Consider the following 72,089-nt stretch of genomic DNA (forward strand, 5'->3'; position numbering starts at 1 on the left):
TGAAGGCCCATCAAATGAGGGACAATAATTCAATTTCCACAATCTCAAAACTCAAGTTTTTTTCTCACTTTTTCTTCTTCCTCTCAAAAACCCCCTGACTCTCTCACATAAATAAGATTTCTCCACTAATTTATCACTAATAATTTAATTTCAATCAATCCTTAACATTCCTAATTAATCATTACGGTCATTTAATCAATTCATGATCATTAACATTAATCATGTAAGGGTAGTTATACCATTATCAAATATGGGTAGATACGGAGTGATAAGTTTTTTTATTTAGTGACCCGATTTTGGCACCATTAGGTATGCCTCAAAGCATTTGAGTGCCTTAAAATAAGTTTCGAACTATAGCTCGTCGCAAACTATAATTTACGGGTTTTATTTCTTTGATAACTACGACCTTGTTTAGTAAAATTTGATTATCATTAATTGATAATGATTTTGATATAAATTTTTTTTTTTTTATAAACTTTCACAAATACTTTCTTCAAATACTTAGTATTCTTAGTACGTTATTTTTGTGTGTGTGTGTTTCTCTCTTGATAATTTAGAAAAACAAGAAAAAATTTCGATTCAGTTTTGTTAAACAATTTTTAAAAACATCTATTTTCTATTTATAAAAAAGTTTCATTTTTTAAATTTTGTTTATCAAACACATACAAAATCCACTCATAATAGATTATGAGCTGATAATCTATTATGATAATGGTTATCAAACAACCCGTATATATGGTTCTTATGATCATGATACATATTTTTTTTCCCAAAATGATTACAGATTTTGAATTACAAAGCTCCATAACCATTCGTACTTTATTTATATATATATTGAATTAAAGTGGATGATAAGACATCGTGGATAGAAAGTAAAGATAAGTCAATGTATAATTTGCTTCAGGGAAAAAGAAAATGTATATAAAGATCAAAGAGTAAAGGGTAGGTAGTCGGCTGGATAGAGAGTCCAGGTGCTATTTTTCTTGTAAAACTCAAACAATAATAATTTTGAAGCTAAAATTTTTTTAGTGACGTATTCTCTCTTATAAAGATTTACCTTCATATAAAAAATGAGCACATTCCAAAGATACGAACTCTCACCATCTATAACTTTTAATTTCAACCGTTAATCTTCAACTGTTGAAATTAGAAGTGGTAGATGATGGCTATATGCGTCTCAGGAAGTATTCATTTTTGGTCGGATGATAGATCTTTATAAAAGGAATATCTATGTGATAAGAAAATTAGCTTCAAGTTCGTTGCCGTTTGATTGATATTTTTGGTAGAAATATCAATCAAATATCATTCTAACCATGTTGTTGGATCCTTCCCGTATATAATATACCTTCCCAGCGAGGCAATTATGTCACGCTTAATGGTGGGTTAAGGGGTTGGGTTTTTGTATGATAATATCTTTGTTATTATCACTTTTGTTATCCACTGTGATAAAGAACGGTGGAGAATAAACCAAGTTTATTTTGGGAGAGAGAGAGAGAGACATTATCTACCTAATGAAAAGTTTGAAAGCTACCATCATTTTGTTTTCTAACACATTACAAATTTTAATTAGAGTTAGAGCAAGTCTTTTATGCGATAGTATTTCAAAGAGTCAAGTCAGTCGACACTAGGCGCCAAGTGATTTGCTGCACCCTCTCAAAACCACAGGATTTCGACTTAACTGTGGGCATTTTGAACTTAATTCACGAAACGTCTTCCCGAAGCTCATTTGCGAAGTTGCAAAGCTAGATGTTGAGTGCAGAATACTGTTATAGATTTGCATGTGACAGACTCTTCACGTGTGTGAGAATTTGAGCTAGTACAGAACTTTCCTTGCTTCATTTGGACGTGTTACTATTCACAGCACATACACTAAGCTACAGCACACATTACGCAATTTTCAATGCACATGCATTAACAGATTAACTCCTGTATATTCTCCAGTGTTGCTCATGAACCTTCACTATTCCGCAGGAGAATGCCATCAATTTCGCACTTTAGGACAACAAACCCAATTTGAAGCTATGTGCCATAGCACAATTGGCGGCTAAACAACTGTATTTAAGACAAGTTGCTGTATAGTATTCAAGTTCTGTACTTTAAAATTTTTACCCAATTAAAAGAGTGTGTCTGAAGAAAAGTTAATTACAGTAATACTCAGAGACTCATCCGTGAAGGAATCTGGAAATGGGTATTCTTTTTTCCATTTTTTAAAAATTTTCTGGTAGGTGGATAGATAAAGAATCTTATTCCTTGAAAAACAGTTGTTCTTTTGATTCTTTCTCCTCAGTTCTCCTCCCACCACATCTACTTTACACTACTTCAAATCTCTCCAATGGGGGCAATATCCTTTTATAGCTACTAGCAGTTCAGAAAAAAGAAAGATTACTTCAAAGTGATAATTTTTTCATCCTTCCATGAAAGAAAAAGATAAACTACAGAAACCCATAATACATCTGAAGAAGATTAAAAAGAGTACAAATTTATTCATTTCTTTTTACAAAGAAGGTGAAAAAGTTAAAGGACCCCACATGCAGAAAAACAACAGCAACCCTCTAGGAGAAGAAGATTTTTGAAGCCTCTATAATGGATTTGATGCCTTTTTTGGGGTTTTAAGGAAATATCCAAAAATATTTAATGTAAGGGTTTTTTTCTCTCTTTTATTTATTAATGTGTGTTAGTTTTTTTTTTTCCTTCCTTTTTGACCCCTTTCGCGTACAATTCAAGTTTTGATTTTCATTGTCTTCATCGTTATTCTAAGGAAATCAAAGAAAGGGGCTTTTTTATTTTTTGTTGCGTATCTAAAAATCATAGATCTTCGACTGATTGATAGATAAAAACAATGGGATTGATTGGAGATAAGGAATATCTTTCTGTCTGACGGAAAAATGATGCTTTTTGTGGGTTTACAGAACTTTTTCTGATTTGGGTCTCGTCTGTTTCCACCATCTTTGCAGATTCTCAATTTCTTCGAGGTGAGCTGCAGATCCTATGGTTTTAATCTTCTTTTTTAGCATATAAAAATTTCATCTTTTATGTTAATCCCATGTTCTGAATTTGTGATTTACTTTGTCTGAGCTGGAAGAATCATCACTTTTTTTTTTTACCATAAGAAAGTTTAATGGATACCTTGTTCAAGCAAATTTTATGTTTTGGGTAAATCATAGAGTGGAAATTCTATGTCTGGTGGGTTTCAATTCTCTTGTTTGTAATTTCTTTGTTTGTTGTTGCTTGATTAGGATCAGGTTCATATGTTTTGCAAGTAACACTTCAGAAATCAATTCAGTTTCATTAATAGAAGATTTCATGCGTAACCAGAACTGATTTTAGTTACAATTCAAATTGAGATACTCCGATTTTGATACAGCTTTTGCATCTCTTCCTCTATATTTTCAATCAAGTGCTGATTGTTTCTTGATATGTAACTTCTTCTTCGTCTCCGTCTTCTTGTTCGGTTGTGCGTGCTTAACCTTGTAATTGACATATATTAACTCTTGAAGGAAAATTGTGTCAGAACATGAGCAGATAGCATCTCGCATTATGGGTTGGCTGAACAAAATTTTTAAAGGTTCCAGCCACAAAATATCTGAAGGGCAATATCAAGGGAAACATGAGGAGGAGGAAGTTTGGAATGAGCCTGCTACTAATTCAGCGGTAATTTTGGTTCTTTTTGTTTGTTTGTTAGGTTTCTTCACTGTCACACGGATATAGCACCTGTAAGCTGGAATGCCAATGTTATTTGTGATTCAATTTTCCAGCAAATAGTTGATGCTCTCAAGTTGTTTAGATGGGTTTCTGTTTTTCATTGTAGCCTCGGTCTTTATGTTAATCTCATGATCCCATTTATTATTGGTAGATGGAGGACTCTGTTGCATTGCCTATAAAATTTTTCCTATTTCTTCTTATTTCTCAGCTAACAATGTTATGTGTCTGAACTTGACTTCAGGATGCGTGGTCTGAGTTTGAGACTGAAGATATTGATCGAGCCATTGCACTTTCCCTTTTAGAAGAAGAAGAGAAAGGGAAAAATGTGGTTGGTGAGTAGCTATGATTATCTGACTGTAACTGCGAATACTCTTGGAAATGCTTCATTTCCTATGTCTTTTAAGCACTCATTTCTCAACCTTATTGTAATTTAAGAGTTTTCATTGAGTGTCTCCAATAATAAAGTCCTTTTGGTTATTTCATATGTTACGGGATAAGATAATGCTAAGAAATTCCAGAAGTATATGCCAAAACTTGTCTCAGAACTTGAATGATTAATGCAATGAGTAACATGATGATTAATGTTATATATGTACTCCAGATGATTTTACATATATGAAAATATTTTTTCTGCACTACATTACAGTGTCCTGTCCTATAGCGTTTCTCTCGTATCCATGCTACCTGATGACGATGTTAAATCAATGAACTAAAATTCCAGAAATTCTAGTTAAATAATATAAGATTTCAATTTTTGTTGCTCATGTTTGTCTTGTTGTTTGTGTACATAGAAACTGTGTCTCATTTGGAGGAAGATGAACAACTTGCTCGGGCTCTTCAAGAAAGTATGAACTTGGGATCTCCTCCTCCAGCTCCCCGTAGTGGAAATAGTGGAAATGTGCCAAATGGCAATACATATCATCAACCCATACCATTCCCCTTTTTAACAGGATTCAGGTCTGTTTCTTTTGTACTTGATTGTTTCTCGGTGCATCTGATCTCATGCGTTTAGGTATGTTCATGTTAAAATCTGACCTGGTTATCAAACCAAATCATGTGTAGGATTTGTGCTGGGTGTAATACTGAGATTGGTCATGGACGGTTTTTGAGTTGCATGGGTGCAGTTTGGCATCCTGAATGTTTTCGTTGCCACGCCTGCAATCAGCCAATTTCTGATTACGAGGTATGAGAATAGAAACTAGTTTCCATCTGTTTTCCAGTTGATTCAGTATGCCCTCAACACAACTTTTTGATTGTGTTGTTATCTAATTGGTGTTCTTCTGTTGTTGGTACTTTCACGAGTATACAGAATCATCAGCTTTTTGCTATGCATTCTGGACTTACTAATTCTTACGTTTTATCTTTCGTACGCAGTTCTCAATGTCTGGGAATTACCCTTATCATAAAGCTTGCTATAAGGAGCATTATCACCCGAAGTGTGATGTCTGCAAGACCTTTGTATGTATACCTGTGTCATGGCGATGCTCTTTTGATTTTCCTTTTGATAAGATCGATTCCTGTTCCATTTGTCGTTATGGAAGTCCTGACGAATACACGTTTTTCTCCTTGCTGTTTCTTTTCATTTTATGAATTCTAGTATTTTGTAGAGAAACTTCTCTTTAATTAGATACAACTCTTATTGGTTAGTGTGCCAATATATTCGAGCATGTACTATGATAAAGTATACTACGACTTCCACTATGGTGCAACTCTCTGTACTCAGTGATGTTCCTTTTTGTGGTGCTTAATGTCCATTGTCTTTCTTACAGATTCCAACAAATGCTGCTGGTCTTATTGAATATAGAGCCCATCCATTCTGGATTCAGAAGTACTGTCCCGCCCATGAGCATGATGGGACTCCAAGGTGTTGCAGCTGTGAACGAATGGAAGTAAGTGCAGAAGTGCTTTTCCTACTAAAACATTTGGTCGAGAAACAAAAATTGCTTTCATATGTTAAATACTGAAAATCATTTCCCTTGATTTTTTGAAGCCAAGAGACATAAAATACATCTCCTTGGATGATGGTCGGAGGCTCTGTTTGGAGTGTTTGGATTCTTCAATCATGGATACTAATGAATGCCAACCTCTTTACCTTGATATCAAGGAGTTTTATGAAGGCTTAAATATGAAAGTCGAGCAACAGGTCCCTTTACTCTTGGTTGAGAGATCAGCTTTAAATGAGGCCATGGAGGGTGAAAAGAGTGTAAGTACTTCAAACTCCTATACTATGTCAGTCAAAACCAAGGGTTTCTTTTTGTGTTAAACCAGAAATCTTGGTTATTCGATCCTCTGCTGATTTTCCCTTACTTTGACAGGGCCACCATCACATGCCTGAGACAAGAGGGCTCTGTCTATCAGAAGAACAAACAGTCAGCACTGTAAGAAATCTTCTGCTGCGTAGTCTGTCATAGTCTCATTCTTATTCTCGCCAGAAGAGCAAGTGTAACATGTTTTTGTTTTCCCCTCCTATTACCAGATTCTAAGGAGACCGAAAATAGGAGCTGGAAAAATCCTTGACATGATAACAGAACCATATAGGCTGACCCGCCGGTGTGAGGTCACGGCCATTCTCATATTGTATGGGCTCCCAAGGTATTACTTTCCTCCGAACATTTTTGCTCGAGCAATTTTTTAAGTTGATTCATGATTGAATCTATTCTTGCTTACAGGTTGCTGACTGGGTCGATTCTAGCTCATGAATTGATGCATGCATGGTTGCGCCTTCAAGGTTCTTCCCCTCGTATCTCTCGCAACTAACTATTTGCCTACAGACGTTTTGAATACATCAACGTTGCTCCAGATTTTTAGATGGATACTAAGGATTTGGTTCCGGTGTTTGTTTGTTTGATAACAGGTTATCGTACACTTAGTCCTGAGGTTGAAGAAGGTATCTGCCAAGTTCTTGCTCACATGTGGCTCGAATCAGAAATCATATCAGGCTCTGGTAGCAATGTAGCATCAACTTCGTCTTCCTCTTCTTCTTCTGCGACATTACCAAAGAAGGGAAACAGATCTCCATTTGAGAAGAAACTCGGGGACTTTTTCAAACACCAGATTGAATCTGATACATCACCGGCATATGGAGATGGTTTCAGAATGGGTAACAGTGCAGTACTCAAGTACGGATTGCGCCGGACCTTGGATCATATGAAATTGACTGGGACATTTCCATATTGAAAGAAAAACTTAATGAAAAACAGAAACACCATTTGATTGATGACGATAAAGCTTGGTCTTATCATATTAGATGTTAGGGCTACAGCATAATTATCATTTTGCAAAAGAGTCGCAAATGTCATGAAAAGGCTCTCAACAGCCACAAATAAACATATTTAAACCTTTATTGTTTTCTATATATACATGTCACATATGAAATCATGTCTGGATTGCTACAAACATAGTATACTTTTAACTCTGCCAATGAGATATCTAAAATTGAAATATAGTTCAAGTTTTGAACCGCCCATTTGCAGTTCATTAGATTTTTCTTTGATTATGAACAAAATTTGTTTATTTGTTCGAGGAAGGCATGCATGTCCTTCGAGGAAATATTTCCAAACGCCTACACAATCACTGGGAAAAGCATTTTTGATCCACGAGCGTCACGCTTTGACAAGTCAAGTCAATCATATCTGGGGGCTGGAACTGAATTACAAAACTCAACACTGTTTATAAGTTGCAACCTTGAACCCACACTCCAGAAACGCGCAGAATGATTTTCAAGCGCATCTTCCTCGCAGCAACGACAACCTCGTCTCGCCATTTTTGTACCAACAATGCATTTCCCAACAGGGTATCCCATTACCTGCAACGAGCTAAACTTATTGATTCCATTAGACTCGCATTACGATCCCCTTCACCAACTCCAGCTCTTCTTCGTCCACTCTTAAGCGATCCAAAACTTGATTCATTCGTTGTAACTCACTCCCTTCGTTCTGCTCCTTCACCAGATTCTGCACTCTCTCTTGCTGAAACCCTAAATTCCATTCCCAGTTTCTCACATACACAAAGCACTCTTCAGGCAGTCACTAAAATCCTCGCCAAATCAAAACGGATTTCTGAACTGCAGAAGCTTATTGACGCCATTAATGATGGAGCATATGGAGATATTGGTGGAGTTAGGTTTATGGATCAACTTCGATTGAACGCCGTTGCTGGTGATCTTGACTCAGCTCTTCGAGTCTGGAATGATTACAAACTCGTCCTCTCAAAGTCGAAGAAACATCCTTGTGTTGAGTCGTATAATTTACTTATGAGTCTTTATAAGAAAAATGGTTTGGATTTGAAAGCTGTGGAGATGTTCCGAAAGATGATTAGTCAAGGTATAAACCCTAATACAAGAACTTATACTGTTGTAATAGACCAGCTTGTGAGTTCTGGGAAATTAGAAGCTGCATTGGAGGTGTTTGATATATTGCCTCGTATGAGAATTAAACGTACTTTGAAGCAATATTTGATTTTGAGTGAAGGGTTCACAAAAACTGAACAATTCGAGGTTATTAAGTGGTTGCTTAAGGAGATGAAAAATGATGGAATTTTGCCTGGTCATGCTATGAGAATGTCATTGAATTGTATGCGTGAAGCTGGGTTTTTGGAGGAGACAGAGGAGTTTGTTAAGGAATTGGTACCCGATGAGAGAATTGGAAATGTTGAGTTTTTCGTAGATAATAGTGATGATGACGATGAAGATGGGGTTGAGGATGAAATTGATGTGGAGAATGATGGAAGTGTGGATGGGGTGAGATTGAAGCCGTGGTTGGATCCGAGTGCTTTGGCAAGTGCGTTGAGTGATTGGAATCCCAATGAGGTGTCTGCGTTGGAAGATGCCAAATTCGTGTGGACGACGAGGTTAGTTTGTAAGCTTCTTAGGAGTTTTAAGAAAGCAGATACAGCATGGAAATTCTTCTGGTGGGTTGCTGACCAGCCAGGTGAATTCACTCATGATGTCTACACCATATCAAGGCTGATTGCCATTTTAGCACGCCATGGGCATGTTGATTTGGTTAACGGACTCTTATTCAAGGTCAAGCAAGAAGGAATGCGTCTGTCCTTTAGCACTGTGAGATTAATGATCGACTTCTATGGCATTTCGAAGAAATCTAATGCTGCTTTACAGGTTTTAGCTGATATTGAATCGCTGACTGGCCCAGTTTCAAAATTCAATCTAATGTTGCTGTATTCATCTTTGTTTAGGACGTTCATTAAGTGTAAAAGGGGTTTGGAGGCCATGGGTTTACTCGAAGAGATGATTTCATCGGGGATTCTGCCAGATATCCAGACTTTTACTGGATTGATCCAGCACTTCGCGTTAGAAGGGGATTTGAGAACGGTTCAGAAGCTTTTTGGGATGGCAAGACAGAGTGGATTAGACCCAGATACTGACATGTTTAGAATTGTTATCCTTGCTTGCTGTAAGAACGGGGCAGCAACTTTGGCATTGAGAGTTTTTGAAGACATGATGAGCATCAATTTAATTCTTGATGGTGCAACGAAGGCCTTACTTGTGAAAAGTCTTTGGAAAGAAGGAAAGCGGAGAGAGGCTGCTATTGTACAAGAGAAAAAGGAGAAAACTAATGATATCCATCAGCTAGAAGGGCATGTTTGGACTGTGAGTGCGGCTGATTTAACCAGATTATACGATATATATTCCAGTGCTTTTACAACCAATGGCAATCAGACTTCTCGGCGGACTTGTGAAGCACCGGTAGGTTTCCATCCCAGCCATTTTGAAAGCTTTGCAGCTTAATATAACAATTCATGTACAGTTTCCTCATCGGCTGCTAATATAGGGCTATAATCGTCATGAACGTGTTCTATGCTTTTGTGGTAATAATAACTCCCACTTGTGAGTGTTTCTTTTATCACCTTTATAGCTGATTGATTTCCGTAAGTAGTGTTTTGAACCTGCAAATCTTTTGTCTGGTGAAGTCTAGAACTTGGATGTAGAAATGCTGTTTCTGTTGGTGAGAGTAATGCTGTGATACCAAAATTGTGGTCTTGATGTCCATTTTATCAGCACGGGCAATATAAATTATCCAAACTGAAATAGGTTACAATCATGGACTAAACTTCAATAACTTATGCCTAGGCATTTTTTTCAAGTAGGGTAGAGACTGTACTGAAGACAATTGCATGCAGCTCCACTTCATACCTCATAAATGGTGTAATTTTTATCAACCAACAAACAAATAATTAAACTTTTTGTAAAATAACACTGTAAAGATTGTTTTTGCATTTACATATTACTTTCAAAACTTAACTATCTCTTTTCCAGTTAGACTTTTCACTAGAAGTTGATGCAAAGCTATAGCTCTCCGAGTTACCAGTTGATATCTCCCAACTCAAGGAGACATCTAGAAATCTTGCAAGAGAATGAACAATATCATCCATGCTTGGCCGACCATCTGGATTCCTTTGTAGGCAGCTCTCTGCCAGCTTGGCAACAGCAAGAGCAAGATCCAGAGGATAGTTCTCATGAAGAGAAGGATCTATCAAGTCCTTGAGCTTTTCTCCAGGGTTCTCCTTGGCAAGAATGTCTAAAGTCTTGGATGAGAGCAAGTCTTTGGCAGATTCAGAAACAGCTTCTTTACCGCTAATCATTTCCAGCAGCACAACACCAAAAGAATAAACATCAAGCTTTGGTGATACCACACCATTATCCAGATATTCCGGTGCCATGTATCCTTTTGTCCCAACAATGTGTCTTGTTAATGCGAATTCGCTTTCATACCCTTCTGCAGACCTTGCTAGACCAAAGTTTGCAATTTTAGCCCTAAAATCACCATCAAGAAGAATGTTGCTGCTCTTTATATCCTTGTGAACATGGGAGGGATTGGTGTAGCTATGCAGGTAATTAAGGCCTTTAGCCACATCTAAAGCAATCTGTACTCTTTGTGTCCAGCTCAAAGTCTGTGTCTGTGTGCTGTAAAATATCCAATTATCCAGAGATCCATTCACGGCATATTCATAAACAAGATACCAATGACCCTCATCGAAACAAACTCCTGAAAGTGTGATCAGATTGAAATGGTTGATTTTCTTGAGTACATTTAATTCCTTTGTTACATCTCCATTCATCTTCTTAATTGCCGCCAAGTTCCCACTTATGATACCTCGATAAACTTTACCTTTTATCTGCCAATTGGGGTTGAAATTTTCTGTGGCGGATTTCAATTCTTTGATGTTGTATATTTTCAGGACGTGTGCAATATCAGATATACTTTTCAGAAACTCCGTCGATTCTTCCTCTGAAGTTTTTTGTTGTGGTTTCTCGTAGCCATCAAAGCTTTCAGTGATGTTATTTTGATAATTATATTTGCTCCTTCTAGTATTATTAGATTTGCACACACAGAAAACAACGATGAATGCAACCAGCGCCAGAACAGTTGCTGCAGCAACCCCTATGACAATATATACCCACGTTTTGTTCTTTTTATTTGATGGGGGAACAGAAGAAGCAGGTGGGGGGAGAGAGGAAATTGGTGGTGTTGGTGGTGGTGCTGTGGTCTGAGAACTTGAAGGTGGAATCTGCAGAGGAAGAAGAAGTGGGCTAGAGAAATAAATTGTAGCGTCTTCAGAAAGCTCATTAGCTTCACGTGTTCTGCTGGGATCCACACCAAACTTTTCACTTATAGTCGGAACATCATCACCCGGAATGATTGTGTAAGTCAATAAGTATTTCACACCTTCAGCCGTTTGTTTTTTCGTTGGACAGGCACACTTAAGAGGCACTGTGATCCTATTCCCAGGCAATAATGATGTAGCCGGAACACTGTTTTGATCCTCAAGAGCTTGGCAGGTTGACAGAGCTTGATATGTACTATTTGCAATTGAAAAGTAAGTATCTAGTTCCTGGATACTGTAAGATGAGTTTACTTGGTAATACTCACCTGAACAAGAACAGTTGATTGGAACAATTACCTCCTTGTTCGTCTGAAAGGTTGCAGTCTCTGCAACTGAATTAATTTGAGAAAGCTGCGAGGGTTCAGAAGCCAAAAGATGAGAAATGGAAGAAACAGTGTTGTATGGTGGTATTGACCTGAATATAAAGTAAGCTTGGCAACTCGGGTTTTGACCGTTGCAGGTATACCCAAGAACAGAAGTTGAATTATCTGTTTTAGTACAATCACCGGCTGCGTTTCCATCATAAGGTTGCTGGGCATGAATTTGAGAAGACGAACAAGTAACCAGAAAGATTATGTTCAGACAGATGAATGACTGCAGCAGACCCATCTCAAGAAAGAAATGATAGAAGGTTTTATTGATAAGTGAGCTACAATTTTCAGAAATTGTTATAAGAAGAAAATATGTTTCTGCTCAAAGATGGGTTCTGCAAAAACTTTTATTTCTTCAAAGATTGAAAACCTAGTAATATCGTAGGATTAAGTTGACCGAAAACAACACCTATGAGGTAGTAGTGCCCAAGCACATCCGTCATTCTCTTCTTCTTTCAAGCAAGCAAGTTTACTAGAAGGTGAAGAAGATGTCTGGTGTGTATTTCGAAGGAAAAATATGTTCCAAAAGTTCAATAGAGGAGTTGAGTTAGGTTGGGAAATCGTTGACCAGAATCTCTTATCTTGTATTCGTGTTCACTCGATTGAATTATTTGCATAACATATTGAATAAACTAGTATAAGATGATAAGGTTTCAGCTGAATCAAATAAATGGAGGATTAACAAATGTGTGAAACATCAATAATACAGTCTACATTTGCCGACGCATGCTTATTTAACTCTGATATCGACTCCAGTGAATGAATTAATTCCAATCTCGGTGGTGATTTTAACAGCTTTGCTTTTGCGGGTCAACCTTTAATCCGGTCAAATTTTGCGCATTTGTCCTATAGTGGCCAGCGCGTTGCATTTTGGCAAATAAAAGTGCAGGTTTTGTTTAATTTTGGACCCCATGGAAGATTGAAACTGTCTGTTTGACTAATTAGCCCGCTCTCTTTGAAAAAGTAAGCACACCCAACAAGAGAATCCCATACCTTCCAAATCTTATTATCCGGACTACGATTTTCCAGATGATAGGGGTTACTATGTTGTGGGGAGAGGACCTTACAGTTTTACTTGAACTAGTCTCACATGATATGGTACATGGAATTTTTTTTTTTTTTTTTTTTTAAGAAGACTATTATTTATTTATAGAGGAAGTGTTCATTACATAAGATGGGATCTAATCTCATATTAGTCCTTTCTAGGAACATAGATATTTCAAAAGGATTCAGAGATCTCCTAGTTCTTACTTCTTTAGCTAGTCTATCTTCGAAATCTAAAAACTTCCTAGATTTATACAAAAAGAAAACCGAATTACATATATAAAGTGAAAATTTGCATCTGTTGATGCTGGTTTGAGCTCTCCATGGTTGATCTTCAGGATTAACTTCTTCATTCATTATCTTCATTAAGGCTTGACAGTCATTGATGAAGCAGCACTTGTTGAGATTTAAATCCTTAATCCACCTAAGAGCTTCCAATTCTGCTTTTGCTTCAGCATCTAATGGGCATGAAGCCCATCATATGCCAGCTCTGCATTGTCTCCTATTTCCTGCTTTGTCCAAAACTGATATTGCATATCCCATTGAAAAGTCAGCTTCTAAGAAAGATGCATCAAAGTGAATAAACCAATCATAATCATTTCTTTTTTCCATATGAATATCCTTGCTCACATTGTTAACATAAACAGAATTCATCTTAGTGTTTTTGTCTCTTGCAGGCTCATAGTTCTGGTAGGATGTTTTAATAGAATCAATTAACTTCTGAGGCACTCGCACAACATTATCAAAATTTACACTATTTCTGAACTTCCAAATAGACCAAATGATATAAGAAATTTTATCTTGTTTAACTTTAAAAAAGTTATTGTTCATCCAATAATTAAACTAGTTCAAAATATTAAGATTTCCTTGAAGATTATAAATATCATTCAAATCAAAAGCATCCCAGATTTTTTTAGAAAAAGAACAATTCACAAACAGATGTAATTCATCTTCAGCAGCATTAGAATCACAAAGTAAACAATAAGGTTTAGCATCTTTAATATATCTAAACATATTACAACCTAGAGCAACTGCAAGAGCACCAGAAACCACTTTCCAACAGAACATATTAACTTTAAGTCTAATATTTAAATTTCATATTTGTTTCCAAAATTTAGCTTCATTCTTATCAATATTCAGATTAATAATAAAGTTATAAGCAGACTTAGTAGTTAATTTCCCAGACTTAGTTGAATTCCATCTGACTCTATCACGCATACTAATGTTAAAACAAGTAGCAAAGACTGCATTATGAAAAGAAGGATGAATATACTTAGTGACCATATTTGTGTTCCAAGTGCCATCACTACTAAACAGATCACTTACATATTTAGGTATATTATCATCAGTGGCAATAGGGATAAGAGGAACAGTTTGATTAGGCAACCAAAAGTCAGTCCATATATTCGTGTCATTTCCATTATTAACTTGCCAAACACTATTAGCCTTAATAATTTCTAATCCTTTCCTAATGTTAGACCAAATCCAAGAACTTTTATATTTCCTAGTCTTTCTTAAAGGATTATGCTTTTTAAAGTATTTATGCTTTAAAATTTTTGCCCAAAGTTGCTCTTGATTATGAATTAATCTCCAAGCCAGCTCAATAATCAATGCAAGATTATGTTTATGGGGAATTCTAATTCCCAGTCCTCCTGTGCGAATATCCTTGGTAATACTAGGCCACGCCTTAGGATAATAACATTTCTTTCTATTCTTTTTTTGTCACCAGAAGTCCCTTTGGACTTTATCTAGGTTATCAAGAGTTTTTTTTGGGAAGTACATGCACTGCATTTGGTGGTTAGGGTAAGCACTAAGTACATTTTTAATAAGAACATTTCTACCAGCATGATTAAACATCTTCCTAATTCAACCTTGAAAAGCAGTATAGTACTTATTAAGTAAAGGTTCAAAATTATTAATTTTTTTTTATCAATAAACAAGGGAGTTCCTAGATATTTATCGTTTTTGGAAATTTTTCTAACTTTAAATATTTTAGAAATAATCTTACAATGTTTATTATGAACTTTAGGAGAAAAGTAAATCCCTGATTTTTGAAAGTTAATAACTTGACCAGTCATTTCACCAAAGAGATTAAGAGTATTGAGCAAGTTTTTAGCTTCATTCAAACTGGCTTTAGAAAACAGGAAGCAATCGTCCGCAAAGAACAAATGAGAAACATAAGGGGCAGTTTTTGTGACTCTAATTCCAGACACTAAGTTGTCTTTTTCAGCTTTTAAAAGCATCTTTGAAAGCACTTCCATGCAAATGATAAACAGGTAAGGAGATAACAGATCTCCTTTCCTTAGACCCCTAATAACAAAAAAAAATTCACTAGGCACTCCATTTAAAAGCACAGAGAAAAAAGTAGTAGAAACACATTGCATTATAAGCTAACACCAGTCATTGCAGAAACCAAAAGAAAGAAGAGTTTGTTTTAGAAAATCCCATTTTATTCTATCAAACGCTTTGGACAGATCTATTTTTAAAGCCATATTTCCATTTTTTTTTTCGAAATTTTCATAGAATGTAAAGTTTCATGCGCTATAATAATATTGTCAGTTATTTGACTGCCCGAGATGAAAGCAGACTGGTTTTGAGAAATGAGCTTAGGAAGTAAAGGTTTCAGTCTGTTAGTTAAAATTATAGAAATTATTTTATACGTAGTATTACTAAGGCTTATAGGCTGAAAATCACCAGGAGTATAAGGGTTTTGAACCTTCGGGATCAAAGTAATATAGGTGTAATTCAGCTCTTTAAGCAAGTACTTTTTCCTAAAGAAATCTTGGACAAGATTGATGATATCAGTCTTGACTATATCCCAGTGCTCTTTAAAGAACCCTGGTGGAACCCCATCAGGGCCTGGAGAGCCCCACATATTCATATTGAAAAGAGTGTTCTTAATTTCAGTTTCATCAGGTATCTTAGTGAGCATAATATTATCACTATGATTAATACAGGGATCAATTAGAGTACTAAGAAGATCAAGATGTTTAGCTTTACAGGAAGTGCTTATGTTTTTAAAATGCTTTATCAACATATTGTGAATTTGGGAACTATCATCAATCCACAGTCTGGTATCATCCCTAAGAGTGTGAATATGATTAACATGTCTCCTATTATTGGCAGTTTGATGAAAAAGGAAGTGTTTCTATCAAAATCTTTAACGAATTTATCTTTAGAGAGATGATTCTAGTAGTTATACATTATATTATACCAGATATCCAGATTATTCTAAATATCCTTAATTTCAAGAATAGACAAGGAGTTAATGGAGTGAAGAAACTCCATTTTCTTATTAAGCTCCTCAATATTCTGGAAAATATTTCCAACACAGTTTTATTCCATTTCGACAGAGTATACGAAAGATTTTTAAGACTTTTTTCGAATTTATAAGCATAGGAACCATTAATATTACAGTTCCAGTTTTTCGCAATAACATCTTTAAAGCCTTCATGGCTGAGCCAAGTTCTATTAATCTTAAAGGGTTTTTGAATTAAGTGTTTCATGGGTTTACAAGTTAACAGTATTGGCGTGTGATCAGACCCTATTCTAGGCAGATGGTTAACAATAGCATCAGGATACAAAGCAGACCAGCAAGAAGAAGAAAGCACTCTATCAATACGTTCTTTAATATATTCTGATGACCTTCCCTATTCTTGGACCAAGTAAAAGTTATTCATTGATATATAAGGTCCATTAAGCCTAAAGATTGAATATTCTCATGATTCAGTTTGTTAACATGAGCATTATTATTATTTCCACCTTGTTTGTCATTAATATGCAAAATAAAATTTAAATCACCAATTATGATCCAGGAAATACTAGAACTCATTTTATTAAAGTGCATAATTTTATCCCATTGCAGCTTTTTTCCTATATTATTCAGAGATCCATGCATGCAAATAACATTCCAGAGATTATTGAAGGAATCATTAATTTCAAAGAAACAGATGTCGAAAAATTCAGCAATGCATTTAACTTTGATATTGTTATGTCAGGCAATTAAAAGTCCACCAGAAAGGCCTACTCTAGGGACAACAAACCAATCATAGAACTTTAAGTTCCTAACAAGGATATTCATACTGTTTTTTGTGGCTTTTGTTTCAGCTAAGAACATGAAACCAGGGTTGTGCTTCTTAAGTAAGTATTTTAAGTGATTCTTAGTGAGGGATTTTCCAATCCCCTGCACATTCCATGGTAGTAATTTCATTTTTGTAAAATAGAATAAATTCAGATTTTGGGGATTAAAACTAAGGCAAATCACAGGAAGCAAACACTACACCAAATTTAGCGAATAGCAACAGTCACTGGCTGTGGCAAAGAGGGGTCGCAACAGTTTTCCTCTGTTACGACGATGTTGCAATTTTTCGCAACGCTTAAATTGTCGTTGCAAGTTTTTTGTCGCAACAGTTTGGAACTATTGCCACGTATAGAAGTCGCAACTGTTTGAAACTGTTGCGAAATTCGGTGGACGCAACTGTTTTGAAACAGTTGCGAATTTTTTGTATGGTAAAAAAAAATATTGATTTTGACCGGTCAAAAATAGTGGTTTTGAACAGTAAAAAAATAGTAGTCTTGACCGGTCAAAACCAGGTCAAAATTATAGCTCCCTGTAACAAAAACAAGTTACTCTCATTCATTTAAAAATCAAATTAATCCAACAGATCAAGATACCTCTGTTCTAGAACCAAATTTAGCTAAGCAATGTACTTAACAAAACTGTTGAACAAAAGTGTAAAACTAGAAATGAAAAGGACTTCTTTTCCATAAGATATTTCTATGTTTTGCAAGTGCAGCAATGCAAGAAAATATGACACTTAACCCAAAAACTGAAGAGGAAAGAGTACACAACTTGAGGAATGAACTTCTTTCGTGCTTGATAATAATGCTGAGTGCACCAAAAGGAGTAGATTATTACAGGCAGCATCGGATGCAGCTGACAATCAAAGTCTAAGCCCTGCCTCCACACCATGCAAAACAAGTAGAATGAAAATAAATAATCAAGTCTCATAAATTAGACATTGAATCTGACTTTACAAGCTTATCCCCATCAAAAAGCTCACCAGCAGCAAGGTAAATCCAGGTATAGTCTTGAATCCCATTGCACGTGAGATAAGATCTACCTGCAAAACAAAATGCTTTTAGAATGCTATTATCAAAAGCAACCAGACAATGCCAATAAAAGAGGAGGACAACATTGGCTCGATATTATAGGATGTCATTATCAAAAAAGATGAACCGATGAGACAATCCCATAGGAAACGAACCGACAAAAACAAATGAAATTTTATTCTAAAGACACTTCTGCTCTAACATTACTTACGAAAAGTTACTTGTTCAGAGGTCCATAACAGCATCCCTTAAGAGTTCTATGCACAAACTTTAAATTCCACTTGCAAGAATTTTAAACAAAATGAATTCAAAATAATGATATCAACAACACTCAAACAATGGAAAGACTCACATTAATCGAAGCAAACGAGCTTCTAGATCCAGCGAGGGGCCACTTCCAACCTGAAAGACAATTTCAAACAAGCAAAATGATTAACCACCCGACGATGAACTGATCTAGAGTTCAAAAAGAATACAAGACATATAACACTGTAAGAGTACCTGACATGAGAAAAGTGGAAATCAACTATAGGGAGCGAACTTCTCTAGTGCTTGACAGTATGGAAAGATAGCCTGGAGGAACAGATAGAAGTTGGGAGTATTAAACAAAGAAGAATAATGGACTAGTTATATACCAGTATAAAAAAAGATCTGCTTACTTTTGCAGGGTACGCATAGAAATTTTTATTAATGCTGGAAGCTCATTTTAAAAACCTTCAAGAAGCATCCACAAATCCACTAAAAATATTAGTTTAATACTTTAATTGGAGATAATTTTATACTTGTACTAACTGTTAATGGAATAACCAAAAGTCTGAGACAGGTAACAGGAAGCCCAAAACTACGACATTGATTACCTCCTAATGTCATTGTAAAGAGATCGTTTCAGAACGCGTTATGAAGGACTGCAAAAAGCACACATACATGTAGAATAATATAATACACAATCTAAGGAATTTAAACTCAAGTGGCTTTTCATATATAGACACGGTTACATGAATGAAAAACTGCAACTTTACAATGGGTGCTATAAGGCCACCAAAGAGGATAAACCAAATACGTTGATGTAACCGTAACTTCGACTGAAAAGAGCCATTAACAAAAACTATATACAACTAGGTATAAACCAAATGAATTAGACAGTATGAACTAAATGAATTAAACCACAAGAGCACAACAATTTAGCAAAACCATGACCCTTCAATAACATTACCTAGAGAACAACTTCCACAGCATCATAATTGAAAGCAAACCAACCACCACTTTTTTGAACAGCTGTTATAACCTGGGCCACAAAAACAGGGCAAATTAGAGATTCATAAGGTTCCAAACAGCAAAATATTGGATGTCAATCACCAAAGATGAGTTTATTAAGAGCAGAAACAAGTGGCATTTTAAAGAAGATAGTGGAAGTTCAATATCTTTTCTGAAGCAGGAACAAATGGCATTTTTATATCATGCTGGTGTTCAAACCAATTCTCTTCCTTCTGCGAAACAGATATGATTACTGAACACTGAGATCTGAAAACATTCTATGTAAATAGGAAGAAACTATATGAGCATGACAGTACTTACTTGAAATGAAGCAATCAAAGTAAAAAGTAACCACAACACCAAATGAATAGGCTTAAGTAATAATGGTACCTCTCTTGCACCAGAATGTGAAATGTTCTCAGACCCAGCAAGATCAACAAGGTTAAGCATTCCACATTTGATTAATAACCTACCAAACAAGTAGCCTATCAACTTTATAAATTGGTGATCCTCCAACCTGAATCTGCACTGGTGGTAATCAGAATCCTATTGTTCAGGCACAAAACCTATTGGCCGACCAAAATACAAGATATTTGAAAAATTAGACTCTCCATCCTTTTCAAAACTTAACTATTAAAAGAGTATACAATTATAAAGAAAAGGTTTCAAACTAAGTTGAAATATTAATCAACAAGGCAACACTAAAGAAATCAAGGTATTCATTCCTACCATAGCCCTTTCATAAGAATAAAAGGATTAGATTTCCCACAACTTCCTATCTTAACATAACGTTACCTATATTGTAAATACAGGTATATATATTTAAGTTTGAGGATCATGAATTGAACTTCTTTTGTTTACCACCACCATATTTAGCTGGCTTTGAAGATTTTGGGAGCTAGGGTTTTCTACTCTTTGGTGCCTGTATAAAAAAAGAATACACACAATCAGTAAAACAAAATATAGAAAACAAACAAACTGAAAAGATGAGCAGGTGCACAATACCAACCTTTGAATTACCATGATGAAGTCTTGTACTCTGAAAACCTAATCCTTAAGAAGAATTCTGGCTAGAGGAGAAAAAAAGTAGAAATCAAAACCCTAATTAGAAATCAATACAGAGTAGCGACTAAATATTTATTGTAATTTGAGTCGGCTTACCATTGATTAAGAAATTAACTTGCACATTTAAACATCTGATTGAGGTGGCGCATCATCTCTACCATTATCATAGGTTTGATGAAGACGACTCCTCGAGAGATTGAAAAACTTATCCAACCTGCAATAAAGAGCATACACTAAATCAAATCAATCAACGAAATTAAAGTAGGGATTGTAAGAAATATTAGGGTTTTTACTTGAGAAAGATCAGATATACAGATTCAACAATCTTTTCGTATAGAGAGAATGAAAGAGAAGAGATCGGTGGTGGTGGTGGTGGTGGGACGTAGAGCTAGGTTTTGCTGGAGAAAGAAAGAAGAAGAAATGGAAGAGTGAATGAGAAAGTGATTTCTTTCGATAATAACAAGTTATCCGAGTCAGTTTTGATCTGAATGGCTGAATAATCAACTAGTCCGAGTCAGCTGAAAAGTGTAGGCAATCACACTCATTTTTCACACGCGTACAAGTGGGTTTAGTTGTGAATCGCAACAGGAACAAACTGTTGCGAGTTTGTTCAACTGTTGCGAATTTTCTGCAACTAAAATTAGCAACGGAAAATTCGCAACAGCTTATAAGCTGTTGTTAATCCCCATATTTGGTGTAGTGAAAACAAAGGTGAAAACTAATCCAAATTCGAATTTAAAACTAAAGTTCAGGGTAGCATTCAAATCAGGTTTACTTAACTTAAAAATAAAAAAAATGAGAGATGTAAAAAGATTTTTAGTTTCGAAAGGAACCTGATTAGCATGTGGAAACTGGGTCTCTGCTTCCACAGAAGAAGCAACAGCAGCTTGGGAATTTCCTTGCCTAAAAACGTTAGAGTCTTCATCCACCATAATTATTGCTCTATTAGATGATTCCCCTATTTCCAAATGCTGCATTGATTTATCCCTTAAAACCTCCTCTGCAAAACCATTCAGAGCCATAGATATTTCTCTTGAATAATTGTCCATATCCATATTGTCAGAAACCATATCTTCACCTCTTTTCCTCTTATTAGCTCTCTGCTCATTCCAATTCAACTCAGATGAAAAAATATCCTGAACAACACCTTGATGATTAGAATTGCTCACTACTTCTTCCTCTCTTTCATCATCTAGACCTGCATTCCCTTGCATATCTCTAGCATTTTCAGCACCTCCAGCTTCATCAATTAACTCATTCTCTCCATTTTCCTCTCTAGGTATTTCAATTGCATTAGCTTGTTGGTCTTGACCCCCATTATTATCAACTCCCTCCCCTTCTTGTCCTCCATTATTCACATGATCATCAAAAAGGTCAACACCTTGAAGATTTAGAACTGAAACAACTATCCAAGCCATATTGTCCCACAATAATTCTCATAATGATTAAAAACATGGCAGCTTCTACAAGTAGCAGATGGGAAACCCAGATAGAAGATTGCAACCCTGACTCTTTCACCATCTTCTAGAGTGATCTGAACTCTTCTAACTAGAGGTAAGTTAACATCAAATCAAATGTGAGGATGGGAATGGGACAAACCAAATGTGCCTAAACGAGAGGATGCAAGGATCACGGCCCAGTAATCCAATTATCACAGTAGATTATCATTACATAAAGTTTCGATAAATTATAAGGAGTAGGTCTATTGACAAAAAATTATCATCAGTCAGTGGTTGAATATCAAACCGACAAACAATTTGAAATACGATCATTTTCTCTGAGTGTACTTTTTTTTTTGAAGCATGTATTTTATTGATAGAAGATTAGGTTACAATTTGACGTGGGTATGTGGTACCCACAGAGTCATGGAAAATAACTTGACTAATACAAACCGGGATTGCCTGGTCCCAAATTTTGGTTGAAAGATTTCCCATTTGACTTCCGTCAGCCGCATGATTGGCCAAGCCATCCGCTGCTTGATTTCCTTCTCTGTAGTTGTGTTGGATAGCAGCTTGCGGAATCTGCTGTATTCTAGTCTTTATTTCTTCAATCATCCCTAAAATATGCCAAGGAGGATCAGTAGATGATGTGAAAAAGAGCATAAGGTTTATGAGTCCGTCTCGAAGAGAACTTTCGGCCATTGCCTTTCTATTGTTGTTCTTGATGCAAAAAGCAGAGCCCAAGTTTCTGCAGTTAAGGCTATTGTAATTCCCAGAGGTTGGGCTAAAGCCGTAGTTGTTCGCGTTTCAGAGTCTCTACAAATGAAACCGACACCTATGAAACCTGGATGCCCCATCCATGTTAATCTTAATCCAATCCAAGTGTGGTGTGGACCATCCTACAAAAATTGTGGAAATCCTTTTGGCATTTCTTGAGTAATTAAGAACCCGTGAATCTCCCGGTAATACTGGAGGTAAGGATTCTATTGCCACGAAATATTCTTTCTGTTGTTTTTTCTCCCACGCTAGTATTTATTATGATGTTTTTTTGCTTTTGGCAGTAAATTAAGGTCCATAATAGAAAGCAAACAGAAGAGATGACACATATTGGAGCTGATTGTTGTAGAATTTGTAAAATGGTTGTTTGCGATGTTAAAGGACATGTGGGGTTATAGTTGGAATTTGGTAAGGTTGACAGGTGAGTGAATAAGGTGTTCCAAGCTACAGTCGCCGTTGGGCAGTAGATTAGCAGGTGATTCACTGATTCCTGAGTAACGTTGTATCTGGACCAAGTGTTGGAATCGGTCAGATGGATGTGATGTAGGAGAGAGAAGGTTGGTATACCCTAATTGATTGCTTTTCACAAGAAAAGTTGAAATTTTGGTGGGCACGGTAAGGTCCACAAGAATTTTGTAGGTGGGAGAGGGTTTTGAGTAGGTTGACCCTGGGTTAGACATTTGTATCCTGATAAAGTAGTGTATTTTCCAGATTTTGAATGGGGCCAGATTATCTTGTCTTGGCGGCTATCTTGGGTAGGTGGATTTTTATTATTTTTTAAAGCTGTATGATTGGGTAGGGTGCTTAATTTTTCCTGGTTCCAGTTATGAGATATCGGATCAATGATATCAACCACTTTTCGGATAGGGTAACATTGAGCTGGGTCTAGGTTTGTGGAGTGTGGAATCCAGTTGGATTCTATTGGTGTTGATAACCCATTTCCAATACAGTGAAAAATCAATTGTTTCATGGTAGGGAAGAGTGATGCTAATTGTCTCCATTGAGGGCTGGAGGAAGATGGTATGGTATCAATGGCATGTAGAATTGGTTGCTGGTTGAGATATTTTTCACTGCATAAACTTCCACAAATGGAGTTAGGTTGTTCATGTAAATTCCAGATTCTTTTCATAAGAAGTGTTTTGTTATGATCATTGCTTTTCCTTATGCCTAACCCTTCTTAAAATATTGGTTTTGTTACTTTATCCCAACCAATAGGATGAAGCTTTTTAACTGACGAATCATGTCCCCAGAAAAAGTTCCTTGTGATACGATCTATTTTTTTGTGGACATTGGTGGGTAGATTTTTTGTTTGCATGAGGTGGTTTGAGGTGAGGGTTAGGGAGGTTTTAATGCGGACAATTCTTCCAGCTGGAGTCAAACATTTTGTCATCCACCCCTTAGCTTTTCGATCTAATCTTTGTAGGAGCGGTGCAAAGGTGTGATTAGATAATCTTCTTTGTTTGAATTGAACTCCAAGATAAATTGGGGTTTTTGATGGGACGACATATCGAAAAATTGCTGCAGATTAATTATTTCAACTGGATCCAATCTCGGGTGATGAATAATTAATGATTTTGAAGTATTAATTACCTGTCCTACCGAAGTGTCGTAAGAGTGAAACAGGTTCTTGAGGTGGAGATTACTCTGAGCAGAAGCTTTATATATGATTAGAAGATCATCAGCATACATTAAATGAATAATGGGTGGCGCTTTTCTTGAAATGTTAAGTCCTCGAACTAATTTTAAAATTTGAAGGTTTCCCAGATTGGTAGACAGGATTTCCGCAAAAATTATGAATATATAGGAAGATACTGGATCTCCTTGTCTAATACCTCTAGTTGGGTTGATATATCCATGAGGTGTGTCATTTATGTTGATTGAGTATGTAACACTGGTGACACATAGCATGGTGTAATCTACAAAGATTGTTGGAAATCCAAGTTTGGTAAAGGAAGCTTTGATAAATCCCCAATCTAAGTTGTCATAAGTTTTCTGGGTATCCAGCTTTAGAGCTATTTTCGGGTCTTTGGTGAGGCTTGAAGTTTTTATATGGTGAAATAGCTCTCCAGCAATTGCTATGTTATCATGAATTGATCTTTGTGGTACAAAGGCACTTTGAAAAGGACTTATCAGAAAAGGGAGTATTGGTCTAATTCGATTAACTAGGATTTTTGCAATGATTTTATAAGTGACATTACAGAGTCCTATGGGTCTGAATTGAGAAGTCTTTGATGGGTGGTCAACTTTGGGTATTAGTGTCAGGTTTGTGTGATTCATGAGTGGATGTATATTAAGATCATTGAAAAAACTGCGAACCATGGCAATCAATTGGGGATGAGTTGTTTCCCTTTTTTTTTGAAAAACTTACTTGTATATCCATCTGGACCAGGAGCATTCTCAGAGTTTATGGAGAATAAAACTTGGTTGATTTCTGCTGGAGTTACCTCTTTAGTAAGAAGGTCCATTTGTCTGGGGCTTAATCTGGGATTGATATCTTTGAAAAGATCTTCATTTATGATTGTAGGTTGTGTTGTGTATTGTTGGGAGAAATGATCAAGAATGAGTTGAAACACATCTTCCTTCTGATTGATCCAGTTGTTCTGTGGGTCTTAAAGTTGTTGTATATTATTGCATGCTCGGTGGATGGTTGCTTTAGTGTGGAAGAAGGTTGTGTTGAGATCACCTAATTGTATCCATTGGATTTTGGATCTTTGTTGCCAGTAAGTTGCATGACATTGTAGCCTTTCTATGTGATATCTTCTTAGTTGTTGTTCCTGACCCATCCATAATTCCAGGTTGTTACCCGATTGGGTAGCACACTGATGTTGATCATGTTTTATCTTTACCGTCGATTTTTTGATCATAGTTGGAAGATGGCCAAAAGTGTTTTTGTTCCATTCTATGAGGGTTTGTCCGGTTGTTATGAGCTTTAATTGAAGGTCCAGGGTAGGTTCCAAATCTTGTTGTTGTACCCAAGCCAAATCAACCACCTGTTTGAGTTGCGGATGTGAGAGCCATAAATGTTCAAATTTGTAATTTTTTGTTCCTTGCCAATCTATTTCTCTTTCTTATAATAGAATTGGAGCATGGTCTGATGCTATTCTTGGAAGATGAGTAACTGCCGAATGTGGATTTGCAGTACGCCAATGTTGGGTTGCCATCGCTCTATCTAATCTTTATAGAATGTTGTCTTGCCTCATCTGGTTGTTCGTCCAAGTATAGGTCGCCCATGAATCCTAAATCCATGAAACCCATATGGTCCATCATTGTGAGGAGAGGTTGAGACTGAGCATATGTTACTTGTATTCCTCCTTTTTTTTCTGATTGATCCAGAACGTCATTGAAATCTCCTAACAAAATCCATGGAATAGCCGGGTTGATGTTGTTGAAGATTGACGGAAAGTTTTGTCAAAAGTTTCGCCTGTGGCGGCCCATACTTGTGCAAATCCAGGGTTGTTCAGGGGGTTGAGGCATTACCAATGTGTGAATGTAGTTTTGTGAATGAAGTAATATTTGAATACTTAGGTTATCCTCCCACATTAAACAAATGCCTCCCCTTCTTCCAATTTTAAGGACATAAAAGTGATTATGAAACTGTAATGAATGTGCTAGGCCCTGCATATGATTATGATTTTCTAAAGTTTCAGAAAGGAACAGAATGCTTGGCTTGTGAAGAGAGACTAATCCACGTAGGTGTTGTATAGGTATTGGGTGGTTTATTCCCTGGAAATTCCAAGTTAGGATAGTCATTATGAGTAAAGGAATATAACAACCGGAAAAGAGGAGGGAGTGAGAGGATGGTGTAGTATATTGGTGTTTATGTTGGTAAAACTTAATTGCGTTTTGCTGATTATAATATGTGACCGTGTGCGCAAGAAGGTTGAGGCCCGGTTTTGATGATTTGAGTTAGAATGGAAAGTGTGTGAGAATGAACATCGTAAGTTGTATTATGGGTAAACAATTGGAGATTAGGTTGAAAGATTCAAGAAGATAGTTGTTGTTGTGTTATGATTAAAGTTAAACAGGTTCTTGTGAGATTTTGGGAATAAGGTACTGAAAAATTTTGAGGTAGATTTAGCAATTTTGGATAATGCTGAAAAGTATATTTAGGTATTTGTTGAGATGTAAATCGGATCCGATCAGATTCGCAGGTAAGAACAGGCAGAGTAGATATTAGAGTTAGCAGACATGTATCATATAAAGGTATAAGATTTCCAAACTTATATCTAATTTAGTAGAAACAGACAACCAGATGTAGCAGTTAGTATAGTTTAGGACCAATTAGAAATCAAACGTAAACGAATGACTGCAAGTAAGTAATATTGAGATCAAATATCAGTTCAGATTAACACAAGCTAATACATAATAACATTACAAACTATCACATATGAGACATGATTGAGATTAAGATTTATTTAATATAACAATTCTGAAAAGCAAAGACTATGAAACAACCTGTTTACAGATGTTAGGACTTTAACAAACATACAACTATTTAACAAAAAGAGATATGTAGAAAAATAAAACTTGGTGCATCTTGAAAAGCTTAAAAATATTATTAAATACTAATACAGTGAATCTACCAGGAAAGCATGAACTGAGATACAAAGATAGGCAATAGAAGTAATAAACATGCACAAGAGAGTTAAAAGCACAACAGAAATAAGTACCAAAGATACAGAGACAATCATTAATATTAAAACAACAACTTATGATACTAATATAACTAAGAAACTGATAAAATCACTAATATCTTCTAGAAGATTTGTACAGACACAAGAGATTAAAACGCACTTGGAGTATCAGCAAACAAGTGGGAGCAACTAAGGCTCAAGAGAGTTAATACTAGATACTATATATTCCTAGTTAACAGAAAATAAAGCAGATTTGTACAGACACAAAGGAGAATATCACACACACAGATCAATAGCAAAAAAGATGGATAAGACCACCAGCTCAAGACACTTAAGACTATATATACTAGGATAAGCAAAATGTATCATACTCTTATAATAATGCTAGATCAGAGGAAGAACGAAACCAAGGTAATAAGTAGAGGTGGTATCCACCGGCCCTTGGTATAAGTCACTTGGTAAACTGGATATGGCAGTTCCATAACTGGAACTATATATGGTATTACTGTCTTTCACTAGCAGGTGATGCATAAGATGCAAGATGCATGGGAATTCCTTTTGCAGATATACTTTAATCAGATGTGATATCGCAGGTGGTTGGGGATGTAAGATCTGGTTGATCAATACAGAAAGATTTGAACTTCTTGTTTGGTTGAAAGTGACCATTCCATTGTTCAAGTTCAAAAGAGGATACTTTTCTAGAGTTATCAGCACCCGGCGACAATCCAATTTCTGCGCTAATAGGGTAAGCTTGCTGCTCCGGGTTTTGTCTTTTAAGTGCTGGATTTGTATGAGATCTTGAATGTCCTTTAAAACCTTCTTTAAATTCTTGGAAGAGCCCATTTTATTTATTTATCTACAAAAACCCAATAAATACCAAAATAAGCACCAACATTATATATTTTCGGTAGGAAATATGTAAGAATTAATCGTCATCACACCCCCAAACTTATATTTTCCTAGTCCTCGAGCAAATTTATTCTAGAAAATAAAAAGTCACTAGGTGGCCCTAGTGACCGAGTTATAGTCTCGGGAGGGTTTACCAGAGGTGTACCCACAAAACCTTTACTCCATACCCTAGCTATCTACGCAGAACCTTGAAAAGCACTAAAGAATCTCCTTGGTTGGCATACTCTCATTGACTACAGGAGGAAGTACCCTGATACGAAATTCCAATTGTTGTACACGAGTTTGCACTCAGCATACTAAATTTCATATATAAGTGACAAAGCTCTACTCAAATAGTTTTTGGACATAATAAACGGAGTCAACCAATCACATGGAAAGATTAAGAAGATGGATAAAGAGAAAAAATAAATGGTTTAAAGTGAAAGGTGTTTCCCATATATATCTGAAGGCCTCTGCCAAGATGAACCTATCCTAATGGACTGAGAAACCGGTCTGACTAATATCAACACAACTGGCATATACAAAGGGACCAGTGGTCGATAAACCTAACTCTAGGTCAACAGAACTGGCATATACAAGAGCACCAGTGGTCGACTTTATTGAATTTATTCAGGTTGGTCTGATGGTCTGGTATCATTTTTTTTTGGTATCTCAATCACTCTATTTCACCCTAGAAATGGTAACAACTTGAATCGTGTGCCCCACCAAATCACTTAAAAAAATAAAAACAGAAGGATTAGGATTCAACGAGATATGGCGCAACTACCATGTTTTTTTTTTAATTCTAACACATGAGCTTTGTGATTTTATGAATAGAATCTTTAGATGTTTCCATCTAATCAGATTGGTTCCTCAACTCCTACAACCAAGATGTTCCCATCCACTTAGATTGTTTAGTGCCAACCTTAATAAGCATAAATTCCTAGGCTCTGGAGTTTATTTATTGCAACTAAAAGTTTCTCCCATACCCCCAAACTTAAATCTAACATTGTCCTCAATTTTCTAAAGATAAAATTAAAAGCATGAACAAGGAGAAAATGTTACCACTTGAAGCAAAAGAGTTAAGGAAAGATATTACTGTGTTGCAAGAGCATGGGTTACCTCCCAAGAAGTGCTAAGTTTAAAGTCTTCAACCGGACTAAGAAAGGATTAATCACCTTATAGAATCATAAAGTAATAGCCGGAATAACTGCGGATCACCAAAACCAAATAGAGCTATCACAAGTAAAAGGAATCTGCACCATGCCAAGAAAGTTAACAAATAAAGAACACCCTTGTCTAGTTTCCTGTTTAAGACAACTACATATAGTTGTGGTTCAGGTTCAGGTTCTATAACTGGGTCTAGATAGCATATTTTCCTGGGTTGCATTTCCTCAAAAGTTAGATCTGAATGTTCAGGTTCTAGAGTCTGGAAAAACTCAAATAAAAACTTAGAAGCACATAATAATAACCTAAATAATTGCGGATCCTTAAAGTCAATCAAATTTGACTTGCACAACTGACCACAAAGAGAGTGGTGGTCTTCCTTAAACAAATATGTCGACCCTAATCTCCTAAAGTAATTAGGTTTAGTGTCGAAACTTAATATCTGACACATTTGAATTTCATAAGTTTCCACAATTGAAGAAAAAGTTTTCGATGGGAAAACAAAGTCAATAAAGGTATCATAACCTGGGTTAACTACATCAACCAGAGGATGGGTTCAGGAAAACGTGTATGAATATAATCTTGTAAAATGGTTGAGGCACATATGTCAAGTCCTAAGTGAGGGACCTTTCTAAGAGTTAAAGCACATGGAGAATGAAAATCACCCCCGAAACTTAGAGTTTTCAGTGTCTCAAGAAAGACTAGTCACAACTTCCCTAATTTCTAGGTCATCAGCTTCCTGAAAATGGTCAATTGATTCTTCTAAGTCGGGTTCATCCTCACTCATCTCTACGAGTTCATTTTTTTTTCTAAGTCTAATGTTTCTAAATCGCTAGACTCTAAAACAATATTCTCAGAATAAACTCTTCCTCAAAACTATCATCGGCTTCGTAAAAAGGAAATACTACATCGTCTAAAACGGGGGTATTTCTAGTCAAATCCTCGTCCTTTTGAATAGGTAAATAATTATTAAAATTATTTGGATTCGAACTGGAAATAATATTATCATTGTAAAGCTCAATTGGAGTAATAAATTCCTGATCAATATGCCTATATGTAACCGATTCTTCATCAACACTATCCTCATCATAATCACCATTATAATAACATGAAAATGGCTGAACCTCATCTAAACAATTAGTGTTACCAATTCTAACCTCGTCATCTTGATTATGTGAATAACTATCTTCATTTTCAAAGGTACTATTGGAAACACTATATTGGAAATTAAGATTATTTCGAGCAGTTATATTCTGGGCCTCTAACAAATATTTTGAGTCGACTCACATGAATTCCTGATTTAATCTAGGAAATAAAGTTCACTCGTTGCATTGCTTTCGTCCATAACTAAGTTATTCATTTCTGCTAACTTACGTATCGACTCAGCTAACTTACGTGTTGACTCTAGTAGAGAGGAAATTTGCTCGTATGACCGGTTGGCGTGTGGATATTAATTGGGATCACCATGGTATGGACCATAACCTTCAAAAGATTGGCGTTCCCAACCACTATTCACACTATGGTCAAAGTAATGTCCATTTTGAAAATCAGTCATATATTCGTTGTATTGGCTATTGTAATACCAGTTCGACATTCTCAACCAATGTAGTCAATATCGGCCGTATCGGCCGATATATCGGGGATATTTCGGATATCGGCCCAAAACGATACGATAAGAAGGATATCGGGGATACGATATTCGTCCGATAATATCGGCCGTATCGGTCGATACGAAATTTTCCTACATTTCCTGATATGAGACGGTATTGGTCGTTTTCTATAAAGTTTAAGGGTAATTTTGGCGAAGAAAGTCTTCCGGGTGGTAGTAGAGGTGCATGTAGCTCTCGAAGCAAGTATACTAAAATTACTCTTTTGTTTTTTTGATAAAATTGATGTTATCTATTATATCTTATCCGAAAATGTGTGGAGAAATGTTTAATATAAAATTATAGTCTCTAAATCTAGAACCGATATTTCAACGATAATATCCCCGATATAAAATCGTACCAGTGTATCGGTCCCGGCCGAGATGAACCGATATCCGATATTAACTACATTGTTCTCAACACAAAATAAACCCACTGACAGGGGATTCGCGGATGTTCAAAATAACTTACCTCCCGTTCCAGACGGGGGATGAACCGTTGAAGTCGACTCGGGCCACGACTCCGATGTCGTGTACGAACCCGAGGGGCCGAGACAGTATCGTAACTGTCGTCGCACTAGTTTTATTTAAATTAACCTTTCTTTAGGGTTTTAAAAAAAATGTCCAAAAAAAAAAGAATACAAAAATATAACCCTAATTACAGTTTCTATAAAAAAATATCTAATAAAAATAAATTAACTATATAAAAAAATATTGTTCTTTACTGCTTTGGATTTATCTTTTCTTTCCTTCTTTGGCTTCGCTTTACTTTTCAACATTTTCTCTTTTACATCTGAAAGCAAACAGAAAATACCAAAACGCGTAAAAAGGAATAAAAAAAATAAAAATAAAAACCTAAACACAAATCTAAAAACAAGCCCGCGTTGGAGGCGCCAAAAATTGATCGAATTTTATATAGTGGTAAGAAGGTTGTCGTTCTCTCGGACTTGTGAAAATTGATTTAAGATTATGAAAAGAACTGAGACTATGGATTCCACCATTGACCAATTTTTAAGTGGTTCAGTTAACAACAATATTTATGCAATTCATACATTCAATTTGATTCTAAGATATTGCCAATGTTAGATTTCCAAAATATTAATTGTTAATCGCAAGTATGGAACATCAAGAGATCTAAGCTAAGCAAGCACCATCAAGAGAGAACACAACTAATTAATCAAAATCTTATAATCAATTATAGTTCGGTGTAAATAATCATAAACAAATTGCAATAATAAATTAATAATAAAATACCACTTTATTATTGGAACAACGCTTCCTCCATAATCCCAGCATGTGATTCTAGCTCCTCATTATTACAAAGAAAACTAAATAGAAGAAATAAAAGAAAATTGTGAAACTGGCTACCGGCGCACCGGCTCTCCAATCACTCCTCCTGGCTTCCTGTTCTCGACATCAATATATAAATATCAACAAAATCTAACCTTCCTCTTTTGATTCTCTTCCACATGTCATGTCCAATGGGAGTGTGCCACTTGTCTAAGAATACACAATATTACCTAATAAAGACTCTCCACATGTCCGACCACTTGCTTTTCTTTTCATGGGAAAGAAAATATTATATGAGCACATACTGATCTTATGTACGAGGTAAGTACTCACTTTGTCATTATCTCAATTCCAAAACAGATGTCATGTATTAATGTGGTGAAGTATATATTATGCTCAAAATCAATCTTCTTTAGTTGCAAAATATATGTAGTTTCCTTTCTTCCTCCACCATGTCGACATACCTCGTACATTAATTATTGAGTAGGATTTTTCATTTTACGTGATACCTCCTAAATCCTTCGAGAAATAATCACCGAGTCCTTCATCCTAAAATCCACGCGAGACCAAAATGCCCGAGCATGTTAATTTCTTAAACCAACTTCAACCCATCACCTCCTTCACTAACTTAAATTAGGCCTATCCCATTTAGATCCAAAAGTATCCACGACCCGTACTCCGTAGTCCATATTTTCTTCTTGGAATCCTAGTTTTAGCCGATTTTCTTGGAAGAGCCCATTTTATTCATTTACCTACAAAAACACAATAAATACCAAAATAAGCACCAACAATATATATATTTTCGGTAGGAAATATGTAAGAATTAATCGCTCATCACACTCCCAAACTTATATTTTGCTAGTCCTCGAGCAAATTTATTCTAGAAAATAAAAACTCACTAGGTGGCCCTAGTGATCGAGTTATAGTCTCGGGAGGGTTTACTAGAGGTGTACCCACAAAACCTTTACTCTAGACCCTAGCTATCTACGAAGAACCTTGAAAGGCACTAAAGAATCTCCTTGGTTGGCATACTCTCATTGACTACAGGAGGAAGTACCCTGATGCGAAATTCCAATTCTTGTACATGAGTTTGCACTCAGCATACTAAAATTCATATATAAGTGACAGAGCTCTACTCAGATAGTTTCTGGACATCATAACCGGAGTCAACCAATCACATGGAAAGATTAAGAAGATGGATGAAGAGAAAAAATAAATGGTTTAAAGTGAACGGTGTTTCCCATATATGTCTGAAGGCCTCTGCCAAGATGAACCTATCCTAATAGACTGAGATACCGGTCTGACTAATATCAACACAACTGGCATATACAAGGGGACCAATGGTTAATAAACCTAACTCTAGGTCAACACAACTGACATATACAAGGGCACCAGTGGTCGACTTTATTGAATTTATTCCGGTTAGTCTGATGGTCTGGTCTTAATTATTTTTTTATTTTTATTTTGGTATCTCAATCACTCTATTTCACCCTAGCAATGGTAGCAACTTGAATCGTGTTCCCTACCAAATCACTTAAAAAAATAAAAACAGAAGGATTAGGATTCAACGAGATATAGTGAAACTACCATGTTTTTTTTTAATTCTAACACCTGAGCTCTGTGCTTTTATGAATAGACTCTTTAGATGTTTCCATCTAATCAGATTGGTTCATCAACTCCTACAACCAAGATGTTCCCATTCACTTAGATTGTTTAGTGCCAACCTTAATAAGCATAAATTTCTAGGCTCTGGAGTTTATTTATTGCAACTAAAAGTTCCATCTGTATCTCCAAACTTAAATCTAACATTGTCCTCAATGTTCTAAAGATAAAATTAAAAGTATGAACAAGGAGAAACTGTTACCACTTGAAGCAAAAGAGTTAAGGAAAGATATTACCGTGTTGCAAGAGCATGGGTTACCTCCCAAGAAGTGCTAAGTTTAAAGTCTTCAGCCAGACTAAGAAAGGATTAGTCACCTTATAGAATCATAAAGTAATAGCCGGAATAAATGCGGATCACCAAAACCAAATAGAGCTATCACAAGTAAAAAGAATCTGCACCATTCCAAGAAAGTTAACAAATAAACAACACCCTTGTCTAGTTTACTGTTTAACACAACTACATCTAGATGTGATTCAGGTTCAGGTTCCGTAACTGGGTCTAAATAACATATTTTCCTGGGTTACATTTCCTCAAAAGTTAGATTTGAATGTTCAGGCTCTAGAGTCTGGAAAAACTCAAATAAAAACTTAGAAGCACATAATAATAACCTAAATAATTGCGGATCCTTAAAGTCAATCAAATTTGACTTACACAACTGACCACAAAGAGAGTGGTGGTCTTCTTTAAACAAATATGTCGACCCTAATCTCCTAAAGTAATTAGGTTTAGTCTCGAAACTTAATATCTGACACATTTGAATTTCATAAGTTCCCACAATTGAAGAAAAAGTTTTGGTGGGAAAATAAAGTCAATCGAGGTATCGTAGCCTGGGTTTACCACATCAACCAGAGGATGGGTTTCTAACAACCGAACTTATTTTTGGATATCATTAGGTTCAGGAAAACGTGTATGAAGATAATCTTGTAAAATGGTTGAGGCACATATGTCAAGTCCCAAGTGAGGGACCTTTCTAAGAGTTAAAGCACACGGAGAATGAAAATCACCCCCAAACTTAGAGTTTTCAGTGTCTCTAGAAAGACTAGTCACAACTTCCCTAATTTCTAGGTCATCAGCTTCCTGAAAATGGTCAATTGATTCTTCTAAGTCGGGTTCATCCTCACTCATCTCTATGAGTTCATTTTCTTTTTCTAAGTCTAATGTTTCTAAATCGTTAGACTCTAAAAAAAATATTCTCAGAATAAACTCGTTCCTCAAAACTATCATCGGCTTCGTAAAAAGGAAATACTATATCGTCGTATTTCTAATCAAATCCTTGTCCTTTTGAATAGGTAAATAATTATTAAAATTATTTGGATTCGAACTAGAAATAATATTATCATTGTAAAGCTCAATTGGAGTAACTAATTCCCGATCAATATGCCTATATGTATCCGATTCTTCCTCAACACTATCCTCATCATAATCATCATTATAATAACATGAAAATGGTTGAACCTCATCTAAACAATTAGTGTTACCAATTCTAACCTCGTCATTTTGATTATGTGAATAACTATCTTCATTTTCAAAGGTACTATTGGAAACACTATATTGGAAATTAAAATTATTTCGAGCAGTTATGTTCTGGGCCTCTAACAAAATATTTTGTGTCGACTCGCATGACTTCCTGATTGAATCTAGGAAAGAAAGTTCACTCGTTGCATTGGTTTCGTCCATAACTAAGTTATTCATTTCTGCTAACTTACGTGTCGACTCAGCTAATTTACGTGTTGACTCTAGTAGAGAGGAATTTTGCTCGTATGACCGGTTGGCGTGTGGATAGTAATTGGGCTCACCATGGTATGGACCATGAACTTCAAAAGATTGGCGTTCCCAACCACTATTCACAGTATGGTCAAAGTAATGTCCATTTTGAAAATCAGTCTTATATTCGTTGTATTGGCTATTGTAATACCAGTTCGACATTCTCAACACAAAATAAACCCAGTTACAGGGGATTCGAGGATGTTCAGAAGAACTTACCTTCCGTTCCATACGGGGGATAAATCGTTGAAGTCGACTCAGGCCATGACTCCGATGTCGTGTACGAACCCGAGGGGCCGAGACTATCGTAACTGTCGTCCTTCCCTGCAGCAGTTTTATTTAAATTAACCCTTCCTTAGGGTTTTAAAAAAAAATGTCAAAAAAAAAAGATTACAAAAATATAACCCTAATTACAGTTTCTATAAAAAAAATAAAAAATATCTAATAAAAATAAATTAACTATATACAAAAAAATTCTCCTTTACTCCTTTGGATTTCTCTTTTCTTTCCTTCTTTGGCTTCGCTTTACTTTTCAACATTTTCTCTTTTACATAAGCTCCGCACCAAGTCTGAAAGCAAACAGAAAATACCAAAACGCGTAAAAAGGAATAAAAAAAATAAAAATAAAAACCTAAAAACAAATCTAAAAACAAGTCCGCGTCGGCGGCGCCAAAAATTGATCGAATTTTATATAGTGGTAAGAAGGTTGTCGTTCTCTAGGACTTGTGAAGATTGATTTAAGATTATGGAAAGAACTGAGACTATAGATTCCACCATTGACCAATTTTTAAGTGATTCAGTTAACAACAATATTTATGCAATTCATACATTCAATTTGATTCTAAGATATTGCCAATATTAGATTTCCAACATATTAATTGTTAACCGCAAGTATGGAACATCAAGAGATCTAAGCTAAGCACGCACCATCAAGAGAGAACACGACTAATTAATCAAAATATTATAATCAATTATACTTCAATGTAAATAATCATAAAGAAATTGCAATAATAAATTAATAAGAAAATACCACTTTATTATTGGAACAACGCTTTCTCCATAATCTCAGCATGTGATTCTAGTTCCTCATTATTACAAAGAAAACTAAATAGAAGAAATAAAAGAAAATTGTGAAACCGGCTCACCGACTCTCCAATCACTCCCCCTGGCTTCCTGGTCTCGACATCAATATATAGATTTCAACAAAATCTAACCTTGCTCTTTTAATTCTCTTCCACATGTCATCTCCAATGGGAGTGTGCCACTTGTCTAAGAATACACAATATCACCTAATAAAGACTCGCCACATGTCCGACCACTTGCTTTTCTTTTCATGGGAAAGAAAATATTATATGAGCATTTATTGATCTTATGTACGAGGTAAGTACTCATTTTGCCATTATCTCAATTCCAAAACAGATGTCATGTATTAATGTGGTGAAGTATATATTATGCTCAAAATCAATCTTTTTTAGTTGCAAAAAGATATCTAGTTTCCTTTCTTCCTCCATCATGTCGACATACCTCGTACATTAATTATTAAGTAGGATTTTTCATTTTAAGTGATACCTCCTAAATCCTTGTAGAGCTAATCACCAAGTCCTTCATCCTAAAATCCACAAGACCAAAATTTCCGAGCATGTTAATTTCTTAAACCAATTTCAGCTCATCATCTCCTTCACTAACTTAAATTGAGCCTATCCCATTTAGATCCAAAAGTATCCACGACCCCTGTACTCCGTAGTCCATATTTTCTTCTTGGAATCCTAGTTTTAGCCGATTTTCTTGGAAGAGCCCATTTTATTCATTTACCTACAAAAACATAATAAATACCAAAATAAGCACCAATAATATATATTTTGGGTAGGAAATATGTAAGAATTAATCGCTCATCACTAGCTAATAAAACCGCCCAAATTGATTATGCGGGGTTGTAATAGCAGCATTTGTGTTCTATGACTAGATTAGGCAACCCAAAGAGACCTTGTCAATTTGCTTCTGTCGGCGGATAAACTACCGATTAGATAATTTGCTAAACAAGTTATCATGGTTCAAATATTTAATTACCTCAAGTAAGTCTACTGGGACTTTGACATGCTTTTTCGAGATTAGATGTACTGCCGATTGTAGGAGTTATACTTCCAATGAAGCTTTTAGAGTTTAGAGGTCTGCTATGAGTTAATGAGTTATAGTATATAGTTTCAGAAAAACAAGTTCCCAGCTTCAAAAGCCGAATTTACGTGGGAGATGTGATTAGAAGACAACTTAATATAATTGAATCCAAAGTATAAAAGAAGTTCTAAAAAGTAAAAGTTCTTACAAAATGACTAGTCTTGGCAGAGATCTTATTTCAGATGGAACTGGAATTGAGAAACCGCATCCAACCAGGATCCTGAGATTCAAATAACGCAATGCTGTAAGTAATAGTCTAGTATATCAAATAAATAAATAAGGAAACCACTGTACTAAAGCTTTACACTCTCACAAATTCATCGTCTGTGTTGTATGCCAAATCCCTAAATGTAATTTTGAGAATCAGATATATAAGATGCTTTACCGTCGTTCAAATAAAACCAATAATAACAATATTGTCTCACATGGGTTTGAAAGGTCGGTCAATTATCTACTGGGACTTTGACATCTCAGTTTCACATGATTCTTGCTCCCAGAAATATGATTCGTACAATCCTTAAACTACAATCACATAATTCTTGCTCTCAGAAATTTGTTTTTCATGGAAAGACATCGCACTGAGTATAGATAATGAAGTTGCAGCAAATATCTGTTATGTATCTTTTAATACTGAACAGGGGCGGTTAACCTCCAAGCATTTTGGCACAGAGAAACACTTGAGAAGAAGATCTGAATTCAACATTAAACAGAAGTGGCATGAATAGTAAATGCAATGTATGAATTCAACTCTCTTATCATAATCTCGTTGGCTATTTCACCACCATGATAACCAATATTATTCTCTTGTTTCAATTTAAACGATGATTCTCCCAGTAACTTCTCAAAAAAATTTATTCCTTTTTAGTTTAGTAGGTTTGGTGTCTTCACCTCGGGTTGTTTATCAAAATACAGATCCTCCATATAATGGACAAACAATGCAGATACCTCGTCAGCGATGGGTTCCATTAAGGAGAAGTTTGCAGACGTTTAGCGCTATAACTATGATGGTTAAGCCAACAATTCAGTTCATTTAAGGAACTGATGAACAAACAATTCCAGATATTATATTAACAAAGTCGAGAGATGGTTCAAATGGTGTGGTGATATTCAGCGTTGTACGTGGAACCCAAAGGTCTCTAATAATGTCATTACATTAAAATCCGCAAATCTAACCACACCCATTCAATTCATTCGTTCACCCGTGGGCATTATACCCACAAGGTAATGGATTGGACACGGATACATTTTCAAAACCGGTCATTCGAATGGACCGGACGCGGATGGTACCAAATCCGCATCACCTGTCGGTTGGAACTATGATTTTGGGCATACTGAAATCTTTCTAGACATATTGAATAAAGACAAAAAAGGTTGTGAAATAGCAAATTCAGATAACCCCTTAATCCAAAATTTTTTTAATGACAAATCTGCCCTTTACGTATTAGTGTTAGTAATATTGATTAGTGATTAAATATTTTGTTTAGTGATTAAGATAATTTTTCAGAATTATAAAGGTTGTTTAGATGAAAAATTTTGGAGAAAAAAATCAAAGTTTTTATTGAGAAGGAGAGAAAGAGAAGGAGAAAGTGAGAAAATTTTAATTCTTGATTCAATGGAGGATGAGGAGGGTCATAATTCGTCTAAAAAACCTAGGAAAATACACATCAACTATACCAATGATTCCCAAATGGGTGATTTCTTAGATTATGAGAATGATTTTACACCCACTCAAAAAATTCAAGCTCAAACTCAAGATGATGATTTTTATGAGCCAAATCCTGATGATGAAGACATTGATGAGGAACCCAATGCTTTTGATACACAGGTACACTTCTATTTTATGCTTAATCTCACTTCTATAGCTCTTAATTATCAAAAGTTAGGTTTATCATGGTTCGGCGAAACAGGTTGAGGTTCGGCTCACATCTATGAGCCGAATCTACCAATTGATGGACGGTTCGGCTGATATGAAAGTTTCATACTAAGCCGAACAACATCCTGAATAGCCCGGAAAAAAAACAATTAATGGTTCGGCTTATATTTCGCAAATAGTATGAGCCGAACATCAATTTGTTATTTTTTGGGTTAAAATATTGTTATTGGTTCGGCACATATTGAGAATATCGTATAAGCCAAAACCTCTAAATGTTCATTGTTCGGCATATAATATGATTATCGTATGAGCCGAACATAAATTTTTAATTTTTGGGTTGAAATATTTTTATTGGTTCGGCACATATTGAGAACATCGTATAAACCGAAACCTTTAAATGTTCAGGGTTCGGCACGTACTATGATTATCGTATGAGCCGAATATTTCTATTATTTTTCCTTTCAAGTATTTGAACCTTGTGATATTCTTTGTAGATCGTACCCATGGAAGATCAACCTGATCCAGTAGACATAATTCACGAGGATACCAAGGATCACTTCCAAAATGATTTGGTATGTAAGAACCTTTTGTTTAACTTAATGTTGTCGGAATGTTGTCGGAATATTCCAAAGTTTTGGAATGAACCTTTCTAATCACTTGTTTTGGAATGAACGCAGAGATGGAAAACTAAACCCAAAGTTCTGGATTGGCTTGAGGAACACGCGATGAAGATAAATTGTGTACTAGTTAAAGGACAACAAAGCCGATGGGATCGGTTTGAAATGATTTGTGAGCGTAGTGGAACAGGCGCTAGCAAGGTTAAAAAGGGTACTGTATACGTTGGGAAGACCGGGAGAAAGAATAGGAAGAAGACGAAGAAAAGAAATTTCCCTTTAAAGATCGCTTTCAACCTCAAGAATAAGTCCTTGAACAAAGAAGATCAATATTGGATAATGAATAAAGATATGGATTGTCGTCATAACCACCCACGTCCCAAAGACCTGCATGGACATGCGAAAGTAGCGCGACTCAAACCCGGTGAGATGCTAGAAGTGGATAAAATGACACGAGCACGTTTGCCACCGTCTAGGATTCTTATCAAATTGAAGGCGGACAACAAGAATAACAAGTCGACTATGCAAACTATCTACAATGCAAGAAAAAATATTAGAAGACTCAATTTGCAAGGTAGGATGGTTATGCAACAAGTAATGTGGTTAGGGGTGAAGAATAACTACGCTTGCCAAAAGAAGTTGGATGAGTTCGGTCAAGTCACACACCTTTTCCTTGCCCACCCGGAATGCGTCCAATTGGCTCTATGCTTCCCACAAGTTATTATATTGGATTGCACGTACAAGACTAATAAATATGAGATTTCGTTGATGAACATTGTGGGGCATACTTCGACAAAGGCACCGTTCACCGTGGCTTTTTGTTTCTTGAAAAACGAGAAGAAAGAGAGTTATGTTTGGGCGTTAGAACAATTGAAGTTAATCTTCCGGGAGGGTGCTCTTCCTAAAGTGTTCGTTTTCGATCAAGATTCATCGTTGATGTATGGTATTAAGAAGGTATTTCCGGATGCATTCAATTTTCTTTGTACGTTTCACATATGGTGCAATGTGAGGAAAAATTCCAATCGAAAACTCAACCACTTAAGTTGAAGGAATTAGAGAATATTGCTAAAATCCAACCGGAGGAGACACGAGTAAAGAAAAAGAAGGAATTCTTGAAAGAATATGAACATAATGAGATGTTGTGGGCTTCTTTCCAAGGCGAATGAGAATCTTTGGTATGGTCAATCACCGAGGATGTCTACGAAGAAAATTTTAAAATGCTTATTAAGCATTGGAAGACCGGCTACCCCGATGTCATTACTTACTTGGTCAAAGATGTGTTGGAACCTAATAAAGAAAGGTTCGTGTTTTGTTTCACAAATCGGCACAAACACTTCGACAACCAAGCCACAAGTATGGTAGAGTCGGCTCATTATCGGTTAAAGAAGAACCTTTTTGGATGTGCTGACACTTTTGTCACGGTTTTTGATGCAATTGATGAATATTTCAAAAGTGATGTTGTGAGAATTAAAGCCGCCTTCGAGCATAACCTTATGTTCAGACACAAGAATTATGGTAGTAAATGGCTACGGGAATTAACTTATAGAGTCTCATCTACATATGCATCGACTTGTTGATGGAAGTGGATTTGATTAAGACATTAGGCGCCAACTTGGAGGAAGAGTGTGTTTGTAAAATGAAGACATCTATGGGACTTCCATGCCGCCACGACCTACTTCGGTACAAGGATGGTATCATACCATTTGAGGATATTGATCATTTTTGGAAACAATTAAGCTTCGATCCTCTCCCAACCGAAGACGACGAAGATGATCTAGAGATATGGGACACGACAAATGGCAAAAAGTTGGCGGCGATGTATAGGAATATGGGCCGAGGTCAAAAGAAATTCCTATGGGACAACATGATGCCGGTCATGTATCCTTTCACCCAAGAAAATATTTTGGAGCCGGAGAAGAGTGAACCGAAAGGTAGGAAGAGTAATGAATAATTTTCAAACTAGACAAGCCAACAAGGAACTATTGGGTAATAAGAGGGATCCATCCGGCGTTGACTACCATGATGCAAGGATTGAAAAGGCAAAAAAGAAAATTGAGAAGTTGATGAAGGAGGAAGAAGTCAAAGTTCCAAAAAAACGAGGTCGTCCAAGTATTCAAAAAGCCGAAACAAGTAACAAAGAGGTGAATAATAATGATTATTCGGCACAAGCAAAGGATATTAATGAGGATGTCAAGAGGAAGGCTAAGATGTATCCTTTACAAACTAAGATAAAGGATAAAAGGACCGTACATGAAATTGGTAGGATGAGAGGACCTAGAAGAGATAAGTCTGGTAAGTATTTGAGGCCTATCAATTTTATATACGATAACTAGTTGGAAAATCTATCGCCAGTAATTCATGAGCATATTGTAGCAATGGACGACGTGCAAGGTGATGAAAATTGTGGATATCACGTCACGGCTGAACAACTTGGTCCTTTTAAGGAAGAGAACAATCTCGTGCCCCCTGAAAATGAAGTTAACTATATTCGACAACGAATGTTACAAACCCTACTTAAAAACAAAGATTTCTATAAGACAATGATGAGAACAGGTGCAAGAGGATATGCAGGGGTGGCAGCGGAGTACATTGCATTCGAACGTCGTTTGCATGGGGATTTTATCATTACCGAAGAACATTGGATGTCAATTCCCATTTGTGGGTTTTTAATAGCGGAGACATTCGATTGCGTCGTACATTGTTTCTCATGGACATGTAGTATCTTTACTTACGCGCCTCCAACAAAACCTTGCAATGAAGGTGTAAAGGATAGAAGACTTGTTATTGGATTTGTTCAAAATTGTCATTTTATCGGCCTCAAACTTAGACCCGCTTGCCCATTATCACCTTTGATGAGTGCAGCCTTTTGGCCTAGATTTGAAAATAATTTTGCGATGGATTGGTGTGCAAATTATGCGACGGAAATGGATCTTTGGATATCTTTGAATGTGCAGCCTCCAAGTGGACAAGTAATTACGTTTTCGAGTGATGAGGATGAAGATGATAAGCAAGAGGTCAGTGAAGATGATGAGAATGAGATCAGTGAAGAGGATGAGAAAGAGGTCAGTGAAGAGGATGAGATTCGTTTAGGATCTCCATAAAAAAAATTCATGGATTTATCCGCGTATTTTGTATCTTTTTATTTTCGTGTATGATGAGGATGATATTTTGACTAGAATTGCAATTACATGTACCCATCAAAACAAAATACTTGAATGATTTACTTTTTGGTTATGGAACGTGTTGTTTTCTAGAAACTGGAACCATGAACACATGAGATGGTTCGGCTTGTAACTTTAGTTCAAGGAAAGCCGAACCCGACAGAGTGATGAAAATCCAGAGTTTTTCTGTCAGGTTCGGCTTAGAGTATTATTTTGATGAAAGCCGAACCTGACAAAAAAAACCAGAGTTTTTTTGTTAGGTTCGGCTTATAATATTATTTCACTGCAAGCCGAACCTGACCAAAAAAAAAACCTGAGTTACTCGGCTAGGTTCGATTTGTATTATATTTTTTAAGAAAGCCGAACAATGGATTTCAACATTCGGCGCATAACTGGAATTACAGGATAAGCCGAACCTTTCATGATTCATGAACACAAAAAATATTATATCATTCCAAATATACTTTTCAAATTCATAAAAAATGTGGATTACACACCCGTTACATAATAGCCTTACAATAAATTTCTAATCGAATTCTTCTAATATCCTAAACGGGTAATGAGAAACCTTCTAAGAATGTAGTAGTGATCTTTGTATTCGAAATTCTTTCATTTCTATCTTCGCCATTCCTCTAGAGCTCGATCTTCAATCTCAGAGTTTGTTTCACCCTTGAGACGATATAGACTCACAATCCGAACTAAAGCTATAAAGTCTTTCACCTTTTCTTTAATAGTTCCAATTCGGAAAAACAAGGCCTCACTATCCCGGTTGTGAGGATTACCCGTTTCGGTGCTGAAGCTTCATGAATTCTAACCAAGTAGTACATTTTCATCAATCCCTTCACTCGTCGTTCTTCACACTTCTTTGGATAGTATGCTACGTAATTAGTGCAAAGAGACAAATCTTCTTCTAAAGTAAACTCATGAGTTGAGGGTGCCATTTTTTTTTTAGTATATTCTCTGAAGATTATGAAAAACCATGTATTCTTATATATATAATACAGGTTACAGCGGCTATATATTTCAAAAAAGAGTCGTTCATAGATTTTTGTTCAAAAATAGACAATGTTCGGCTCATAAGAAGGTTTGAACATAAGGCGAATCCGTTTATGTAACGGCTAGAATTTCAAATTTTGAAACTTCTTACAGATTCGGCTTATACGAGTTTGAAGATCTAAGCCGAACCTGAAGGACAAAGGATTCGGCGCGTAACTAACATTACAGGATACGCCGAACCAGAGTTAAAACATGAAATTCAAGGTGTCCATAACACAATCCGAGCACCATTAAAAACAAAGTTCAGCACCTAAAACCAAAGGTGTTTGCAACTCCATAAAAGTGTACTTAAAACTTAAGAAAACATTAAAAGGAACTTGGAAACATAAAAGGGCATTTAACCACGACCCCTCTTCTTAGTTGCACGACCACCTCTTCTTCCACCTTGGTCTTCATCTTCCGACGCATCATTACCGGGTTGGCCGGTAGCACCATCTTGGTTTGTACCTTCACCAACTTGTCGAGACCTCTTAGTGGTAGGCTTTTGTGTGGGTTCCTCGGTTCCTTCTCCTTTGTTGATGATTGCATCCCACTTTTTGTGGAGGTATTTTTGTTCTTCCACGGTCATTGGTATTTTGCAACCAAGTTTGGTCTTCATTTTTTTCAACATCTCCCTACCCGCGGCAACCTATTTTTTCATTTGTCAACAACTTATAACCGTGAGGTTGAAGACATTTTTACCATAACTAATATATGAAAATAGTATAAAGTGAAGTCATTCTTACAATTATCTTGAAAGCGTTGATTACATCTTCGGAAGTAGACTTGTTGGTGATCTTGATTGCCTTCGCCTTCCCCTTATCAGCTACCTTTTGACTTTTCTTATTGATAATGAAGGGATGAGAAATTTGGTTATACCAATCCATATAACCCGGATCCTCTTCACATGGATCATCAAGTAAAGGTGCTAACTTGGACGCATCTAATGTGTGATCTTCTAAGTTATTCCAAAACTCAAGGGTGGGATCAGGATCATACTTTGGTCCAAGATGAAGTGGTGCTTTTAGTTCCAGTACCACTCTTTGGTAACAACCTGAATTTCTCATCAAACAAAGGAACCTTTTGCACGCATCCTAATTGACGGAGTACTCGCCGAGGATCGTATATAACATAACCACCAGGATACCACAATGGCCCATGATACATACCTACTGGCATATCCTCATCTTCAACAACTTCATCTTCCTTCTCATATGGTTGAAAAGTGACATCATCAATACCCAGTAGGTCTAATGTCTCTCTCAAACTTGCCACCAAGTGTTTTTTGTTCCTTTTCTTCGAGTCCTCGTACTCGTACCGTGCTGCAGTTGGCTCTATATCAACATAATCGACATCCTTCTCAAATAATTTGGCCAAGTTCAAAATTGCGAAATGGTCATATATCCACACCTACATCCAAAGAACCACATTCAAAAATCAAAGTAATTGAAGTGATATAAACAATTTTTACTTGGAAACATCAAAGTAAGAATAAAGTTTGCAAACTCAGAGAACTGTTCGGCTTATGTGGATCAAGTATTACAAGCCGAACCAAAAAAATTACAAGTTCGGCTTATACGATTTTATGGTTATAAGTCGAACCATACTCTGAATTCCCAAAAGTTACCTGGAGCAAAATGAAGTTCCCTCCGATGTTTGTACTTGTCAACCTAGACGCGGTGGCAAGTTGTTCCATCAGGTAAGCGAGCGTAGCCGTTCCCCAAGCATACTTGTTACTTGTTACAAGTTTCAATATTCTTTACCAATTGGAGATAATTAGCATTTACCTTGTTTCCAGTTGTGTCGGGAAAGATGCCTCTACCACGAGTATAAAGCAAGTAGGAAGTTCCGGCTTGCTTCACTTTGACGGGATCCATTACTCTCTGCTTTGTGTTCTCAAACTCCTTTTTCAAGTTAGTCAGCTTGATCTTCTTATTCTTCTTATTTCTGCCATTGGAAGTGAATACGGAATTGACATCTTTAACGTATCGACAAAACTCCAACTCAGTTTTGTTTGAATCCCAACCAAGACTTTCCTCGAACAAATTGTAGAGCTCATCCCAATTCATGTCATAAAAATCAGCATCCACACTTCTACCCCTTGCTTTAAGGCCTGTAATCTTTCTAGCCTCATCAGGGGTGATTGTCATCTCTCCAAAAGGTAATTGAAATGTGTAAGTTTCTGGACAAAAGCGCTCGGTAAAGGCAAAGGTTGACACATTATCATATTCCTTATGTTCATAAAGCACTGGCTTGTACGTAAGCAATCACCTCGGGAACCTCTTCAGAAAGTTTCCATTCCGCTGCCCTCTGGTGTCTCAATACTCGGACTGCACGGTTGTGATCAGGAGTCTCATAAATTCTCTTCGCCCAAGATTCGACATAACCAATCAACACATTTCCTCCATCTTCCGGAAGACCATGAGACAAACCATCTGATCGAGGTGTAATTACGTCATCTTCATCAGGAATGTGTAAACCAGTGATCCGTCGATCAGCATCGTCCTTCTCTTTCTCGGGTTCTGCCACCTTCTTACCTTTCTTGTCTTTCTTGGGTTTTCCTTGGGGTTGTGTTTCTTGATGAACTTCTTGATTATCATCTCCAGTTATTCCTTCTAGTTCTTCATCTTCAGCTATTCATTCTTCTTGTCTTTCAACTCTTACTTGTTCAACTTCTTCTTCTAAAATGCCTCCTCTACCTCCCACTCCCAATTTTTTCTTACCTCCTCCTCGAGGATCGGGAGTTTTAGAAGTAGAAGGTGTTACCTCCATCTTCTTCCTCTTTTTAGCTACATCGGTCCTGACACAAGTATGAAAGTTATAAGACTACTTCGAACAAGAAAGGGATACAAATTATACGAAATATGGATTTCAAATGCCAAAAACTTGTCAACAAATAAGAAGGCTCGGCTTACCCGAAATAACACATATGAGCCGAACCATGTCTTAGAATTTTCAATAGCTTACACAGAGAGTGGTCCGGCTCATACCACAAACTATTTATAAGCGGATCTCATTTGTTCGTCTCACAACCAATACTATCGAATAAGCCGAACCTAAAAATATGAATTCAAACATTTATTCGGCGCAAAACTAGTACTACCATATGAGCCGATCCTATACACATGCAAAACGTATGAAATTGAAACAACATTTATTCGGCACAAAACTAGTACTACCATACAAGCCGATCCCATACACATGTAAAATTTTTTGAAATTTCCACAACACAAATTCTGCGCAAATCTAATGCCATCGAATAAGCCGATCCTAAATACAAGGCTCTATGTCACTAGGTTCGGCACAAAACTGATATGCATTTTAAGCTGAATCGTTCATATGCAGTTTCAGGGTTGAGTTTGAAGAACAGTTCGGCGCAAATCTAAACTTGATTTTACGCCGAACCCAACCCTGTAACCACTGCACAAACCATGTTTTTGACGAATTAAACCAATCATACCAACCAAAAACATCAAATACGAGATGGGTTTGTCGAACTAACCTTCTTATTCACATTTCAGGAGTTGGTTCTTCTTCAATCTCTTCCTCCGGTTGGATTTGTGGTTGATTTTCAGTTTCTTCTTCACTCTCTAAATCGAACAGGTTGTTCAATTGATCGATTAGAACGAGATACTTGCTTACGACGACCCATTATATAGATGAGTTTAATCGTCAATTAACTTTTCACGAATCGACGATCAAATTTCGGCGATGATGCGATGAATTTTTTTTTGGAGAAGATGAACGGGTTCGGCTGCTGTGGAGAGGAAGAAGAAGGTGAATGAAACTGATTTTAGGTTTATTGATTATAGGTTTTTGTATTAGGGTTAGGGATAGAGTAATAATTTAAAAGATTTAAGGGCATATAGGTAATTGAACTACCCATAGGGTACCCCTTATAAGATCACCCAAGTTAGGACTATTGCTTTGTATGCCTAGAAAGATTTAGGTATGCCCAAAGGTAAATTTCTTGTTTGGTCCTAGGCCCATATAGTTATTTATAGTAGGGTCCAACCGGAATTTTTTTATATCCGGAGGTCCAAAATTAATTAAAACATGGAAATGTCCATAATGCCCATTACTACCAAACGTGTGTGTCTACACTGCTTACAAATTTGAGTACATATCTGGTACACTGCTTAAAAATTCGAGTACATATTTGCTACACTTCTTACAAATTTGAGTACATATCTATCGTACTGCTTACAAATCCGATTATATATCTGAATGCTTACAAATTCGAGTACATATTTGCTGCACTGCTTCCAGGTAGAGTAAAAATCTGTAAGAATCAATGATAAATAAATTAGAAAACGTATTACATCACATACATTGTAGGATCATACAATGTAGCAACCCAACATTCTATGTTCCTCCAAATCCATTTGCAGCACACCTTCTTTCAAACACACGTCACAACCAATTTGTAACTTCATCAAGACCACCACCGATTTCACAAGCTTGCAAATCTGAACCAACAACAACTCATGTTCCTATCATTCAAAATCTGTCATTTCTTGCAATAAGTTCTGAACTGCAGCTCCAGATCATCTCCATATCCAATTCCAGTACTGAATCAAACGTAACAAAGAGCATGTATTTCAGTATTTCATATACGTACTGAATCAAACATAACAAGGAGCACTTCCTATGAGTATGCGATATATGTACTGAAGATTCATGAACTACAAATCAACAGTATGACAACAACAGGTGACAGATCTATGAAAAATAAGAGAATCGAAAGACATATTACAATATTTCACATAAGTACTGAAGGGTAAGACTAAAAAAGGAGAAAAAACACAGCAAATAGCACTTCCTATTAGTATTATACATACATACTCATGGATCGAACCAAAAAAATTGGAAAAACTTCAAATAAAACAAAATTAGAAGAGTTTTGTATCAGTACGCCATATATGTACTGTCAATTCATACACGAAAAACAACTGTAACAAACCTAAAAAATGTTATAATGTTGAACCAATGATAAATCACAAATAACCGCTACAATTTTAGTTACCTGTAACCCTGGGAAAACAACATTGTTAATCGCAGATTCCATATCAACCCAAAGAACAGGATCTTTCTTGAAGAAAATCATGCCACCTCTGGGACCTCGTAATGACTGCAAATTGAAACAGAAGACATAGTAAACAACATGACCCTTGAACCTAAACCAATAAAAGCAAATACTGCTTGTGTTGGTGTCAGTAGTTGCAGTCTTGCAGACTTCATGAATGGGACTAGGTGTACCTTGTGAGTGGTGGTTGTTACAACATCACTGTATTCAAATGGGTCGGCAAGTACAGATGCAACAACGAGACCACTTATGTGAGCCATATCCATCATGAGAAAAGCCCCAACAGAATCTGCAATCTTCAAGAAAGATAGCAGGAAAGAGAATTAGGTGTGCGTAATGGGTTAACTAGTCTGATTCTCTGATCACTAAGAATCACAATTGTTGACAATCAAAAGATATGTGTATACCTTTATCATTCGAGGATAATCTAAATCACGAGGATAAGCACTAGCACCAACAATGATGAGTTTTGGTCGAAAGAGGGTGGCAGTTTTCTCAAGCATATCATAATCAATAAGGCCTGCAAGTGAATTTGGTAATGAATGCAAATTATAAACGAATTATAAATGAACAACAATAGACCACATAGTCATTACACAATATAAGAATGCAGAGCAACACCTATTGATTCATCAAGACGGTAGGGCATTGATTCAAAATAAATCGAAGTCCCAGATACCCGTCTTTTAGTAGTCATAAATCCATGTGACAAGTGACCTCCATGAGGAAGATCCAGACCCTGTGCCAGTTACATGAACAAATTAATACAGCCCCATATTTTGAAAGGAGAGTTGATTACATCCCTTAGGGGTTCAAAACTGATTTCAAAAAATTGGATAGAAAGAGAAAGAGGCCTAAACTTACCAGAATACGGTCATGTGGGTTGAGAAGTGCAGTGTAAACTTCAAAGTTAGCAGGAGAACCAGACAGAGGTTGGACATTAATTCCCATTTCTTTGGGTCTAAGTGAAATGCATCCAAAGCCCTTTGTTGACAAAGTGTCTCTAGCTCATCAATGTACTCATTGCCACCATAGTACCTACATTGCAGAATGAAATGATCAAATGCATTTCAATACAAATACAGGGAAAAAATACAACATTAAGCACCATCTTTACCTTTTACCATGAAGCCCTTCTGAATACTTGTTTGTGAGACAAGAACCCACAGCTTCCATCACTGCGCGAGATGTAAAATTCTCTGAAGCAATGAGCTCCAAGCTGTTAAACTGACGATTCTTCTCACTATCAATTATTGAACGTACTTCAGGGTATGCCTAACTTGAGAAGGTAATCTATCCGCAGTAGTAGTACCCAACTTGGGAAAAAAAGTTGAAGAACCTTTAGTAAAAAGATTGGGTTGTTGTACAGCAGCACCCATTATTGCAGCTCCACTGTATGCCTGCATCTTCTTCACTTCTCCTTAAACATAACAAGGATCACTTCCTATCAGTATGCGGTATATGTACTGAAGATTCATGAACTACAAATCAACAGTATGACAACAACAGGTGACAGAACTATGAAAAATAAGAGAATCGAAAGACATATTACAGTATTTCACATAAGTACTGAAGGGTAAGACTAAAAAAGGAGCAAAAACACAGCAAATAACACTTCCTATCAGTATTATACATACATACTCATGGATCGAACCAAAAAAATTGGAAAAACTTCAAATAAAACAAAATTAGAAGAGTTTTGTATCAGTACGCCATATATGTACTGTCAATTCATACACGGAAAACAACTGTAACAAACCTAAAAACCATAAAAGCGTCAATCAAATCGATTTGATTATCAGAATACAATCAAAAAAACAAATCAAAAGAAGAAAAACCGAACAAAATAATCAAACAAGATGATTAGAAAGCATACCTGGAAACAGAAAACAAATATTCTCCTCGTAAATCATAACGATGCACCATCTTGTTCTTCTTCATTCAAAATAAGCTAGGTTTCTGTCAATACAGGATATACGTACTGTTGTTTCATACAAAAAAACAAATCTAAAAACAACAAAATGGAACTAGTATGATCAAATCTAATAACGAAATGAACCAAAAACGTGATTATTCATCTAAATCTAGTAAATAATCAAGAAATCAAACATGGAGATCAAAATCTTAATCAAACACCACAACGATTAGACAAAAAAAAAACAGTTTGTATCGGTATGCCACATATGTACTGCTGATTCATGAACTAAAAAATAATTGTATGTAAAGAATCTATCAAAATAACATAATCGAGAGAGTCTTATTTCAGTATCGAAGATATGTACTTATGAATCAAACAACAACAAGTGATAAAACTAAGAACAAAACAGAATCAAAAGCAATTTGTATCAGTATGCAACATATGTACTGTTGGATAATACCCCTGAAACAACAAACAAGCATGATTTTGATAAAATAAAAAAGCGAAAACAACAAGATAATCAAATCGAAAGTTCAAATATGTTAAAAACATCATAATCTAACCAAAAAATTGAATAATTACGATCAAGATTCATCAAAAACAAACCAAAACAAAAATAAACGCAAAAAACAAACAAAAAACGAAACAAGAAAGTGAAAACGTAATCAAAACAATCCGATCTTCACAGATTCAGTTGAAAAAAACAAACAACAGCAGCAGAAAAAGATATTACATAACATACCTGTAAATTTTCAAAGAGATCTTCAGAAAAACTCTAGCTCGTAATCCAAAAGCAGAAACAAAATTTGAGCAGAAGCAGAAAGAGAGGAGGAGAGCGGATCTCGAATTTTGGAAAAAATGGTGATTTTTTTTTAAGAAATATATATGTACTATCAGGGAATGGGTAGTTTGGGTATTTTTAAAAGTGGATTAGACATCCCGCACGTGTACCGGACCAGGGGATAAAAAAATTGGTCCAATTTCCTCTTTTTCTTTTTATTATGGACCTCTAGTTACTGGGATTTAGTGGGTGGACCTGCCATTAACTAAGACTACCATAATAGTACCTATTGGTAATTCCTACATGCCCAAAATCAAGGTTCGTCCGTTGTTCACCCCTTTTTAGGGGTGAGCAACGGACGGACGGTTGCGGATTAGGGGTCACCCGCAACCAAACCGTCAAAGTTGCGGATTTGGGAATTCAAACCGTGACCGGCCCAATCACCCGCGGATTTGCCCTCTGCGGATCAGCGGATTTTGCGGGCCGGTTGCGGATTAACCGCGGATTTGATCACAAGACATCAAAAAAAAAAACTAAGTACATAAACAGTACTAATTCAGTAATTCAAAAGCAAAAGAGTACTAATTCAGTAATTCAAAAGGAAAACTACGCAAACATAGCCAAACTCTAAATTAAGTTCAATACACACAACTCTAAATTGTTATGTTCATAAAAAGTTCACTGCCATCAAGCCAGGGGATTATAGTTTTCATTCATCACTGTATAATCCTTCATCAGTGAATAATCCTTCACGGCCAGCCATGAATCCTCCATCCCTAGGATGCTGAACATTGTAATGCATGCAATAACATCAGCCATTGTTTTTATCTCCTGCAAGACGAATTGATAGAGTTGCCAACACAAACAGTCATAAATCATAATAGTGTTCTCCAATTGACAAACAAATCAATCACTAAGCAAAACAATGCACCTAATGGTAGCAGTAAGGGATGAGTGAGTCCATATCTACATGTTAAAAATACAAACCTGAAATTGAATTTTTTGGCCCCATGCATCTGCAGCCTCGATAGAACGACCCTAATCTCCATTCAAATGTGTGCTCGCAGATAGAACTAAAACACTCCAGGTAAATGAGAGAGTTCTAATCAAGGAAATTCTTGACATAGGAAGCATAGCTGTAAATTTAGACTTTTCAGAACTTATACAAGGAAACCAAACCTGGAAAAAAAAACTTGTACTTGGATTAAAGACGTCTTACCATAATTCACCAGTAGTACTAAAAACAAGGCGTGGATTTGAATGAACAAATATTTCCACAAAAACAATGACATCATAACGAGTTTGAAATATGACATCGTTAACCAACAAGAGAAAAACACAAAGTTCAATTAAACTGGGTATGCAACAAAAATCAATATAAGAAAGATGAGGAGATCCCCTACCTAGAAAAGCTTAGTTTTTCTTTTAATATTCGGATAAACTTAGACAACACAAATACTTCGAGCAACAAACGATTCGAACTCCATGAATTGATCAGGCAGTCTTTCCTTGCTCCAGATTCGTTTCGGCGAGCTTTCTAGTACTAAAAATCCTTTTCGCCTTTCCAGTTGAAGTAGTAGTTTCCGAACTTGCACTTAGACAAATCTTAAAAGAAATAACTAGCACGCTGATTAGGGTATAGCCAATAATTAACAACACTAATTAAACGAGGACTCACAACAAGCTATATATATAACATATATCATGAATCTGAATTATATTTGCCATCCCCAAACTTTACTTTTAGTATAACCTAACAAAATTCATTCAAATAACAAACCCTAATCTCCATTCAAATAACAAAATTCATTTTCAAACCAAAAATTAGTAAACAGAAACTAAATTTTCATTAGTAAACAAGGGTTGTGTTCCATTACCTCACTTGTTTATCAATCAAGTCAACTGCAACTAAATCTCGTTGAAGGTATATTCTTCACTTCACCATTTTCTGAAACTAAATCTCTGCAACATGAAACAGACATTGAAAGTTAATACCGAAGAACCAATGACGAAGAAATTGATTGAATCCTAACATGCAATCGATTTGGGGGGAAAAAATCAAAAAACATAATTTCTCTGTAATCAAAACTGAAGTTAATACTGAAGTTAATCGTTACTTACTTCTCTGAATCAAAACTGAAAATTCCGGATTTCTCTGTAATCAAAATTAAACCTAATTGAAGAAGAATCGAAGATAGGAAGGAGAGGAGAAGAGGTCTGTTCGGTTCCTCTCGAAGAAAAAAAATCATTAGGGTTTACAAAATGTAAAGATGTTTATATATAAACATCCAACTTCCCATAATATCCTTAATACATTTACTAAATTCCCTAATTGTCCTACGGAGCGGTTAATCCGCGGATTTGAGATTGTACCCGCAACCGTAACCGCACCGCGTGCGGATTTGAGATTGCACCCGTGTCCGGTCCATAACTCTAGCGGATTGGTTTTCACCCGCAAATTTGCGGACGGATACGGATAAAAACCGCGGTTACGGTTTTTATGCTCAGCCCTAGGCCCTTTTTGACCGAGTTGATAGGCCCATATCAAAATCGAAAACCACGCCAAAGCCCAGTAGATCCGAGTAGATCTGCAAATGACAACAGACTCAGACTGAGACAGTGGTCTTCCTTCCTGAAGTTAAAATGGAAGGGGGAAGATCCTAGCAAGTGGAGACTAGAGAGAAATTGAGTAGCCAAATTCTTTTTCTTTTTTTCCGCGAAAACTTGACAGCAGTTAATTCTGCAGGCGTTGAGGTTTGATTCCGATGATGGTAATGGTTGATTTTTCCAAATCAACATTTGAAAAGGTATTTTTCTTCGGTTACTCTTTCCCGTTCCAACTTTTTCACAGATTATTAGATGGATGCCTAAAGATGCATATAAATCAGAAAGGGGCTGCTACTGCAGAACAGGTACAGGAGAATCAATGGCATGCATCAGCTAGCATTGCCAGGGCATGTTTGGACTGTGAGTGCGGCTGATTTAACCAGATTGTATGATATACATTCGAACAGTTTTACGAGATTGGAGTTATCAGCAGACTGGTGAAGCACTGGTAAATTTTTATCCCTGGACCCTGCCATTTTGGATTCTTTACAGCTTAAAATCACAATTCACGCACAACTGCTACCCAGACTGTTGGTGTGAAGCTATAATTCGTCATAAATTTGTTCTACGCGTTTGTGGTAATAGTAGCTACCACTTGTGACTGTTTATTTAATCATGCCTAGGGTTTGGATGTACAAATGCTGTTTCTGTTATTGCCATTAATGCTGTGTTACCAAAATGCGGGTTTGATGTCCAGTCTATACAATAGCAGCTAAAGATACAATATGAAGTGTTAAAAATGAATTAGGTTACTCCCACGGACGAAACTTCAATGGCTTATGTTTAGGCGTTTGTATTGAACTCTAGTATAGACTGTAATGAAGACAAATGCTTACAGCTCCACTTGATACCTTAAAGTGGTGTAACTCTTTTCAATCGATAAGGAAAGAATTCAATTTACTGTAAAATAACATTGAGAAGATTGTTGCATGTACTTGGACTTATAAAATTCAACTCTTCCAGGTAGAGGTTACACTAGAATTTGGTGCAGAACTATACTTCTCGGAGGTACCGGTTGATATCTCCCAACTCAAGGAAACATCTAGAAATCTTGCAAGGGAATGGACAATACCATCCATGCTTGTCCGACCATCTGGATTCCTTTGTAGGCAGCTCTCTGTCAGCTTAGCAACAGAGAGAGCAAGATCCGGAGGATAATTCTCATGAAGAGAAGGGTCTATTAAGTCCTTGATGTTTTCTCCAGGGTTCTCCTTGGCAAGAATGGCTTCCAAAGTCTTAGATGGGAGCAAGTGTTGGATTCAGAAACAGCTTCTTTTCCGCTTATCATTTCCAGCAGCACAACACCAAAAGAGTAAACATCAAGTTTCGGTGATACCAAACCATTTTCTAGATATTCCGGTGCCATGTATCCTGTTGTCCCGACAATGTTTCTCGTTGATGCAAATTCGCTTTCATACCCTTCTGCAGACCTTGCTAGACCAAAATTTGCAATCTTGGCCCTAAAATCACCATCGAGAAGAATATTGCTGCTTTTTATATCCTTGTGAACATAGGAGGGGTTGATGCAGCTATGGAGGTAGTGAAGGCCCTTAGCCACGTCTAAAGCAATCTGTACTCTTTGTGTCCAGCTCAAAGTCTGTGTCCAGTTGTCCAAAGATCCATTCACGGCATATTCATAAACAAGATACCAATGACCCTCGTTAAAACAAACACCTGAAAGTTTGATCAGATTGAAATGGTTGATTTTTGTGAGTACATTTAATTCCTCGGTTATGTTTCCATTCATCTTCTTAATTGCAGCTAAGTTCCCACTTATGATACCCTGATAAACTGTACCCATGATCTGCCTATTGGGGTTGAAATTTTCTGTAGCGGATTTTAATTCTTTAATGTTATATACTTTCAGCAGTTGTGCAATGTCAGAAATATTTTTCAGAAACTCTATTGATTCTTCTTCTGACGTTTTTTCGTGTTGTTTATAGCTGTTAAAGCTTTCTGTCGTGTTATTTTGATGATTGCATATTCTCCATTTAGTATTAATAACTTTGCGGGCACAGAAAATAACGATTACAACCAGCACAAGAACACTTGCTGCAGCTACCCCGATGACAACATATACCCATATTTTCTTCTTTTTATTCGATGGAGGAACAGAAGAAGCAGGTTGGGGGAGAGAGGTGGGTGGTGGTGCTGGCACTGTGACCTGGGAACTCGATGGTGGTATCTGCAGCGGAACAAGAAGTGTATTGGAGTAATAAATTGTAGCGTCTTCAGAAAGCTCATTAGCTTCGAGTGTTCTCCTGGGATCCGCACCAAATTTTTCGCTTATATGTGGAACATCATCACCCGGAATGACTTGTAAGTCAGTAAGTATTTCACACTTTCCGCAGTTTGTTTTTTTGTGGGACAGGCACACTTAAGAGGGACTGTGATCCTAGTACCAGGCACTAATTTCGTAGCTGGAATGTTGTTTTGAGCCTGAATAGCTTGGCAGGTTGTTAAAGCTTGGTATGTGATATTTGCAAGCGGAAGGTAAGTATCTCGTTCTTGGATAACATAAGATGAGTTTACTTGGTAATACTCACCTGAACAGGAACAGTTAATTGGAACAATTACCTCCTTGTTTATCTGAAAGGTTGCGGTCTCTGAAACTGGATTTATTCGAGAAAGCTGTGATGGTTCTGTAGCCAAAAGCCGAGAAATGGAAGAAACAGTGTTGTATGGTGGTGTTGACCTGAATATAAGGTAAGCTTGGCAACTCGGGTTTTGACCATTGCAGGTATACCCAAGAACAGAAGTTGAATTATTAATTTTATTGCAATCAGCCGCTGCTTTTCCATCATAAGGTTGCAGGGTATAAATTTGAGACGACGAACAAATAAAGAGAAAGATTATGATGTTCAGAGAGATGAATGACTGCAACAGACCCATCTCGAGAAGGAAATGAAAGAAGGTTTTATTGATAAGTAAGCTACAATTCTCAGAAGATGTTAAAAGAAGAAAATGTGTTACTTCGGAAGGATAGGTTCTACAAAAACTTCTGTTTGTCCGAAGATTGAAAATCTAGTTATATCTTAAGCTCGAGAAGAGAGAGGACTAAGTTGACGACTGAGAAGAGCCCACCCATGGTTCTAGAATCTCAGAACGAGTGCGTATGATTGAAAGCAACACCAATGAGGTATTGCATGCCCAAGCACTTGCCTCATTGTTTTTTTTCCTTCAATCAAGCAAGTTAACTAGGAATGAGGAAATATCTGGTCTTTTCTTTGAAGCAATAGTGTTCCTAAAATTTAATTTAGGAGCTGAGTTAGGTTGGGAAATGGTTGACCAGAAGCTCTATAATTGTATTCTTGTTCAATTGGCTTGAACTATTTGCATAAATTATTGAATAAATAAGCATAAGAAGATTTTAATGGTTTTAGCTGAATCAAAGGGAGGATTAATCAAATCATCAATAATACAGTCAATATTTGCCAAAGTATATGCTAGTTAACTGATATCGACTTATCAAGTGAATGAATCTGTACATAATCTAAGAGCTGATTTTAACAGCTTTGCTCTGGGTCAACTTTCAAATCGGTCAGACTCAGCGCCTTCATCCTTTATGAATGTCAAGTGTCAACGCTTTTCATTTGGCAAACAATCGTGCAGGTTTGCTGTGCCACTGGTAACACAAGTGATGGGAACCTTTGCTTAAATATTTGGACCGCATGGAGATAGAAACCGTTTGGTTGACATAAACTCCCACTCCCACTCCCACACTGGAGTATAAGCCTTTGATTTTCTAATGATTAACGGTCGTGATATTCTTAAAATAAGATTAGGTAAGTCGCATCTGTTGGTCTGAAGTAGATTAGGTAGTAGAAGTCTTGGGATCATCCAAGTTACCCTTGAAGATTGAAGATTGCAGATCACACGAAGATAACATAGAAAGAATCGTCAAAGGTTAATAATGAAGACTGATTTTCTTTTCAAACGCTTTTCCATTCTATCTATCTATTTATCGTAGCAAAGTCGAGTATTTTTGTAAATTATCGAATTGCAAAAAAGAATCATGTCACAAATTATCCAATGACGAGTATCTAATAAAATTCCGAATTCAAGTTTCGGCTTGATGCATTTCGAAATAACGAACCAAGTGAAAAAAGTTCTATGAGCTCTGCGTATCAGATTTTGTGAATATACATAAGCGTCGGAAATTCAGAAACTCAACATTTACTTGAGTTTGCAAACCCAAAATTCTAGTTCGGAAACCCATTTGAAATTTGAAGTTTGTGCTGAACTCCAATCTTACTTGAGCTCGCGAACCCAATCTTTTGAATTCGTGAACTTAGTTGAAATCCGAAGTTCCTCAACTCCAAATCACTTGAGTTCGCTAACAAGTTTCAACTAGGCTCCCACTCAAATTTTAGGTTCGTGAACTTAGTTGAAATTTGGAGTTCCTTAACTTCAAATCATTTAGAGTTCGCTAACATAATTAGATTTTGAAGTTCATGAACTCAGAACTTTCTTGATTTCGGGAACCCAAATTGGCGAATTCGCGAACCTAAGATGCAGCCGACCAATTTCCCATTTCTAGGTCTGGTACAATTTCCTTCTTTGTTTTGAAGGCGAACGATTCACACGCTTATGGTTATTATTTTTAGTATTCTTTTCGTGCAATGAACGTTTTTAGCTCTTTCCAAGAATTGGTAAAACTTGTGAACTAAGTTTTGGATCTTGATTTTTTCAGTTCAAATTTTAAATGCGCATGTCTAATTTTAGCAGTTTAAAGTTATCATTGGAAGTCTTGACACTAATTTAGTACAATATTTCAACCCACAAAAAAAAATTCTCATGTAGGTCCAATTCTAGAGAAACAATCTCTCTATATCTAAAGAAAGAACCTAGACTTCACAACATTAAGAACTTAGGTTGCAAAAAAATATTGCTTGTGTACAAAGCAATTAAGCCTTGATCGATTATTAGAGCATTTCTCGGTCGAACTCGCAAGCGTTGCTATCTCAAGCTTGTTTGTCAAGTTTAGTTGCCAAAACTATAAGTCTTGATTTCTAGTCTACTTATAGCTAAGTCTCGGATTAGGATAGAAAGTGTAGTTGAGCATTAGACTTCACGACGTTCATCGATTGAAGACGAAGAACTACTAAGGGGAGCTTGTGGAACTTCATCAACAAAAGGTATGTGGAAACTTGAACTCATCTATCACTCAAAAGTCTATCTACTTTATCTCCTATTTGAGAAAAAAAGTCGTATAGCTATATAGACTTCAATTATGCACATTTGATATTTCGAGCTGAGTTTATGTGTTGGTGAGCTTTCGCTTTAACCAAGTTCATCTTATATTCTTGATGAAATTCAAAAAATGATCATGTTAAAATCGCCTTGTAACATCTTACATGATTTGTGTGAAACAGTCATTTGATGTAGACTCGGAATGTTTCGTATTTATCATTCAGTCACTTGAAAATTGTTTGAAGCTAATAGTTTGTGTGAGACGGCTATTGTCATCTTCCAAGAATGTTTCAGTGGTTGAAATGAGAGTTTAGAACAATTGGATATAAGCATAGTATGCGTACTTGCATATATGTAGTCCAAGTCCGGGAACCATAGTATGCATACCCGTATGCGTACTGGTTCGTTTAGTGAAAGTTTGGGAACCTTGTACGCATACCGGTACGCGTACTGGCATGAGGTTAAGGTACGGGAATTTCTGCTAAGTTTGGAAGGTATGCTTACCCGTTCACATACTGGCGAACCCAAACTTAGTCTGGGTACTTAAGTATGGGTACGCGTATGCATACCTGAGTAAGTTAAGTTCTAAAATCGGTTTGTTCATGAACTAATACGTTTATATAATAAGGAATGCAATCTTTTGCAAACCGTGGCCATAAGGTTCATGACTTGATTCGAGTGAATCAAAATCTATTTTGGTTCAATTGTGTCTTGTAGACTTCTACGAGAATATAAACAATTGAACAACTCTAGAATTAGTTTCATTTGAGTCATTTGAACTAGTTAAGAATGAGGTTGATATGAAAGTGTTCATATGGCTAACTTCGGTTAACTATCGTTGAGACAACAAAGGTGTACACGTTTAGGTATGGTTACTCATATCTAAATGAAGTCACTTTTCATTTATGTGTAGAAAGCTAAGTTCGATCTAACGGTTGAAAGATATTAGCTTGAGTCTAATCAGGCTTTCATCTAACGGTGAATATTGAATATTTTGTTACCAAGGTAGCATTGATTGCAAACCCTGATTCGAAGACTATATAAAGGAGTACTCTATCAACTGGGAAACCTAATCCCCACACCTCCTGTGTGATACTAGTTGCGACTAGAGTCGATTCTCCTTTAACCTTAGGTTTTTCAGGAAACCATGTAGGTTAACGAATTGAAGACTTCATTGGGATTGTGAAGCCAGACCCAACTATTTTCTCTGTAGTTGCGTGTTCTGATCTTGTTGTTTTCTATCGTGATTAAGTACTATCTTATCTAAGATTTTCTCGAGATTTTATCTCCGATAGGAAAGATAAAAAGTAGCCACAAACATCTTCCTCTTATCGTTTGTGATTCCACAATATCTTGTTTCGCTACCATACGATTAAGATTATTGTGAGGTGATTGATATTTCTAGGTTGTTCTTCAGGAATATAAGTCCAGTATATCAATTGGTTGTTGTTCACCTTGATTTATCAAAAGAGGGAACAAAACTCACATGTTTTTCTGTGGGAGACAAATTTATCTATTCAGTGGACTTTTCTGTGTGAGACAGATTGGTTTATCAAGTCTTCGACTTTGGGTCGTTGCAACTCTTAGTTGTGGGCGAGATCAGCTAAGGGAATCAAGTGCGCAGAATCCGGCGTAGTTCTATAGGCGTAAGGAATGTGATTGTACCTTGATCAGTGTGATATTGGTTAGGGCTCAACTGCATTCCAATCCGAAGTTAACTTGGAGTAGGCGAGTGTCTGTAGCGCTTAATACAATGTGGTGTTCAAATCTGGACTAAGTCCCGTGGTTTTTCTGCGTTTGCGGTTTCCTCGTTAACAAAACTTCTGGTGTTTGTGTTATTTATTTTCCGCATTATATTTGTTTATATAATTGAAATATCACAGGTTGTGCATAAGTTCAATCAATTGTGAATCCAACCTTTGTTTGTTGATTAAATTGATTGACACCTGGATATTGGTTTTTGATACCTTCCAAGTTATTTCTTATATTCAATCGGGCTCGCAAATTCCTATTTATTTGATTGCAGATTGAATTGAGAAATTGAGATATAACACTTTGATATACTTTTCTTAAGATTGGGTCTGACTGTCTAGTTGATTCTCTTGAAAGTATATTGGAGTTAGTCCATATAGATTGCTAAGCGAAATATTGGGTGTGGTTGTTTTTTTCATATTACTATATATTGGAGACATCCAAGAACATAAAATATCAATCCTCTACATGTTGTGTATCTTGTTGCCAAGTTTGACCTCCAACACGGAAGGTTCTTCGAGAACTAAGGTGAGACTTTGAAAGAATTCACCCGGGGATTCGTGAAGCATAGTAGAACTATTTATCTTTTCTTTGATAACTTCAAAACCTGTTTCTGGATTTTACTTGTTGTAAAATTCTTGTCTATTTTAAAGGTCCTTTTATTTTGCTATAAGTTCATACAAGAATTATTGATCAAATCCAGATTTGAAGAACTTCAATATCGATTGTGTATAACACTTATCTTTTGAAATCCATATTTGAAGATAGCACAAAATCCATCTAGACTTGTTCTAAAATTAATATTCTTATGATTTGGATTGATTTGGATTCTCTAAATGATATAAAGAAGTAGATAACCTAATATTTTGTGTTAGATTAATATAAATCATCAAATAAAAAAGGAAATCGACAGGCATCTTGTTTGAGACAGGGTAACTAGTCATCATGAAGTACTGTAGAGCAAATCCTAGGAACGTAAATGACATCAACTAGGGGAACCGAGGAGTAGGTTCTTGCAATAACCAATAGAAGTATGGGGAACAAATGCAGATGAGTAGCTTGGAGGATTTATTCTTTCTTAACTGCATTTCAGAATGAAGCTATTGTAATTTATAACAGGCTAGTGTTTATAGAAGTTTAATACAATGTGTGTTTAAACTAAACAATATCTCGGGGTTCTCTTCCTTGCAGTTTTCCTCGTTAACAAAATTGTTGGTGTCCAATTTTTTTCTTTTTTTTTTCTACATATTGATGTGACCTTTATAAGTGAAGTACAAATAAGTTGTACGTTAATCATCCTTGTGATTCATGAATTTCAATAAGAGAATATCCAAGGATATTCCCTGTCTGATTTTATCGTTGATTAAAGTTCATACAAGGAATTTTCTATTAGATTTTGAAACAAAAAAGTAAGTGGTGTACTTGGTACCCCATTTCAATCTTGATTCATGAGATAAAGATGATTATGAATTTGGTGTACTTGATTAGGGTGAGTATTATATTTGGTTAATTAACATCAATTTTGATTACTCAATAATTTTGCAGATTAGGCTTGATAGATGTTATGACTATGATTAGTTATAGATTGTGAAATGACGAGGGTATCGAGTGCACCACAATATTTTCGTATCAACCTACTATAGAAACATCTTGTGTAATGTTACTAAACAATAACTGCCAAAATATCAATTCAACATGATGTAACTTGGTAAATAAATTAATTCAAAACCTAACCAATCTATGGAATCGTACCAAGTTTGATTAACGTTTAACTGTATCTACTTTGATTATACAGATAAACAATATAATGCGGAAGTGAAGTAAATTACACAACATACAAGATTTTGTTAACAAGGAAAACTGCTTTGCAGAAAAATCCTGGGACCTAGTCCAGTTTTGAATACTCTCGGAATTAAGCCGATATACAAATTGACTACCTCAACTTCGTATAGTTGAGACTAAGTAAAATACTCCTAATTACTCAGTTTCTTAGCCTACAACCAATATAGTCTATGCATGTGAATCCCAAGATAGAGTTCACCATCTCAAGTCGTTTCACCTGCTTTGAGGAGTTTTTCTCTCAACTTCTTTGGATCGTAATCCGAAATAGTAAAGGAATAATCTGTTCCAGTAACCACGTCGCTGTATATCTCCCAAACCCGACAATGGTCAAAGATGAAGTTGAGTATAAAGGATCTTCTGTTTATTTCATATAAACTCCTTTGGTCAAAGATCAAACTAAGACAAAGATTATGAAAATAGTCTATCTCTATGAACAAGCTCTATCCAAGCAACTCTATAAGGAAATGCAATTAGACAGTTTGTTCGGTCTTTCAACTGGTATGATGCATAGTCGAAATAAACTGCCTATTTGGATCTCAGAGAATCAAGTGTGCACGAATTATCACAAAGATCAGAAACCAAAAATAAATATTTTCAAGTATTGATTCTTCAAATTAACCAGTGCACAAACAACTTGATTCCTATTAATAATTAATTACACACAGAAGGAGTATGTTAACAACGGATGAGCACTAGTTCGGTATATATATCTTGAATCGCGAGATCTGTAATAGTCAATTCTCTAACAAACTTGAGTGGCCTTATATCAAAAGAGAAGGACTATGGAGTAACCAAGTTTATCTATCAAGGATAACTATGCCGTTAGTTATTTAAACCAATAATTGATAACTAAAAACTAATACGATTTAGTTTCCCACCATTGATATTACTAAAAGCTTCTTGATCCCAAAGAAGACTTTAAATGAAGGCGAAGTAAGAGATTTCACCTAATTAGATAACTCTCTGTATCAACGAGATGGCTTCACAGAAACTGTTGGGCAGTGTGTCAAGGGATGAGTATGTAAAAATACAAGCTCAACAATTTATAATGTTATGACCAAGCTTGTTTAGAAGACAATGAATTACCAAATCCGAAAATCTTTAAGATATACAATAAATGGATAATTTTGGTTTGACAAATTCCAACTGTATTCCAACCAATATAAGAAATCACTCTTAGTTGAAAACTAATATTAACTAGCATACATAAGTTTACTAACATAACAACTAGAGATATGAAAACCTCTGAGATATTCTAAGCACATATTTTCAAATATATGAAAAATATTTTTGAATTTCGGTTATGGGATCTCGCCTTGAGAACCAGGGAAAACACTCGAAAATTAAGTAATAAAAGTTTAACACATGTTCAAATCACTATGTTTGACATTATGTTAACTGAAAACGCGGGGGTACCAAAATACACCACCAACATTTTATTAGGCAATAAATACAATTCTGAGAGTTCAACTTAATGAATCTCAATCAAGGAATAATATTTATAGTTAAATATTTTTCTCTCACAATTAGAAAGTTTACAGAGACTAGTCCATGAACCTGATTTACATGTGAGAGTTCTTGGACGATTCCAAAGATCAATATCCATGAATCAATCAAGTCGTATCCAACAAACAAGGATGGATATATCTACTTTGATTGATTTACGTACAACCTGTGATATCTCAATTATAAAGATAAACAATATAATGTGAAAAAGAAATAACATAGATGCCATAAGTTTTGTTAACGAGAAAATCGCAAATGCATGAAAACCCCGGGACCTAGTCCAGATTTGAACACCAAAATGTATTAAGCCGCTACAGACACTAGCCTACTACCAATTTGAAAAAGCGGGGGTCTAACAACAACACCCAATATTTCTCTTAGCAATATGTATGGACTAACTCCAATATACTTTGCTAGAGAATCAACTAGACAGTCAGACTCAATCTAGACTAAAGTATATCGAGGAGTTAATATCTCTCTCTTGTTTTGATTTACTCGAGCTAATAGAAATCAGCGAGTCTTTAATCAAACACAAGGAATAACTTGGATGGTACCAAAGACCAATATCCAAGGATCAATCAATGACAATCAACAACCAAAGGTTGGATTACTCTAGTTGATGATCTAACGCACAACCTGTATTATTTCAATTATAAAGATAAAACAATATAATGCGGAAATTGAAATAACACAGACATCATAAATTTTGTTAACGAGGAAACCGCAAATGAAAAATAACCCCGGGACCTAGTACAGATTGAACACACACTGTATTAAGCCGCCACAGAAACTAGCCTACTCTAAGATAACTTCGGACTGGACTGTAGTTGAACCCCAATCAACCTCCCGCTGATCCAAGGTACAGTTATGCTCCTACGCCTATGATCCCAGCAGAATACTGCGTACTTGATTCCCTTAGCTGATCTCACCCAGAACTAAGAGTTTCTACGACCCAAAATCGCAGGCTTTGACAATAATTTTTTTTGTCTCACACAGACAAGTCTATCAAAGTCTGTCTCCCACAGATAAACCCTAAAGGTTTTGTTCCGTCTTTTGATAATAATCAAGGTGAACATGAACCAATTGATAATACGGTCTTATATTCTCAAAGTACAGCCTAGATTAATCAATCACCTCACAACAATCTTAATCCTATGGTAGCGAAACAAGATGTTGCAGAATCACAAACGATGAGACGAAGACGTTTGTGATTAATTTTTATATCTTGCCTATCGGAGATATCAATCTCAAGCCAATCAATCTGATTGTACTCGTACGATAGAAGATGCAAGATCATATCACACAACTACGATGAAAGTAGTATCGGTATGGCTTCACAATCCCAATGAAGTCTTTAAGTCGTTAACCCAGTTTGAGAAAAGAAAACCAAATGTTAAAGGAGAATCGACTCTAGTACGCAAACTAGTATCACACGTAAAGTGTGGGGATTAGTTTTGCACAATACTAGATGTCTCCTTTATATAGTCTTTCAAATCAGGGTTTTGCCTTGGTCACAAAGCAAACAATATCCACCGTTAGATGAAAACCTGATTTAGATTCAAGCTAATATTTCTCAACCGTTAGATTGAAAACTTAGCTTGTTACACACACTTGACAATGCACACTTCTAGGTTTGTTAACCGTACCCAAACGTATGCACTTGTTGGTTCAATAATAGTCAACCAAAAGGTTAGCCATATGAGCATTTCATATCAACCATGTTCTTCTTCACCATAACTAGTTCAAATGACTTCAAATGAACTAGTTAGAGAGCTGTTCAGTTGCAAGGAAATATCATGTACTACACAAGACATAATTGAAGCAAAGATGATTTGATTCACTTGAATCGGTTCATGAACTTTCATAGCCACGGTTTGCATACTGCATCCCTTAGTCTTTTTAAGTTTAAGTTCAGAAATCATCTTCAGATATATAACCTTTCTCAAGTTCGCGGACTTAATCAACCGGTAGATTTTACAAACTCCAGCAGAAAATCTCGGCAAAGACCTTCCGCCGGTTCGCGGACTAGTCTAGTTTGTCAACTCCAGCAGAATTTCTCGGTATGAGAATTTCGGCAGTTCGCGGACTTGGCAAAGCCATTCTTCGGGTTTCTCTTGATCAACAAAGTTCGCAAACTTTGGTTCAAGGAATAGGACTTATACATAAATGTGTTTCCACAACAATGTTTATGTACACCATTCTTAGAGGACGTTATATAGTTGTTATTCAAAACCATTTCTCGTCAAAGCAATTTTCAAAGTGATTGAAACATATCATGACTTTCGTCAGTAGGTAAAGATAAACTTGATTGAAGTAAAACGCTTACCAACACATATTTCGAGATATAGATAGGCGAGGTATACTCGGCTCGAAATACCAAATGTGTATAATCCAAGTCTATATATATAGCTTACGACTTCTTGTCTCAAAGAGTAGGAGATATAGTAGATAGACTTTTGAGTGACAGATAAGTTCAAGTCTTCACATACCTTTTTGTCGAGAAGTTCCACCGATTCCTTGAGTAGTTCTTCTTCTTGTATGATGAATCGCCATGAAGTCCTTGAGCTCAACTACATTTTTTATCCTAGTCCGAGACTTAGCTATAATAGACTAGAAATCAAGACTTATAGTTTTGATCACTAACATTGACAAACATGCTTGAGATAGAAACATATGCGAGGTTGACCCAGCAATTCTCTAACACAATTAACTTCGGACTGTAATATAGTTGAGACCGAATTAAACCCTAATAACAATTCAGTTACAGTCGTGCTCCTTAAACATCTTGAATCCCAGCAGGACTCCACGCAATTAATTCCCTTAGATGACGTACTTTATATCCTAAGAGTTACTTCAACTCAATTGAATACTTTAAAGAAATCTGCCTCCCACTGATAAGCCTATATGTGTAATTTCGTTTTTTGATCGTAGATCAAGGTGAGATTGGAAATCGATAGCAATAGACAAAGTCAAGCTAACCTCAAAATTCAGACTTATGCTTCCCGAAGAGCAGCCTAGATTATTATTCACATCACAAGTATTAAACCTGTGAAATCACAAAGTCTGAGATGAAGAGCACTTTGCGATTTCTATCTATCTTGTTCGATGGAGCATCTTAACAATCAAACAAGATCAGGATACGCGAACTATCGAGATAAAAGATAGTTGGACCTGGATTCACGAATCTGTAGGTGAAGTCTTTTTAGTCGTTATACCCTATAAGGGTTTTAGGGAGAGGACGACTCTAGTTTACAACTAGGACACACAAAAAATAGTGTCAGGGATTCAAAGATCCTAGTTGCTTGAGGTTCCCTTATATAGACTTTCAAACTATAAGTTGTTTTAGGTTTAAGCTAAGATAGCTTTGGAACCAAGCAAACAATATCCACCGTTGATGAATCTTTGAAATGAGATTAACATACCAAGATATACGCTCTGGTTAGGATGAACTGTAACCAAACCGTGTACAAAGACATTGTTCATGGACGGTTACCCGAAACTATCTTATTGAACCATAAGCTTAATCATTTTCATTAACACTTATGATTTTAAGATTGAGTCACAACCATATGTTATAATATGATAAATCATGTCTATATAGTGTTTTTAGATATTTATTCAAATGCTAATTATCTCACAGAAATAATTTTATGTGCATCTGAAAATATTCGATAGGGTAAGTACGTGTACTCTACCTTATTCGTGACTGTTTTTGTCATGATACATGTACCGGGTATGTGTACCCCTAAGACAAAAACGAGTTCAGAAAATCACAAAACTTTTCCGATTTGCGTATCGGGTATGGATACCACATCGGTTCCAAAACCAACAGTTCCTTTACGGTATGCATACTGAGTATACGTACCATTCCTTGTTCACGAACAACAAGCTTTTTATGGTATGGATACCGGGTATGTGTACCCAAAAGTTGTTGTTGACATATAGCTATGCCGGTACGTGTACTGAGTACATGTACTTCGGCTCTGGACCTATAACATTTTTCCCAGTATGTGAACTGGTATGCAACTGTCCTGTATCCAGATTTACAGTAGTTCTATATTTCTCTCTAAATCAATTTTAAACATTCCCAAATAACATCAATGACACATATCACTATTCCAGGCTATGTTCGAATGATAATCTTGAATCACGATTTAGATTATGAACAATAAATTTTTCTTAACTGAAATTCATCAAGTATGAACAAATGTTCATTAAGCTTAGTCATATATATTTCGAGAACTAATTACCAAGATAAACTTGACTCGAAATTCTTGATATGCTTGCAATAGTCTAATTAGGGATTAAACATAATGTAAGTGTAAACTTGGATTAAACTTCAAATATGATCACTCAGGGATCGGTAGATCGGTTAGTGATCGGTCCTTACCACAAGGGATCAGTCCTGCAATTCAGATCATTCTTGAGTTCGATTTTGACCATGAAATAAGGTTTCACAAGTTTACTTCTTTAGATTATGTGTATGATATTCCTGCATATATAATCCCAAAGGTACAATTCATTAAGAAGTTCAATATACTAAATAATAACAAGTTACTAATTAGTGTTGTGTCGATTCACGAAGTTCATAGATAAACTATACTTCATAACTCTATATGCTCAAGTTGTAAGAAACAACTAGTATATATTTTATTGATACTTTGATCATAGTATAATGACCAAATCATTGTTACTAGAGACAAGCAAACAAACTTCACTTCGTATGTTAAGTTTTCAAGAAATAACAAATTGAAAGAACAAAAATAAAAATGGAACAAGTCACATCTGTTGTTACTAACCTCGAACTGAAGGATGATGAGTTCGTTGATGCTGATACGTCTTTAGGTTCTTCACGAGTAACAAGAGCGATCCTCAACATTTCTATGTTCCTAGTCTAACCTAATGAAGTTGACTATGGTAATCAAATCAAATAGATTTGAGTTTTGGAACTAAAATATGCAACCAGACTTGACATACCAATGCTTGGTGGATTCAATCGGGAAATGTTCTTACAGATTGTCTCAACCGTTTACTACAGTGTAAGGGTACCAATTCAACAATTCTATATAAATAATTTCAGCGAATGGACACTTTGAAGACCCGATAACTGTAGTGTCACGATCATTGATCAGTAAAATATAAGGGTCAACTATGATTTTTTTAAAAGATTGACTAGTATTTCAGTTAGGACACAAGGGACTGAGAACTCAGACACACTTGGAATTCTCCTCACGAGGGGTGGTGGCGATAGATTGTGATTTATTGTACAAGAAACCTTAACCGGTTATGGGGTTAGTCTTTATTGATCGTGACCATAATGTACTTTTGGGGAAACTAACTGTATATCATCAGTAGCTTTGTAATCAGTCATGTCAGAGAGTCTTACAGCACTAGAAACTATTACTTAGGTATCCAAGTAGTCGACTACAGATCTGATACTAGAAGGTGACAATCAAGAAAACAAATTACCTGGCCGAGGATTTATCTTTGGATTGATACGCGAGGAAGCTCGTCGACATCTACAACTTTCACTAGCTTCAGGAATATTCACACAATTAAAAGGGAAATCTAGTAGAGAATGTACTCCCAAAAGAGGGAAGAAATCATGAGAGAAAGACAAGTTTACCACTTAGAGTAAAATTATGTCTTTGTTCAACTTGATAGATAGGGAGTCTAATGACTAATTTTCTATTTCAACAAAATGTCGCTCATATATCTCTTCACGATAACGACGTTTAATCTAAACTGCCTTTTGCTTGAAAAAGAAAAACAAGCTAAACCAATCTTTCCTTTTTCTTTTACGTTTTCTTTCTATGAGTTTGGAAATAATAAATCAAATTTGAAATTGAAAACTCTTTCGACTTTCTACCCATTATCTGAGTTTCTTGTATCTATCTGACACAAATTCGAGACACGAGATCAATAAGGTGTTTGGAAACCACTTAAAGTTGTTTTTCAATTTTTAAAAACACAAGCAAAAGAAGTTAGTATGGGTTTGAAAAATAAAACAACTTAAAAACCGTGTATCAGTTATAAAGTTTTACTTTAGTTTAGAAAAGCAAATTCGTTCCTTTTGTTTGTGGTTTCTGAGAAGTACTTCTACTTCCCCAGAAGTAGGAACAAAACTTCTTCTAGTTGTCAAGCACTATATTAGACTGCATTTAGAAAATGTTCGAGCCTCTTCACAGTTCCAAAAATTATGGCCAAAACTCACGATTTGCTCAATTGGACATCGTTGCTGGAAGATACAGTGGACGAACAATGATTGTCCATTTTTAAAAGGTAGAAAACGGATAATGATTGTTTGTTTTCAGCTTGAAAACCTTGTAACTTAGTGTGGTCAATAGAAAATAAGTCGGATCTTGCATAAAAATCGTATAACTTAGTAAAAAAACGAATAATCATCATTACTGTTTTGGCTTAAAAAATGTATAAATCGGAGTAGAAAATGGATAGTTATTCTCCGTTTTTCATTCAAAACCGAATCTAAAGAATTAAAGTCTTAGACAAATAAATCTCCCACTTTAGATGATGTATTTTCAAATGTTGTTGTATATAGTGGTGAAAACTGGGTTCTTTTCGAACTTGTGAAGGTAACTCTTTTTTTTTTTAAGATTTAAACAAATAAATAAATGAAGGAAATTAATAGTAATGTCAAGATTTTAGAAAGATTAAGGCTCAGGATTCACTATTACTTCAAGTTGATTGGTTATAAATAATATTTCAGTAATTATTATTAAGCTCTTTTTCTTATTAAATCACTTTTTAATTTAAAAGGTGTCCAAATATTAAGTTGTAATCCTTAAGCATGATTTATCAAAGAATATATCCTAAGAATAAAACATCAAACTGATTCACAAATAATTAAGAAAACCATTTTATCCCTTTTTTTTAATATTTTTATCCAAGTGAATTAAATAAAATAAATAATTAACGAAATTATAAATAAAAATATTACCAATCAAACATGAGTGAATAGATCCTCCATTGCCTCAATCACCAGGTATTTTAGCCGCTCATCATGTTGGAAAACCTCTCAAAATATTTCATTGATGCTCAAAAGTGTTTTACAATGAAGAGAAAGACAAGAAAATGATATAAAACAGGATTC

General features: G+C 36.0%; 3 protein-coding genes, 1 long non-coding RNA gene and 2 pseudogenes across 8 annotated transcripts; 2 read left to right on the forward strand and 4 right to left on the reverse strand.

Annotated features, from left to right (window-relative positions):
• Positions 1-2,666: 2,666 nt before the first annotated feature.
• On the forward strand, positions 2,667-7,137 carry LOC113289289 (protein DA1-related 1-like). The gene is made up of 12 exons (XM_026538510.1): positions 2,667-2,972; positions 3,512-3,651; positions 3,944-4,034; positions 4,494-4,659; positions 4,765-4,885; positions 5,077-5,160; positions 5,472-5,591; positions 5,693-5,905; positions 6,018-6,080; positions 6,179-6,294; positions 6,372-6,430; positions 6,557-7,137. The coding sequence occupies exons 2-12, from the start codon at positions 3,538-3,540 to the stop codon at positions 6,877-6,879; spliced, it is 1,470 nt and encodes a 489-aa protein (XP_026394295.1). The 5' UTR covers positions 2,667-2,972; positions 3,512-3,537; the 3' UTR covers positions 6,880-7,137.
• A 157-nt stretch (positions 7,138-7,294) lies between these two features.
• On the forward strand, positions 7,295-10,115 carry LOC113289287 (pentatricopeptide repeat-containing protein At5g66631-like). Its single transcript, XM_026538507.1, has 2 exons — positions 7,295-9,406; positions 9,977-10,115. Exons 1-2 carry the CDS (start codon positions 7,415-7,417, stop codon positions 10,010-10,012), a joined length of 2,028 nt encoding a protein of 675 aa, XP_026394292.1. The 5' UTR covers positions 7,295-7,414; the 3' UTR covers positions 10,013-10,115.
• On the reverse strand, positions 9,822-12,434 carry LOC113289288 (lysM domain receptor-like kinase 4). The gene has a single exon (XM_026538509.1). It carries the CDS (start codon positions 11,932-11,934, stop codon positions 9,958-9,960), a length of 1,977 nt encoding a protein of 658 aa, XP_026394294.1. The 5' UTR covers positions 11,935-12,434; the 3' UTR covers positions 9,822-9,957.
• A 4,919-nt stretch (positions 12,435-17,353) lies between these two features.
• Positions 17,354-20,587, reverse strand: LOC113286176. 5 transcript variants are annotated; one of them, XR_003329153.1, is made up of 11 exons: positions 20,465-20,587; positions 20,268-20,385; positions 20,116-20,176; positions 19,497-20,028; positions 19,066-19,339; positions 18,710-18,757; positions 18,512-18,566; positions 18,354-18,425; positions 18,205-18,254; positions 17,804-17,863; positions 17,354-17,697 (listed from the first exon to the last, which is right to left on the reverse strand). It is a non-coding gene; the product is annotated as an uncharacterized LOC113286176 (long non-coding RNA). The 5 variants fall into 5 exon arrangements; XR_003329155.1 differs by having other exon boundaries at positions 19,066-20,028; positions 20,116-20,172; XR_003329152.1 differs by having other exon boundaries at positions 19,066-20,028.
• A 28,738-nt stretch (positions 20,588-49,325) lies between these two features.
• On the reverse strand, positions 49,326-50,642 carry LOC113286177 (annotated as a pseudogene).
• A 4,993-nt stretch (positions 50,643-55,635) lies between these two features.
• LOC113291487 lies at positions 55,636-57,577 on the reverse strand (annotated as a pseudogene).
• Between the last annotated feature and the right edge of the window lie 14,512 nt (positions 57,578-72,089).

Source organism: Papaver somniferum, chromosome 6, assembly GCF_003573695.1.
Source record: "Papaver somniferum cultivar HN1 chromosome 6, ASM357369v1, whole genome shotgun sequence".
NCBI lineage: Eukaryota > Viridiplantae > Streptophyta > Magnoliopsida > Ranunculales > Papaveraceae > Papaver > Papaver somniferum.

What these genes read in the sequence shown, in the direction of transcription:
- LOC113289289 (XM_026538510.1), top strand. Translation starts at nt 3,538, where the DNA reads ATGGGTTGGCTGAACAAAATTTTTAAAGGTTCCAGCCACAAAATATCT. An exon ending in AGCCAATTTCTGATTACGAG is followed by an intron (nt 4,886 to 5,076) that starts GTATGAGAATAG and finishes TTTCGTACGCAG; the next exon opens with TTCTCAATGTCTGGGAATTA. An exon ending in GTGATGTCTGCAAGACCTTT is followed by an intron (nt 5,161 to 5,471) that starts GTATGTATACCT and finishes TCTTTCTTACAG; the next exon opens with ATTCCAACAAATGCTGCTGG.
- LOC113289288 (XM_026538509.1), bottom strand. Translation starts at nt 11,934, where the DNA reads ATGGGTCTGCTGCAGTCATTCATCTGTCTGAACATAATCTTTCTGGTT.
- LOC113289287 (XM_026538507.1), top strand. Translation starts at nt 7,415, where the DNA reads ATGATTTTCAAGCGCATCTTCCTCGCAGCAACGACAACCTCGTCTCGC. An exon ending in GGCGGACTTGTGAAGCACCG is followed by an intron (nt 9,407 to 9,976) that starts GTAGGTTTCCAT and finishes TCTCTTTTCCAG; the next exon opens with TTAGACTTTTCACTAGAAGT.